At 38.0% G+C, this 72,089-nt stretch overlaps 2 protein-coding genes across 4 annotated transcripts; both read right to left on the minus strand.

Moving 5' to 3' along the window:
• Nucleotides 1–725: 725 nt before the first annotated feature.
• Nucleotides 726–27,822, minus strand: ZNF215 (zinc finger protein 215). 3 transcript variants are annotated; one of them, XM_033205159.1, is made up of 7 exons: nt 26,749–27,822; nt 25,674–25,819; nt 20,290–20,868; nt 11,298–11,380; nt 9,741–9,873; nt 9,314–9,409; nt 726–3,096 (listed from the first exon to the last, which is right to left on the minus strand). In XM_033205159.1, exons 3-7 carry the CDS (start codon nt 20,687–20,689, stop codon nt 2,255–2,257), a joined length of 1,554 nt encoding a protein of 517 aa, XP_033061050.1. In that variant the 5' UTR covers nt 20,690–20,868; nt 25,674–25,819; nt 26,749–27,822; the 3' UTR covers nt 726–2,254. The 3 variants fall into 3 exon arrangements, with proteins under 3 accessions (XP_033061050.1, XP_033061052.1, XP_033061053.1); XM_033205161.1 differs by lacking the exon at nt 9,741–9,873; XM_033205162.1 differs by lacking the exons at nt 9,314–9,409; nt 9,741–9,873.
• On the minus strand, nt 26,971–32,601 carry LOC117081298 (olfactory receptor 2D3). The gene is given in 4 exon segments (XM_033207123.1): nt 26,971–27,210; nt 31,479–31,873; nt 31,876–32,234; nt 32,236–32,601. Coding segments are annotated over 4 exon segments (1,251 nt in total). The 5' UTR covers nt 32,493–32,601.
• Between the last annotated feature and the right edge of the window lie 39,488 nt (nt 32,602–72,089).

The following is a 72,089-nucleotide window of genomic DNA, read 5'->3' on the forward strand; positions in this document are numbered from 1 at the left end:
CAGACTGAAGCTGCACTGTCGGCTTCTCTACTTTTGAGGTTTTGGGACTTGGATTCTATGTAAAATTGGGACTTGGCTTTCTTGCTCCTCAGCTTGCAGACAGCCTATCGTGGGACCTCACTTTGTGATTGTGTAAATCAATACTCCTTAATAAACTCCCCTTTATATATACATCTATCCTATTGGTTCTGTCCTTCTAGAGAACTCTAATACAATGTACTAAATAAATAGGCTTGTGGAACAAGGCTGTGAGAAGATGTTAATCGGCTATAAATGCTCTGCAGGAGCTTTAAATGTACTCCAAAAATTATTTGAAACTATGTGATGTTAAACTTAATGAATATAGTAAACACTTTTTAAAGAAAGCTTGGAGATTTAAGAGAAAAAAATAAGTATTTTATTTAGGCTCAAATAGCTAGTTGTTCAAAGAATATAAAGAATGAAAATAGTACTTCTATCTTTCAACCGTCCAAAAGAAAATCACAGCTTATTTTCAAAACTGAAATATTGGACTTGGAATACCTAAAGTTAAAAAGTCAGAATCCATTAATGTAAGTACTTTGATGAACGAACTATACCTCAATAATTTTTTACATTCAGAGTGCTTTTCTCTTGTTAGGCTTCTCTACAAGTTACCTCTTGTTTATACGAATTTCTATATCAATTACTTATGTAGGGCTTTGTCCTAATAAAACTTGTGTTATAATATAAAGGATGAACAAACATAGATTTTGACATTATTTAACTAATCATAGGAGTTCACTCCAGTATACCTTTTCTGCCTTTGAATAAAGTATGAACTTTCACAAAAAGCTACCATCATCATTAATTGGGAATGTCTCCAGTGTGAATTTTTTGGGGCAGATTAAGTCATACTTTCTTGGCTCAAGAACCAGATGGGATCCTGAGGTAGTTTACAGAAGGCAGTGTTCTGGTGTACAGAGTATTAGGAGACTTTCATAACCTCATAATGTCTGGTATAAATGATATACCTAAGGCTATGGATGTCTCTGCAGCCTAGGTTCCCAAAGGTACAGTAAGTCTGCACTGAACATCATCAATAGGTTCTTAGAAACTGCAACTTTAAGTGAAATGATGTACAACAAAACCGACTTTACTGTAGACTAATGGATAAAAACAAGAGTTAAGTTCCTATGGCAAATGTCTCATCACAACATCATCAAACTTCTAAAGACCCCAAACACTTCCAATATTAGACATTAAAATAAATCTGAGCTATATACACATTTAAGAAGGATTAATAAAAACAGGTAAGATAATTATTTACCGTTATTCCAGTACAGGGCCATGGGTGGACAGAGAGCATCCTAGCAGCTCAGGGCAATGGTGAGAACCAACCCTGATTAGTAGCCACTCCACTGCAGGGCACACTTCCTTACAAACTCAGACTGAGATAACTTAGATATGTCAATTAACTTAATGTATACATCTTTTGGGTTTGAAACTGGAGCACCTGGAGACATGGGGCGAGTGTGCGAACTCCACACAGTGTCCCTGGCTGGGAATCGATATTTTTCTCATCAACATCATAACAATTATAACATTATAACAAAACAAAAACATTTTTCAAGGACCTGCTGTACTTTAAACAAACGCAGATTTTAACAATACATATAGATTAACAGCAATACATACTTCTCCCATTGCAACTGATAACCCTATCCCAACTCTAGTCTCTATTCAGTAGCAAGACAGCAAAGGTATTGTCAGGAATGGAGTAAATGGCTGTTACTGTTGTCTTAGCCATTAATTCAGAGATTTCTGTCCTTAGAAGTGTTCTCTTATATTCTCATGAGCTCCTGATTTCTTGTGACCTTCTTATAAGGGCTGAGTTTTGTTAAATATCGACTCCAAGAGTATTGTTTGGTTTTGCCTAATGTTTACTACATCAATAAATCAGGTGGATATTAGTATGCTATAGACCTATTTATGAACTAGGGAGAGGTAAGGGTAATGGATATCAAAATAATGATACACAAACACTTGTATGGTGATACCATGTTTAACTCCAAAGCCTTATGGCTTCATCTGAAAACCAGGAAAATTCCTTCAAACAGATTTCTATCCAATAATATTTCTATCCAATTTTAATTCTGTGATATCATTTAAAGAATAATCTGACAAATGTTTTCTTACATTATATTCATGAGATTTTATCCAGCATAAATTCATGATGTTGAATGAGTTCTGCATTCTGACTGAAGGTAACTAATCTTTCATTTTTTTTCTTTTCTCAGGACTTATCTCGAGTATGCAGTTTTTGATGTTTAACAAGGTTTGAACTCCTGTTGAAGGCTTTATTACATTCCTTACATTTGAATGGTTTCTCTCCTGTATGAATCATTTGGTGTCGAATAAGAGAGGAGCTCCGGTTGAAGGATTTTCCACAGTTAACACATTCATAGAAATTATTTCCAAAATGGAGTGTTGGATTATTACTGTCTTCACTTTTACTGAAGGCCTTTCCACATTTATTGCTTGTGCAGGCCTTTGCTTCAGCATGAAGTTTTTGATGCTTAGTAAGGTTTGTACGTCGGTTGAAGAATCTCCCACATTCACTGCATTTATAGGGTTTCTCTCCTGTGTGAATGATCTGATGTCGAATAAGGGATGAACTTCGGCAGAAGGCTTTCCCACATTGATAACATTCATAGGAATTCACTGTAGTATGACTTTTTTGGTGCTGAATATCTGTGCTTAGACTCAAGTCATTCCCATATTCATATTCTGAATGTTGCTTACCTACTGAGTCTAAATTAAATTTAAAGTGAGTTTTAAACTTGTCACATTTTGGAGACCCCTTTCTTGAAGAAATTCCCTGTTGTATAGCACAAATTGAGCTAACAGAATTAATATCAAAGCTTTCCTTATTTTCACTACATTCAAAATCTTCCTCCTCAGTGTAGGTTGTCTCAGGAATGAAAGCCTCTTGTGGCAAATTTATGTCCCATTTTTTCTGGTTCCTATGTAACCAATTCTCACCTTTCCAGACATCTGAAGAAGGGTGTCCACTTCCGGTAAACCTTGTCATCATCACTCCATGGGATGATTCTTCTCCAGAAATACTCTGCATGTCTAAAGAGAAATAAAAAATGCCATGAACTAGAAAGGAAACTGCTTCATTAGGAAATGGAGGCTGAACTGTATAAGGTACATGCATATATCACGGGTCTTAAACACAGAATGGAAATGTGTGGCAAAGTTAGAAAAAAATATTTATTTTATAAATAAATAAATGGTACAAAAATGTTAAAAGGTGGTTAGTAAATAAAATGCAGCTATTCGGGAATATAAAAAAACTATATAAAACTATATAGGGCTCAAGTAAAATATGGTTATATGAACAAGGATGGGGGTGGCATATCATATCATAATTCAAGTTATCACTGGTTCGTAACTAGTGTGTGAAGGCTCTAATATTCCTTCTTCTAGCATCTTGTTTATCCCAGGCTGTTCACCAACAATAAATATTCCTTTCTATAAAATACCAATTTAATCCTAATTTTAAGAATATGTCTGTATTCCCAGGCACCGTACCTTAACCAGCTAAAAGCAAACTTGCAATCTTAGTGCCCCTCCTTTTCCATACAGCCACAATTACTCCCTACATATAACAAAGGCAAAAAGAACTATAATGTAAGATAGCAGGAAGTCCTTTTTCTGGGCTCAAAATAACTCCTGATTCCAACATTAGTGCTTTGGTAGTTTTCTACTGTACTTCCTAGAACTCAAAACTTTACCTGTTCTAATTAAGATTGGGTCTTTTCCTTTCACCTGTCCTCATTTCTGTTTTATGTTCCACTTCATTTCTCAAAATTCCTCTCACTTAGCTTCTATATACTATGTATACTTTATATTCTAGTAATTTTTTAAAAATTAAATTTCACTGACTTTTTTCTTGTAACTTCAAGTATGCCTAATAATTTTATTCTCCAACATTTATTGGTGACCAAATCATGTCAGCTTTGTACTCACATTACTGTTGCTTGTTTTCATCAGTCTCTAGGACATCTCCACTTGACTATCATAGTCCTCTAGCTTAACAAATGAGAGGCTGAAGTCATCTTCCATGTTGAAAAAAACTTCAATGTCTTCATTTTTGTTTGAGTCATTGCTTTTCTAATATTTATACTGGAGTCCATAAAAAAACTGAATAACCATTGTCCTTCATCTCCCATATCAAATCTGTGCTTTGGTTCTATTCTTTTAAAAAATTTCCTGTCTCTGCCTCACCAGTGTACATTGGGTGTGTGGGGGCAGATAACTTGTTCCTTTAATTCACAAGTCTTCAGAGAGAGAAATGTATTCCAAACCTGGACCTAATTTAGATGAGATCCTAGACTTCATCCTTGATGCCATAATAGGCAAGACTTTGGGGGTCTTAGGAGAGAGTAAATATATTTTTCAAGGGGGAAGAACACAGGTATTTTGTAACCAGAGGACAGATTAATGTAGATCAAAATGGCTGCACATTCTTTGCCACTCTCCCCATACTGAAGTAGAGTTTATTCTGCTTCTCCTTGAATCTGGGCGGATCCAATGATTGCTAAGCCAATAGAATGTGGCAGAAGTGATACTCTGCCACTTCTGGACCTAGCCTTTAAGGTGACAGCTTCTGATTTCTCTCAGAATGTTGCCTTTCAGAACCCAGCCTCCTTGCTGTGAGAAGCCCAAGCCTCAAAGAGAGGCCACATGTAGGTGCTCTGGCCCATAAGAACAGTTAAGTTCCGAGGAACAGCCAACATTAACTTTCACCCATATGATGTGCCATCTTGGACATTCCATCCCATTTGAGCCCTGGAACACTGCAATCCTAGCTAACATCGTATGAAACATAAGAACTCCTCAGTCAACTCACAAAATTTGAGAATAAAATGATTGCTCTTTTAAGTCACTATGTTTTGAGTAATCTGTTAAAAGCAACAGATAACCAAAAACAGTGTTCTAGTAGTATTTATGTAATAGCAGAATTTCCAATTGTATTTCGCTAATCAAATCTTTGTTACTCATGTTTGTACAACTCATTTCTCATATAACTTCCTCACTCTTTATTATTATTATTTTTTTAGTGACAAGGTCTTGCTCTGTTGCCCAGGATGGGGTGCAGTGATACAATCATAGCTCACTGCAACCTCCAACTCCTGAACTCAAGCAGTCCTCTAAGCAGCTATGATTACAGGTATGCACCACCATGCACAGCTTATTTTTTGTAGAGATGGTGTCTTGCCATGGTGCCCAGTCTGGTCTTGAATTCCTGGCTTCAAGGAATCCTCCTGCCTTGGCAAAGTCTACATCATGATGGAGACTATGACATAGATTTTGTAGTCATCTTTAATCCACCACAATCCATTAGCTATTTGAGAAAATAACTTACATTTATTGAAGTAAATTCCAGATTAATTTATTATGTTTGGATGGGGAGATAGATAAAGTAGAATATACTCAGAAAATGTTTCCTAGTTTTAGGATGGAAAAATATGTATAAAATGAACAGATATAAAACAATGGGGAAATACAGTTATATAAGTTTAAAAAACGTGTGGCAGACACCATGAATAAAAGTAAAAAACAAAACTGAGATATTCCATTTGCCACAACTGTGATCTACAGAATTTACATAAGATGTTAATACATTAATTAAAAACCCCTACGGTTTTAACCAATAAACCACATAAACAGCCCTTTACTAAATGACAATCCAAAAAATAATTTGTACCTTTCTTATCTAATATCTATCCATCCATCCTTTTTTCTCTGATTCCTATATGCACCACAGGCTGGAGACGTAAAGGTAGGGTAAAAGGAAACATTATGCCTACCCTCAAGGAACATACAGCCTAATGTGGGAGACAAATATTCACAGAGATACATGTAAAATATAATTGTGATAACTGCTAAAAGGAAGAGTAAGGTGCTGTACAAGTGTACAACAGAAAAAACCAAGTCAGAAAGACTTCCTTAAGGAAATGTGCACTTATTTGGGATCTGAGGAATAAGGGTCAATTAGGTAAAGGACAGGGGGAAGAGCGTTCTATGTCAAAAGCTGGGATGGGAGACAGCAAGCCACATTCCAGGGACAACCAGAATGCATTCCTTTAGAATCATCTTTTCTCTGCTGCACACCAACACCTGTGAGAGTGCTTAGGACACAGTATGTAGATGCTTAATATATATTTGATGTTGATTTGCTGAAAGTAGATAGGTGTGGCTTGAGTATAAAGAGGGAGGGGAGGATGTGGTGCAAGATGAGATTGGAGAAGTAGGCAGAGAATAAAATGTGAAATCAACAATACTGAAATCAATATAGTATTTAAAAAATGCAGATCACAAAATCTGATCTCCTTGGTTGCAGTATGGTTCCAAGATTGGAGTTGGGACAAGAATAATAGAGCTAAGAAGTATGCCAAGGTGGTGGTTCAGGTGAGAGATGATGGTACCTGGACTAGCATAGCAGCACTGCAGTTGGACAAAAGTGGAGACATTCAAGAGATAGTGGGGAAGTAAAAAGGAACAAATATTAGAGAAGTGAAGGAGAAGAAGCTGTGTCAAGAATAAACTGTATCTTGTATAACTAGGTAGAGGGCAGTGTCATTTACTCAGGGAATAATAGAAGAGTAGAAAGGGAAAAAAAATCAGACTTTGGTTGCATGGAATTTAAGGCATCTTTAAGATATCCCCAAGAAATGTCATAGCATATATAAATCTCCAGAGAAAAAGTCTGATCTAAGGATACACATCTGTAAGTCCCCTATATATATGTGAAATAATTTAAGTTTTAGTTGTGGATGTAATAAACTAGGGAAGAAAAGAGCAAGAAGAGAAGACAAAACAAGATAAAATGTTGGCAAACTCTGAAATTTATCAGATAGCTACAGAAAGCTAAGTCTGCAAAAGACAGAGACAGAATAGCCAACCAAAGAGGAACATCAGAAGTATTACAAGAACCTAAAAATGTTTTAAGAAAGAGACATAGTTAACAGTGGAACTTGCTGCTGAGAATTCAAGTGAGATAAGGAATGTCTCAAAAATATGTACTGGAGTTAGCTACATGAAGTCATTAAAAACTTTAGCAACAACTGTTTCAGGTGAATGTCTGGGGTAAGAGCTAAATTGAAATGGGGTATGGAATAGGAGGTGAGTTAATGAGAAAAACAATCATAAAGTACTTGAGGCCGGGCGCTGTGGCTCAAGCCTGTAATCCCAGCACTTTGGGAGGCCGAGACGGGCGGATCACAAGGTCAGGAGATCGAGACCATCCTGGCTAACACAGTGAAACTCCGTCTCTACTAAAAAATACAAAAAACTAGCCGGGCGAGGTGGCGGGCGCCTGTAGTCCCAGCTACTCGGGAGGCTGAGGCAGGAGAATGGCGTAAGCCCGGAGGCGGAGCATGCAGTGAGCTGAGATCCGGCAACTGCACTCCAGCCCGGGCGACAGAGCGAGACTCCGTCTCAAAAAAAAAAAAAAAAAAAAAAAAAGTACTTGAGAAGTTTGGCTACAAAGAACAGGTAAGAAAGAGAGTAATAGCTAGAGGAGGATGTAGGGTTGAAAGAAAACTTTTAAAAATCAGTAATGACCAGAAAAGGTTAAAAAGCTGATGGAAAAATGAGACAGAAATGGTGAAAATATAAATGAGAAAAGGTAGGGGCAAATGAGGTCCAAAGCACAATGGGAGCAGGGACAGAGGGTATTTACCTTAGAAAGGAAGAAAAGAATAATTTGCCTATCAAATTAATAAAGAATTCAGGTAAATAATACCCAGTGTTTGCTAGGATGATGATAAAGAGATAATAATACTCTATTGTTAGTGAGAACATGAATTGGTATAACCTTTCTGTAGACAATTTAGCATAATATAAGACAACTAAATAAATTTATACTCTAATGTCAAGTTCTTCTAATAGGGTATCCTATGGAAGTTATCAGACACGCCTGAAAAATTGGCAACAACCTAAATGTCCAACAGTGGCGGGGTGGGGGGAATGGTTAAATATATTATGATATAATTGAATATTTTATGGGAATTACAAACCACATTTTCAAAGATTAGTGAAATAGGTAATCACTCACTCATAATGGTATGTTAGGTGAAAAGAGGATATAAAATGACGTATTTATTCCTGATGAATTCTGGAAAAATTTTGAAAACTGTTCTACAATTTCAGAAAAGAAATATTCAGAAACCTGAGAGATACAACATCACAAACAAAGAAAATGGCTTTAAAAAAATGTTAATACTGCATAGCTCTGGATACTGAAGTAATGAGTGAGTTATATTCCTTGTTTTACTTTTCTATACTTACTAGAACTTATATTAATATCATAATTTTATTTTCTCTTACAAAGTATTAACAAGAATGAAGAATAAACAAAAATGATGACGATAGGGAGTTAAGGCAAAAGTTAAGAAGTTCTCCAGGTGGAAGCTGAGGCAGGAGGATCACTTGAGCTCAGGAGTTTGAGGCCAGTCTGGGCAACACAGTGAGAACTCCGTTTCCAGAAAATAAAATAAGTGATACAGTTTAAAAAAAAAAAAAAAAAAAAAAAAGGAAAAATGGAAGATTACTAGAGATCACTCTAGTATAAACTTGACTTATTTTCTTTAAAATAAATAATAACATTCAAAGTTAGGTGGGCTAATTTTCATTGATGTAGCACTACCATGACCATTCTCTGTCGCCCAGGCTGGAGTGCAGTGGCGCTATCTCGGCTCACTGCAAGCTCCGCCGCCCGAGTTCACGCCATTCTCCTGCCTCAGCCTCCCAAGTAGCTGGGACTACAGGCGCCTGCCACCACGCCTGGGTAATTTTTTGTATTTTTTAGTAGAGACAGGGTTTCACCATGTTGGCAAGGATGGTCTCGATCTTCTGACCTCGGCATCTGCCCACCTCGGCCTCCCAAAGTGCTGGGATTACAAGAGAGAGCCACCGTGCCCGGCCGCACCATGCACTGTTCTAAGTGTACTAGGCACACCAACTCATTTAGTCCTCACAGTAACCTGGAGGTAGATACTATTATTAACTCTATGTTACAGATGAGGAAACTGGCAGAAAGGCTCTCTCAGGTCACATAGCTTTAAGTGTCTGTGGTCCTATCCCTAACCTTATGTGACTATTTTACCACATTAAGAAAAAGAACCTGTGAACAAAAGCCAATAATGTGTTTTTCCCCCACTAAAGTTTAGGTTTTGCTATCTCCTTCCCAACTAACAATTCAAAGATTGGGTTGTGCATTGTCTGTATGTTTAAGAAACAGAAGCTTCTTACTATGGCCTCATATCTACCTGATTCTTACCAAAAACAGTCTTCCTTGGTATTTCTTTCTCCATTATCCATCTTTTTTTCTTACTCTCCAACTTAAGGCTCTCAACTGGTTTGGAAAATAGATATGCTGCTCATGGAGAAAATAAAAAGAACAACAACAACAAACATATATGACACTTCAGACATTTTTATAGAGAAGATAACTCTATCCTGACACAGTAATCTAAGCTGCTGAAGGGTAAGGCCAGAAGAGCACCATAGACTTGTGTATCTCTGGCTCAGTATCAGAAAGGACTTTCAACCAGATTGAGTCAGAAAATCAGCTACCGTGTCCAAAGGATATTAGCAAACCTGAACCCCGACCCAAAAGTGAACTTAGTCACTTCAGCAGTCCTATAGCTTTTAACAGTAGGAAGAGACTACTAAATGGACAGATTAGGTAAACATATAGAAACCACCTTTACGCAACGAATTCAGGTTCCTAAAGTTTTCCAGCATCACATTCCTGTACAGGTTCTTTACAGCAGAGTCCAGTTGCCCCCACTCTTCCTTGCTGAATTCAACAACCACATCTTTGAATGTCACTGGTTCCTAAAACATTAAGTTCCTTTTTAATCAAAGGTGTCACTCCCCAAAACACTACCAGAGGAGGAATGGATTTGAAAGAATAGGGTAGGAGTCAGAATACACCAGAAATTGATAGGATAATGTTTGAGGTTCTAAGTGATGAAAATCAAATTGTAGTAAGGGCCAAACAAATTGGTACTATATACACTCTGTTAAGGATACAAAAGAAAAGTGAAGTGCAGTCCTTATTCTAGAGTAGTGTACATTATGGTTGAGGGGGAAAAAAGACAACTGAAATAACTGTGGAACAAAAAATTACTATGCCATACAAATAATTTACTTAAAAGGAGTTCAAAACAGGAAGAGTTTGTGGTAGTTCTGATGGAAATTTGTAATTAAAATGTAGCCTCTGCTAGGAGGAGAGGTAGGGCATTTTCTTTAATTAAGAAATGCTGCCTGATAACTGTTTTCATTTGGGACTCACAGTTTAACATCACTCATCAAATGGGCAAGATTGACTGACTGCCCAAAGTAGCTTCCCTATTAATCAGTTACTACTGCATTGTTTATTTTTATGTAATAATTATTACTCTCTACAATTACCTTATTTGCTTGTATTTGCCTGTATACCTCTACCAGAATGTGATCTCCACAAGGCTGGGATTTTGTTTTATTTATCAATTGTATTTTCAGCCCTCAGAACAGTATCTGGCATATTATGCACTACATAAATATTGGCTAATGAATAAATTCCCTCGTTTATCACACCATCAATTATTCCACTTCTCTCTCCAGCATCCTCAACCTTGTCTTTAGTGGCACCTTCAATCTCGCTGAAATATATAAACGTCTTCCTTTCCTCTCCTTCAAGCCAGTCTTTATGAATAAGTTGTCTGCATTAATTTTGTCTGCTTCCTCACTTCCTCTTTCCTCAACACACCACATCTGGCTTAGATTCCTGTGCATTTTAGTATCTCCGTGAGTGAACAGACACTACTTGGGCTGTATTTGACGCTTTAAAGCATTTCTCCCTTAAATATTCTTACCCCTTGGCATTAGTGACATCATATTTCCCTGGTTTTCCCCTACATCTTTTGGTCCTGTCTTTTTAGTATGCTTTGAGGTTTCTTCTACTCTTGCCTAGTAAGTGACATTGCTCTGGATTCTACTCTTGAGCCTTAATTCTCAACATTTTTTGAGTAGGCTCTACATCTGTAGCGTCTACAGATAAAATAAAACTATATTCTTGAGGGAACAGATACACAGAGCGACTATATGGCTAAGAGTATATCACCAACTAAAATAGGTCCAGTGTCCTGTGGGAAAATAAAAGTCTTATGTTCTTGGATGGAACCATGTTTGGCAAAAGTTCAAAGATCAAAAAATTGAAAGCAGGTAATATTAAAAATGAGCATATATGTTCAGTAACGACTAGAATCCTAATTCACCTGTGTCTTGCCTGTTCGTGAGCCAGCTTTCATTTTCTCCTTAATGTTCCCCATCTGTGGGGCAGAGTCCTTGCAGGGCGTATCTGAGGAAGAGGAAGGAAAATATTAGGGAGACAAGTTTTGCCCTAGAGCAACTTCTAATAATTATACTTGTTTTAATATGATATTCACAGGAATTATCCATAGAATTTTGAAAAAAATAATGTCAGGCCCTACCAGCAAACACAATCTTCAAAGGTCAGGCCTAGATCTTGTATTTTAAAAATATTTTAAATGTGATTCTGATATGCTTCCATGAGTTGAGATCTATTGAATCAGAAAGAGGGACAAAATAATATTTTCAGACCTCATCTATGCTTATAGCAGATTCCAAAAAATAACTAATTCTGTCATAACTAAAGCCTAACTACAGCGTAGCCATCACAGGCTATAATTCTACTTGGAGCTTATAATATTTTATCCAACCAATCCCTTCTTCAAACACTCCAGAGAGAATTCTTTTCAAGGATTGTTTTCCTGTAAGTTGCTCTGTGCTTACTATACACAGACCTAAGCAACCTGTCCACCTTGAATTATTGCTTCTTTCAAAACATAAAATTCTGAGGGACAACCAATTCTCTTATTCAGCCATTCAGTGAGAAGTTTATCCAGGGGCCACTGTGGAAGATTCATGAGTTACATCAGTGATCCTCAAGTGTCACACTGGTCTGTGAAGTTTTCACTGATTCAGGGTGAAATGAAAAGAGTAGAAACAATGTAGTAAGTTTGTTATAACATTACATTTATTCAATATAAGGGACTTTCTTTTGATGTTAAAATGTCTTCTAGTATGTTATTGATTTAAAAAATGTTTTACTTAAAAAGATTTGGCAAACCTGTATCATCTCCATCCCCATTTTAAAACTTTTAATGACCTTTGAAACCCCCCAGAAATCTTAAAACCATGCAGTTACATAATAATCAGCATGAATTCTCCATTATAAATGTATAATTGGGTTCAACAATAATTTAAACTGCATGGGGACTTCTTAAAACACTATCAGGGCAGTCCTGGTGGCTCACACCTGTAATCCCAACACTTTGGGAGGCCATGGTGGGAGGAATGCTTGAGCCTAGCATCCAAGACCAGCCTAAGCAACATAGGGAGACCCTTTCTTTGCAAATAATAATAATAATAAATAAGCCAGGTATGGTGGTGTGTGTATGTGTTCTCATCTACTTGGGAGGCTGAGGGAGGAGGATCACCTGAGCCTAGGAGGTCGAGGCTGCAGTGAGTGGTGATCGCACCACCACACTCCAGGCCTGGTGACAAGTGAGACCCTGTCTGAATAAAAGCAAACAAAAATCCAAATTTCTCAGCAACGTACCATGTGAATGCTGTAAATATTACGGTCTAACTTTTTTTGTTGTTTGTTTTAAAAGAGGGTCTCGCTCAGTCTAGGCTGCAGTGCAGTATGGTGCAATCACACCTTACCACAATCTCAAACTCCTGGGCTCAACCAATCCTCCTGCCTCAGCCTCCTGAATAGTAAGGACTACAAGCATGTGCCACCATGCTCGGATAATGTTTGTTTTTTGTTTTATATTTTTTCTTTTTTTCTTTAGAGACAGGATCTTTCAATGCTGCCCAGGCTGGTCTTGAACTCTTGGCTTCAAGTGATCCTCCTGCCTCAGCCTCCCAAAGAGTTGGGATTACAAGTGTGAGCCTGGCCCTGAGATCTGTTAACTTTATTCAGGTCTATATAACACTTTGTAGAATGTCAGTCTGCTCAATTCCATAATCTTTAGGACAGTCAGTACAATGTTGTTCCTTGTTCTTGACATTCTTGGAAATTCTTGAGGTATCTTGGAAAGGTGCAAATCCCTCCAATCAGCTATCCTCTTATTTATTGCTCTCTCTGAATATCCTTTTCTTCCCTTAGTTCTTCTCTGCTGACCTCCCCTTCTTGAACTTTTACCATCGTGTCCTCCGAAACCCTCATTCCATTCAAAGAAACATCTATATACATTCTCAAGTTCTTTATAGACTCTTCCTTCTCCCTTGCTAAATGGATCTTGGCATCATCAAAGGCACCTTTTTCCATCCTGTAAGCACTATGATCTTGGAAATTTTTCTGATCTACTTGTACCTCCCTTCCACTTCCTAGTATTTTCTGTCATGCAAAAATATCTCTTACTGGTTTATGCCATTTAACTATACTGTTCTTGATGTTATAATATATTAAGCTATCACACATTCATTTTTTCAACACATATTTACTATCTCCTATGTGCGAGATACACAAATACCTGCCCTCAGAGAGCCTAGTGTATTGTAAATGACCAACACTAAAGTAATTGTACTAGGCCAATAAAAACTGTGTTTACTTGGTTCACATTGTTGCTTTTCACCCCAAATCCTGACAGTCTTTTAATAGGTTACTTCAACACTGGCACAGACACCCCTTCCAGCAACCCAGACTGATAGAACTTTGACTTTCTTATCTCTAATAACCATCAGCAACCAATCTACTTCCTTGCTTATACTCTGGTCTTTATTAGTTAGAACTATCCTACCATGCGTATAAAATTAGATAATCGATAACTGCATCCTCCTATCCTTTCAATTTTCACATCCTTGCTTTTTGCATATTCTCCAACTTTTATCAGAGTCCCACTACACTACATTGATTCTTTAATTTTCTCCCATTCTATCATGGCTCTAGTGAAGTCACTTCACTCTCTATTAAGCTTAGAACTAAGTTTAAGAAAAGGTAAAATTCACATAATGTAAAATTCACCATATTAGCTATTTTAAAGAATATAATCCAGTGGCTTTTAATACATTCATAATGTTGTGCAATGATCACCACTATGTAATTCCAGAACATTTTCATTACCAAGAAAGAGCCCCATATTCATTTAGGAGTCATTCCCATACACTCCCTTTCCTCATACTGTCTCTACAAATTTGCCTATTGTGGACATTCCACATAAATTGAATCATATAGTATGTGACCTTTTGTGTCTGACTTCTGTCACTTAGCATAATGTTTTGGAGTTCCAAACATTTTTTTTTAAACATGTATCAGTACTTCATTCTTTTTTATGGCAGAATAATACTCCATTGTAGGTATATAGCACAGTTGATGCATATCTGGGTTGTTTCCACTTTTTAATGTGAATATGTGTCTTGAATTCTCTGGGGTATATGGTAATTCTATGTTTAATGTTTTGAGGAACCACCAAACTGTTTTTCACAGTGGCTGAACCACTTTATATTCCCAACAACGACATACAATTCCAAACAATTTCTCCATATCTTAGCTAACCCTATTCTTTTTCCTTCATTATAGCCATCCTAGTGGGTGTCATTATGGTTTTGAGTTGCAATTCTCTAATGACTAGTGATCCTGAACATTTATTCCTATACTTTTTGGCCATTTGTATATCTTCTCTGGAAGAATATCCATTCAAGTCCTTTGTCCATTTAAAAAACTGTGTTGCTTATCTTGTTATTGAATTGTAAGAGTTCTTTATATTTTCCTGATATTAGACCCTTATCAGATATATTTTCAAAATGTTTTTCTCATTCTGTAGGTTTTTCACTGCCTTGATGGTGTCTTTTGATGCAAAAAAGTGTTTAATTTTGATGGTCTAATTTATCTATTTTTTCTTTTGTTTCTTGTATTTTTGGTGTCATAGCTAATCATTGATTACCAAACTTAAGGTGATGAAGAGTTATTTCTATATTTTCTTCTCAGAATTTTATGACTTTAGCTCTTATATTTAGACAATTGACCCATTTTGAGTTAACTTTTATGCATGATATGAGGTAAGGCCCCTACTCCAATCTTTTGCATATGGAAATCCAGTGGTCCCAGCAACATTTGTTGAAAAACTATTATTTTCTCATTTAATGCCTTGCCACCCTTGTCAAAAATTAATTGGACATAGATGTATGAGTTTATTTCTGGACTCTTAATTCTATTCCAATACCACATAGCTTTGATTATTGCAGTTTTTTAGTGAGTTTTGAAATTGAGAAGTATACATTGTAAAACTGTCTTCTTTATGAAGGCAATTTGACTATCTTGGGTCCTTTCCAATTCCATATGAATTTTAGGATCAAATTGTCCATTTCCACCAGAAAAAAAAAAAAAAAAAAAAAAAAAAAAAGCAGCTGGGATTTTGATAGGGATTGCATTTGAATTTGTAGATTGCTTTGGGGGAGTATTATCTTTATGATATTAAGTTTTCCAATATGTGAACGCAGGATTTACTTAGGTCTTTAATTTCAACAATGGTTCGTAGTCTTCAGCAGACAAGTCCTACACCTCTCTTTTATTTTTCTTTTTTTTTTTTTTTTTTTTTTGAGACGGAGTCTCGCTCTGTCGCCCAGGCTGGAGTGCAGTGGCCGGATCTCAGCTCACTGCAAGCTCCGCCTCCCGGGTTTACGCCATTCTCTCGCCTCAGCCTCCCGAGTAGCTGGGACTACAGGCGCCCGCCATCTCGCCCGGCTAATTTTTTGTATATTTTAGTAGAGACGGGGTTTCACCGTGTTAGCCAGGATGGTCTCGATCTCCTGACCTCGTGATCCGCCCGTCTCGGCCTCCCAAAGTGCTGGGATTACAGGCTTGAGCCACCGCGCCCGGCCTTATTTTTCACATATTATAAATGAAATTATTTTCTTGGTTTCTTTTTAGGGTCATTCACTGCTATAGGCACATAACCTATTTTTGTTGATCTTGCATCCTGCAACTTTGAATTTATTAGGTCTAATAGTTTTTTACTGGGTTATTTAGAATTTTGGCTATATAAGAGTATAACATCTGCCAGTAGGGATAGTTTTACTTCTTCCTTTTCAATCATGATACCTTTTCTTTTTTTCTTGCTTAATTGCACTAGCTAGAACGTTCAGTATGACATTGAATAGAAGTGGCAAGAGTGGACATTCTTGTCTTGTTCCTGATTCTAAGAACAAAGCTTTCATTTGTTCATCAAGTTCATCAAGTATAATGTTAACTGTGGGTTTTTTATAAATGCCCTTTGTCAGGTTGAGTGAGTTCACTTCTAGTCTGTTTTTTATTTTTTGTCATAAAAGGGCATTGGATTTTGTCAGATGCTTTTTCTGCATCAATTGAGATAATCATGCAATTTTTCCCTTTTCACTGTGTTAATATGATGTACAACACTGATATATTTTCATTTGTTGAACCATATTTGCATTCCTGGTATAAATCCCACTAAGTCATTTTGTATAGTCCTCTTAAAATGCTGTTGGATTTGGTTTGCCATTTTTCTTTTGCTATGATGTCTTTGTCAGGCTTTGGCATCAGATTAGTACTTGTCTCACAGGATAAGTTAAAAAGTATTCCTCCTATTTTTTGGAAGAGTTTGAGAATACTGGTATTAATTTTTCAAAAGTTTAGTAGAATTCACCAGTGAAGCCATATCATCTGAGTTTTCTTTGTTGAAAGTTTAAAAATAACTAATTCAGTCTTTTGTTATTGGTGAGTTGAGTTCAGATTTTCTATTTCTTCAGTCAGTTTTGGTCATTTGTGTTTTTGGAATTTGTGAATTTCATCTAAGTGCATCTAATTTGTTGGCATTTAATTGCTCGTAGTATTCTCTTATGAGCCCTTTCATTTTATGCAAAGTCAGTAGTAATATCCCCACTTTTCCTGATTTTAGTAATTTGAGTCCTCTTTTTCTTGGTCAGTGTAGCTATACCTTTGTCAATTTTGTTGATCTTTTCAAAGTACTAACTTTCAGTTTTGTTGGTTCTATTACTTTTGTGTTCTCCACATCATTTATCTTTGCTCTAATATTTATTTTCTTTCTTCATCTTGCTTTTAGGTTTTCTTTTTCTAGTTCCTTCAGGTAGAGGGTTGAGATCTCTTTTTTTAATGTAGGCATTTATAGCTATAATTTGAGCCATGCCTTCACTGTATGTCATAAGTTTTGGTATGTTGTATTTTTGTTTCCATTTCTCAAAATATTTTTTTCATTTCCTTTGTGCTTTCCTTTTTGACCCATTGATTATGTGACTGTTAATTTCCACTTATCTGTGAATTATCCAGATTTCCTTGTTATTGATTTCTAATTCTGCTACAGTTGGAAAAGATACTTCATGAGATATTAATCTACTTAAATGTACTGAAACTTGTTTTTTAGTCTAACATTTGGTCTATCCTGGAGACTATTCCATGTATACTTGAAAATGTATCTTCTGTTGTTTTTTGGGTAGTACACTCTGTATATTTGTTAGTTCAAGTCAGTTTATAGTGTTTCTCAAGTCTTCTATTTCCTTTTTAATCTTTTTTCTAGTATTTCTGTTAATAAAATTGGGGTGAAATCTCCAATAATTATTCTTGATCTATTTCTCTTTCACTTCTGTATTTGCTTCATATATTTTGAGGCTCTAACTGTTGTAGTTATTGCTCATTTAGTAACTTTTGGACTAATTTTGTAAAGTCTATATTCCATGTTGTGTTTACCTGCATGAATCTGTTCCCTCAGCTTAGTGGTCAGCTTGTGATATCACAGAGATTTTCTTAAATGCCTTGAAACATAAAAATAATATCAAAAACAAAAACCATCACTTGGTCTCTGCAGATGCATTGTGTGTATTAGGGCACACTCACTCAGTTAGACACTTTTAACTCTACATTATTCTTCATTTCTTGCTTGTGTAGCACCTGAAGGTCAGCTAGAGATAAGAGTTAGGGCTTTCTCAGGTCTTTCTAAACATGTCTTCAGTCTTCCAGATTTTCAGAAATACGTGGGAGCTTTCAAAATCCCTTATTCCCTCAAAGCATATCATTCTTCAGCATCTCAACTGTTATTTATTATCTCAGACAGCAGTAGCTAATACCTTTTCCATGAAATGTTTTTGACAAATACACCCCAGGTAGCCAACTCAGTTCTGAGTGACTTTTGAGCTAGGTAAAATAAGGGCAAGCCCTATGAGCAGGTTTTTCAGAGAGCCACCAGACAAACCAAAGAAACAACCAAAAGACTTTCTTCAGTTCTGTATTACCCTGCAACCTCTCATTTGTCTTTTCTACTAGATTTCTCAAGAATAGTCTATAATCATGATCATATTCCCACCTCAAACCTATGTTTTTTAACTCATATGATGGGCAGAATAGCAGCCCCCAAAGATATCCACGTCTTAGTCCTTGGATACATGGCAAGAAGGACTCTGCAGATGTGATTAAAGTGAAGGACCTTAAGATGAGGGAGAGCATCCTGAATTATCCAGGTGATCACAATCTAATTACATGAATCCTGAAAAGTGAGGAACCTTTCCCAGTGTGGTGAGATAGTGAGAAGCACCATGAGTGAGCAAGAGCTATGACAACAGAATAAAGTGTCAGAGATGTGGCAGTGTGAAAAGGACTTGGCCCATTGTTGCTAGCTTTGAAGACATAGGAAGGGGAACATAAGCCCCAGAAAGAAAACGGTACCACCTTTACCTTGATTTTAGCTGAGGGAGACCCGTGTTGGATCTCTGATCTACAGACTTGTAGAATAATACATTCATGTTGTTTTAAGCCACCAAGTTTGTGGTAATTTATTATAGTAGCAATAGAAAACTAATACAACTCACTACAAAGAAGCACCCCTCAAATCCTCTAAAACTGCTCCAACTAAACCTTAAAATTACTCCTAATCAACAATTTCAATGAATTATTTTTAATATTGATCTTAATAAGACCTTTTTGTTATACCATTGTTGAACATTCACTTCTTGAAAATTTCTCCTTTCTTAACTCAGATACCAATCTTTTCTGGTTCTCTGATTTCCTAGATTATTACTTTCTAGGCTGCTTATCAGGCTTCTCTTCTTTTGCTCATTAAAAAATATTTTTTAGACAAAGACTAAATATAACCACAATACCAACACAATCACTCTCCCCAATCAATAATTCCTCATTAAATATCCAGTTCATGGCCTCATGTCTTATAAGGTCCACACATTCACATGATTTAAAAAACTTAAAAGATGTGTAACTAATCTCCATATCACTTTGCCATACTCCTCCCTATTCCCTTAAAAACTAGACTGTCTTATAGTTTCCAAGTTTGGATTTTACAAATGGTATTATCATGGTATAGTTCAACATGTTCCACTATCCTCTATATTTCCTGTAACTGATAGTCACATCTAGACCAGCTCTTAAATATTGATGCTCCCTAAGGATTTGTATTTCTCCTACTTCTCTGTCCATACATATAAGCTTCCAAATCTTCTCTTTCTGAACACTGAAGGCATACTGTTAACTATATATTGGTTTATTCATTGTGGAACTCCCACAGGAACCTCAAATAAAACGTGCCACATAATTAAAGTATTACAACTTCTCTCCCCACTCCCAAATTCCACTCATGCAGGCCAGTACATGTGAATTTATGTCAAAAGGTATCCTATTTATAAGTTTATAATTCCTCTAGGTTCAAACTCCTGCTTTCCCAATGAGTATTCTCTAACACCTAATCTATCACAATAGGCTAACTGGTTTTTCTATTTTCAGAACCCTCAGATCTCTCTCCTTTAAGTGAGACATCAGTAAACTTTTTCTGTAAAGGGGCAGATAACAAATATTTTAGACTTTGTGGACAATACAGTCTCTGCTACAAGTACCCAACTCTCCTCATAGCACAAAAGCAATCATAGACAAAATGTAAATGGACATAGCTATGTTCCAATAACACTTTATTTTAAAAAATATGTGGCCCGTGTGCCATATTTTACCAACTCTTGCTCTAAATTGATGTCAACATAATATTTTTAACTGGCAAATCAAACTGTCTCACTCCCCTACCCAATCTGTGAGATCTAATTCTCTATTTCTATTACCTACAGAATAAAGTCAAGGCTGCCTAATAGAGTAGTATAAAGTCCTTCAAGATCTGGCACCTGATACCCTCTGACCTCAAAAAAAGATAGTTTCTCTTTACATGGGAAAGGTCAAGTATTTTACCTTCAATTTTTTTATATTCTTACCTTCACCTTCAAGCATTTCAATCACATCTTCTATGAGGGTCACCATATCTTTACTGTTGTTTGGATGTTGTAAATTCACCCACGTTCTGACTTCTTCAGGCAGGATTGCCAGGAATTGTTCCAGCACCAGCAGTTCTATAATCTGCTTCTTTGTATGAATCTCTGGTCTCAGCCATTGAAGACAGAGCTCCCAGAGTTGGCTCAGGGCTTCATGGGGCCCAGACACTTTCAAATACTGGAAATGCCTGAACTTTTGACGAGATGCCTCACAGTCATGTGTCTCCACGACGGGGATAGTTTCCTGCTGCCAAGAGATATCTGTTCTCAGAACCTCTCTTTGTTCATGTAGAGACAGGTTTTGAGGTTTTGAGATAGCCATCAACTTGCTCAGAGGCTGCATCTTCCTAAATAGAACTCCCACAGTAGTTCAAATCCACCTTACTAGATTGCAGTAAATCTCAGGCTTGAGCTAAGCACCTGTGTACTATATGCAGTGTGATTTAAGCCAAGTTATTTCACGGTAAGAAGGAAAGCTCCAGGAACTTTATACACAAAGCCAATATTCAGATACCTGAGCAACTGAAAAAAGATAGAAATTAACTCATAGGTAACAAACATATATTAGCATAGTTTTAAAACATAACTACTGCTATTAAAATTGCCTAAGAAAAATACATATCTGGATTCTCTTTCTATTTTCCTTTCTTAAAACTAGAAAATATGCTTTCCCTTTCTCCTAACCAGTTTCCCAAAGGACACACACAGATAAATAGATATACCAAAACAGATGATGAAGAGTCCTTTGATTTAAAAAGACTTCATAATTGAATTACAATTAGATTTATTCTATATCAGGTAGCAAACCATTTTTACCTTAAAATTAAGCAACACAAAACTTTAGGTAGGATATTAAGGTTTCAGAATAGATATGACTGAAAAACCTTACCCCAAGTTCTTACTAAAATGCTAATAAAATTCTATGAGTGAAACTGACAATAGCACTAGAAATTAAGGTAAGAGACAATTGTTTAAAATATACTAGAATAATATCCATAAACTATTATTAGGAATAAATCAAAAAGTGGATTCCCAGACTACAGTGAAAAGTTTGTATCTGTTAGAGCTTACTATGGACAATTATGCAATGCCCACCAGGGATGTCTTAGGCACAACTGAACATTTAGACTCACAAGACTACTCTTAGTCTTATTTGGCACCAATTTACTCAGAAGGCAAAAAACAACTTCCTAGCAGAATAATATGCATTTTTCTTCAGTGTGAGTCTTTGCAGAGTGTAGCTCAAGTGCAGGGAGATGAGACCCATAAACGTGGTACAGGAAACACTCTGACTCAAAAGAATTCCCCCAGGAGCCAATATCTCTCATAACAACTGAGCACAACTTTATGGGTTGTCTCAAAGAGTCTGCCAAATTATAGGTGTCACTACATTCAGGGCTATCCAGATACAACTTTCTATTTGATTTACAGTTCTCCAAGTCCAGATGCAATTTACTATTCAGGTGTCATTTTGATTATGATCATCAAAGGTTAGTAGTTCTCAATCAGGAGAGTTTGCCAACAGGGGAAATTTGGCAATGTCTAGAGACAGTTTTGATTGTTACAGCTAGAGATTGTACCTGGCCTCTAGGAAGTGAAAGCCAGGGATGTTGCTAAATATCCTACACAGGATAGCCTCCTATAGCAAAGAATTACCCAGTCCAAAGTGTCGATAATTGCAAGGTTTAGAAACCCTGCTATAGGCGATATATAAATGAAAGTACATACTTTGGAGTCATAGATACATGAGTTTATATCCCAGCTGTACTAGTTACTATATGTATAAAGCTGAGCATTTGCATTCTCAACTGTAAAATGGATATAAAAATATCTGATCAAATTATAGGTATTAAAAGAGCTCTCATCTCATTTCTTGATACACAGTAAGCACTCAGTAGATCATATGCACACATGTATTTTACAATGTTAGATCTTACATATTGGCCAAAAGTTTGTGTGACTTTGTCCATGGCAATGCCTGCCTGAATAGATCATTCAGCATTCAAATAAGTATTAGTGAACAGAGTAGGGGAAGGACACACAGAACTATTAAAAGATAGTTTAGTGGCAGATGAGTGGTAAGAGCCAGGTTTCTCAATGTTTGACTAGAAATTTACAGAAAACCAAGGGAAGGAGTCTAGAATGATCCTTGTGATAACGGATTAGAGCTGGAGACCTATGTGTGAACTTGTATTTGGCTGAATTAGATGAAGATGGTTACATAAATATTTACATATATGTATATATACATAGATTAGTATAAACACATATTTCCTTGCTCTGTTGGCTAAGTAGGTCTAGAAGCAAGAACAGCCCAGCAGCAAAAGAACAATTAGCTCCCAGATCTTGGTTTCTAATACCATTCTCCAATAGGAACCAGGATTTCTTGGAGAAATGGCTGATTCTAGGACTGAGGCTCATATAACATAAGCATGGAGCATCTTATAGTGCCAGAAAGTAAAGAAATGCTCAAAAAATTTTTTTTAAAAAAAGAGACTGAAACATTTATTGGGGCACATCAAAGGTACACAGGAGCCAAATGAAAGAGCTCCTTGTGGCCAAATCTGGAACAATATAAGCAACAGAATATTAGATTATTAAAACAAATTAATACTCATGAGCCACACTGATATAAATGGCAACTTATTAATAAATAGGGGAGAATAAATCTATGCAGAAAAATTCTGAATAATTTATGCAAATTCTCAGCCATCCACAAGGTAGAGCATAACTCCCCACCCCACCCCTTGCGTATGGACTCTGCATAAGAATTTCCTGCCAAAGAGGAAATGTTGGGGGAGGAGAAAGGTAAATTTACAGAGGAAAAACCTGACAAATACCTCAGCCACATGACCAAGATTAACATCAATAGCAATAAGTCATGTTGGCAGGATGTAGCCTTGAGACAATGTGATAAAAATGGCATTTTGCCTCTGTGATCTTCCTTCTCTAAACCCATAACCCCAGTCTAATAATGAGAAAAACATAAAATTCCAACAGATGGTTCTCCATACTTAACCAATACTCCCTCATAACTGTCAGCATGATCAGAAACAAGGAATGTCTGAGAAACTGTCACAGCCAAGAGAAGCCTAAGGAGGCATGACAATAGAATGTAATGTGGTATACTGGATGGATTCCATATAAGAAAGACATTAGGTAAAAATTAAACTTGAATAAAGCATGGACTTTAGTTAATGTAGTATTATTAATTGTAACAAAGGTACTATACTAATGTAAAATATTACTAATAGGAAAAATTAGTGGAGGGGTGTATGGACACACTGTTGTACTATCTTCTCTATTTTCCTGTAACTTTATTCAATTTATTTAGAATATTTTTTTCTCTGTGAATGCAAGCTAACCAAAGGATTTCCCACAGCAAGTGAAAAGCCACAGAGGCAGGTGTCTTCTGGCTTGAAAGATCCCTTTTATGTTGTCATGGCCCGGGGAGGAAAAGGGCAATGGTGCCTTTCTTGGGCTATTCCTGGGTCTCACTGGATAGAAAATTGCTTCCAGTTGCCCTGAAACAAGATTTCCTGCAATGAATCCCTCTGGGGTGCTCCTTGACATCTCCCCAAACTCGTAACACAAGTCCATCTTTCTCCTCATTCACATCTGCCAAGGCTCACCATAATACAATAGACTGAAAACCTGACACAACTATTGACATTCACGCTCCTCCTGATCTGGCCTCATTAGCTCCCCTTTTGATTTATGCAATTGCATTTGTTCAGGACACTAACAATTTCCAGGCAGATCTTTCTTTACTTGCTCTAAAAATATACCACTCAGCCTTAACCCGTGAGGACACAAAACAAGCAACAATGAGGGTACAACTGGCTCAGTGAAGTTTTCTGCAGATGAAAGGCCCACTTAGAGGACTCATGATCTCACCTGACATAGAAAACAAATGGAAACCACCTCTACACACAAGCTCAATTAAAGAAAACAAGCACAATGCTATGGGAAAAGAATCTCAGTAAACAAAATCTCTCCTTTTTTTTTTTTTTTAGACGGAGTTTTCGCTCTTGTTGCCCAGGCTGGAGTGCAATGGCACGATCTCAGCTCACTGCAGCCTCTGCCTCCCAAGTTTAAGTGATTCTCCTGCCTCAGCCTCCCAAGCAGCTAGGATTACAGGCACCTGCCACCATGCCCAGCTAATTTTTTGTATTTAGTAGAGATGGGGTTTTACCATGTTGGTCAGGCTCAAACTCCTGACTTCAGGTGATCCACCCACCTCAGCCTCCCAAAGTGCTGGGATTGCAGGTGTGAGCAACCAGCCGAGAGTGATCTCTTAAATATGACTGGTGGAATAGTCCTGAAGTAGTATCATTGAGTCCAACAAAAAAATGAACTATGGGCCCAGATACTTTGAAAGTAACAAAAATGGAGAAGGAAAAAATAAAAGCTCACAGGCCATATGTCAAAGACAAAATAGAAAAAGCTTTATGCTAAAAAGTAAAAGTAACAAAGATGTTAATTGCAACAATAAATGTACTGGGTAAAAATTTAAACTCAAACTATATAAAACTCAAAGGCATCCAAAACGAGAACTCCAAAACTGAAAGTAAAATAATTTTTAAAATATACTAGGCAAACAAAAAATATTCAAGAGTGTAGTGAATTAAAATTATAATGCATTAAAAGCACAAATACATTAGAGGAAACTAAATGATTATAACTCAATGAAATATAACTATCATTAAATGTACAACATACTTGAAACATTTTTAGCAAAATTCTCAGAAAACAAGAAATGAAGTCAAGAATGATACAATGGAAATGGGATATTAGGTAACCTTCTTAGACTTTGACAGATAAAGTCGAAAAAGTAATAGTATAGCGGATATAAATAATATGCTTAGCCTAATAAATAGAACTAGATAAAATGTAGTTTCTATTCAAGCACCTATGGGAATATTTATGAAAGTGATTTATTAGGCTACCAAATAGAAAATCCTTGATAAATGGTAAACAAGAGTAGTGGAAACCACATTTATTACTAGAATGCAAAACCAGAAATTAAAACCACATTGAAAAAACAATTTCACCTACTTTAAAATTCAAATGTTTGCTACTAAAAAGAAAGAAAAAGAAAAAAAGAAGAGAATCAAAAGTACAACTGCAAAGTATCTAAAAACAGTAAAAACATTGTACGTCAAAATCTAAAGAGCATAGCTGAAGCTCCTGATAGGCAATGGAAAAGCCTTACATATAATTAAACAAGAATGAGATGCATTAACTATCCAACTCAGGAAATAAAAAAAGCAACAAATATACTGGGAGGTTTGTAGGTGAAAAACACAAATTAATGAATTACTCACTGTAAACAGTTACAGAGCTAGGACAGGGAGAGACGTTCAGGATGGCATGCCGCATTTAATTAAGATTTCCGAGGTGGAACAGTTTGGATGATAGAGATCCAAGGTGTGACGTGACTTCAGGTAGCTTAAATGGTAAGTCATGAACACTGGAATATACAAAGCCAAGAAATATAGCCGTTAAACTCTAAAGTACTGAATAGATGCCTCTGATATAAAGGTGGGATTCAGGATTAAGACACAGAGCCAGTGCCACTGTGACGGAGGGACCCGAACATCATAGTGGAGGGTTAGACGAAGATAATCAGGTGGCACCAGTTCTACGGTTTTACGGCCGCAAGGAACTTGAACAGCTGTTAATTATGGAAAAAGGGTACTGTCTGTGAAGAGGGTTACTTCTAATCAAACAGGTTGTAGGTGGGACAGCTGCTTGAGGTAAGAACCACCTGGCGAGATTAGCTCAGATAAAGAGGAACAGAAAACAGTTTGCAAATAAGTGACTGGATATAAGTCACTTATAGTAAATGGAGAAATAACTATATTAAAATAAGTACGATACTTGGAGGTTCTAATGTTTTAGGGAGGTGGCCAGGAATGACTGGGAAAACAAGGCAATATGGAATTAAAAATCCATTGTCTTTCCCAGTTGATTGATTCAGTCACACTTGGTTTTTCCATAAGGCATCAATACCAGCCATTCCCAAGCCAGCTGATCATAACATACTAACCACTTTGAGCGTCTGGAGACTGCCCCTATTACAGAATGGAAGAGGCGACAGGAGTGTGGTTAAATCCTTGCTTTAGCGGAGCTGGATCCTGACCCTAGCCGTCCCGCCGCCCATCCCTAGCCCTCTGTCCCTGCTCTCACGCTTGTCTTACTTCCGCAGCCCACGTTTGCATCCCTCCAGTCAGCTCGCGCCCTCCGCCGGGTTCTCAGGCACAGACCTTGGAGGGCAGCGTGGAAATTGGGTAACTGCAAGCAAGCTGAGGGGAGCTGCACGTTCCGCATGGACGCCCTCAAGCGTGATTCCCAATCCGAAGCCCCCGCGTGCCCACTGCCCACCAACGAGGGTGATACCTGTGAGCCACCGCTCCTCTTCAGGGGCCCGTTCAGTCACTCCCAAGCGCCAGTTCTGAGAGGAGCCGCGGAATCTCTGTCTTGGACAGTGAAGGGAGCTGGTGTTGGTAATCACGCTGCAACTAGGAATCCCTGACCTCGCGAACCCTCAACTCACAGCCCGCTCTGAGTTTCATATATTGCGACCGTACAACTCGGCGCACTCTTGCGCACGCGCACCAGTTATGGAAGGAACCCCAGTAGCCCCGCCGCCTGGATGGGTAAGGTAGAGCGGGTCTTTTCAAACCCCGCCCCTTTCTGCAGGCCCCGCCCACGCCTCACTCTTGGAACTCTGGCCCTGTGAATAGACTGACGAGGCACTTCTGGTGGCTTAAAGAAATAAGAGTCATACTTCCGGCGCTTCCTCATCCCGTTTGGGAAAACGAGTCCAAATCGCCTTTCTTTTCCCCACACCTCATTTGTCTGCAATCAAAAACAATGACAATTTCATCAAGACATTGTCTGTGTCTTACATGGTCTTTATTGGTTTATTAGTTCACAGATTCATTCATTCAGTTTTGTATGGAAGTAAGAGGTCTTGCAGTTCGTTGTTCTGTTTTGGCTTGTTAAGAATGAGGTACTTTGTGGCATCCGAGAAGCACTGTCAGTTAGGTATTTGGATGTAAGCATCTGGGAGTTTAGAGATGTCTGGGGCTAGACCTGTAAAATTTGTGTCAATCTGCGTAGATGGTGATTGATGCTATTCATTGGAATAGGATTGCAGAGGGAGAGACAGAGAGGAAGAGAGAAAACAGAATAGAAGGAAATGGGCTGGGATTGGCCCGGGGAATACCAACAGGAAGGTGGACCTGCAAAAAAAAAAAAAAAAAAAAGAGAGGAGGATCAGCCTGAAAGGTAGGAGGAAATCTGGTGGGTGCGGAGACACAGAGGGAAGGATGTGTGTGTCACAAAGTACAGAATGCTTGGTGACATTAAGTACATGATAATATGATTAGTGCTTGCACAGAGGCATGTAAACAGTGATGTAGGAGCAGAGTGAAAGAACTTAAACCAGAGAGAGCTTTATATTTAGGCCAGGAGTTGACTAAGGTTAAACAAGATGGCAACTTTGAACAGCTAGTGACACACAAAAAAACAAGGACACACCATATAGTTTCTTTTATTTGTTTGTTTTTAAATAGACTTTATTTTTTAGAGCAGTTTTGGATTTACAGTTTTGGAAACATTGAGAAGGTAATATAGAGAGTTACCTTTTACTCCACAACTAGTTTTCCCTATTATTACCCTCTTACATTATTATAGTATATTTGTTACAACTAAGAAAATAAAAATAAAATATAAAAATAAAAAAATGAAATAACATTGATACGTTATTAAGTCCACAATACTTTGTTCTGATTTCTTCTCTCTTTTTTCTTTCCTTTTATTTTTTCTTTCCTTTTCTTTTTTCCTTCCTTCCTTCTTCCTTTCTCTTTCTTTCTATTTTTTTTCTTTTCTTTTCTTTCTTTCTCTTCCTTGCTTGCTTCTTTTCTTTCTTCTTTTTTTTGACTGGTTCTCACTCTGTCACCCAGGCTGCTAGGCTGGAGTGCAGTGGTGTGACAGCTCACTGTAGCCTGGAGCTCCCCGAGCTCATGTGATCCTCCCATCTCAGCCTCCCAAGTAGCTGGAACTACAGGTGCTTGTCACCATGCCTGGCTAATTTTTTTTTTTTTTTGTATTTTTTGTAGAGATGGATTTTTGCCATGTTGTCCAGGTTGGTAAAGACCAGATTTCTTTAGTTGGTTTATTTGTTTTGTTTTTATCTTTTTTCTTTTCTCTGATGCAGTATCCCAACTGGAATATCACATTACATTTAGTTGTCATGTCTCTTTAGGCTCTTCTTGACTGTGACGGTTTCTCATACTTTCTTTGTGTTTGATAACCTTGGCAGTGTTGAGGAGTACTGGTCAAGCATTTTGTATGATCTCCCTCTATTGGGAGTTTTCTGATGTTTTTCCTGTGGTTAGACTGGAGATGAGGGTCACAGAGATAGAGTACCATTTTTATTACATCACATCACAGGTACATACTATCAACATGACTTATCATTGTTGTTGTTCAGTTTGATCACCTGGCTCAGGTTGTTTTTGTCAGAAGACATATTTTTTTCTTTCCAACAGTGGCAATGGATGCAGCAATATTCAGTTTCCAGAATCAGCAGCTCTGGCAGCAGTGTCCTGTCCTGATGGTGTTGGCAGGTAAATCATGCCTCTAGTGCTAAATGGAAGTCTTGTCTTCATAGGACCAATTCTGTGGTACGATTTTGGCCTGTGGTTCTGGCTACATGGCTCAAATATTATTTCAATATTTTTACTTTTAACTTAAATCATGCTTAGTTTCTGTTACTTGAAACTAAAAACCCTGACTGATGTATCATCATTGTGATGATTTCTTGGTGATTTAATGAAAACATTAAATATGTTTTCATTAGAAATTTTTTGAGTCTTTATTTTCCCCTTCCCTCCCTGGCATGGGAAGTAGTGGTTTCATGCAGACAGCTTTGTGAAGAAGCCCCACTGGCATCTATTTTGGTGGAATGAGTGGGAACATAATTCTCAATGTGTCAGTAATCCATTGCTGCATACAGAACATTTCAAAATTTAGTGCTTTAAAACAGCAATCATTTTATTTTACTCAGGAGTGTGTTTGAAATGTGGTCAGAGGGGAATGGCAGTTATCATTAATGTCAATATTTAAGATATGACCATGGGAATGAGTAGCTGAAATCATTAAATAAGCGAGGAATAAGGAATCTCAGTATGCAAACTATTTGAATATTTCATTCTATGTGAAAATTAAAATAACCAAGAACTATAACATAGGAGCAGTATCTTTGGGAGAGTGGCAGTGAGTCAGGGGCTAGAATCTGCAAGGAATGGGTGGGGGAGTAGCCTAAGCATCTAAAATAAAATAAAATGAATAAAACCCCCACAATCCCACGTTCCTAACCACACCTCATTTCCTCCTTCTCCCTCATGGCAAAACATCTCCAAATGTCTGTTTACATTTTCTTATTTTTCCTCTATTCACTGAAATAGATCTCATCTAGATCATAACTAGCAGCCAAAGTTACCAAAGTCAACTAAAAATTTCCTATCCTTCTCTATATCACCTCAACTAACACATATCATTTGAATGAAGGTTTTCAGTGATTATCATACCCTAGATTAAAGTTTGCCTATTGTGGTACAGTTCCAGTAAATTTTTGAAAGATAGTAAAAAATATGTATTAAAATACATTATGTCTCAGTCATTACTCTGGGTATATAAAATACACTCAGAATTGGATAAGATAAAATGAAATAAAAGATCAATAGCTGGTTTTAAAATGGATGTATGTATGTATGAATTAAAGAAGAAAGAAATAAGTACAGCTGTTGGATAGCTCTTCACTGGATGGGACTTCTACACAGTCAATCTGAGGTCTGTGGTTTCTGGACCCCATGTGCATGATGGCTGTAGAATAGTTACCATAGAAAACCACCTCTAAACATGTGAATGTTAGAAGTTTAAGTGAAAGAGCGAAGTGGCTACCAGCCAGTGTATTTGTATTACGGGTTTATGAGGAACTGAAGTAGACTCTGGAATTGACTATTTTAGAGAAATTGGGCCACAGTGTGACATGGTGTGCAGGCATTGAAGCCTATGGAGGGGTCACCCTAGAATTGGTAAACTCTAATTTCTAAAATTCTAATTTCTCTTTTGTTTTTTAAAGAAATACTCATTAGGTAAATTGGGCTCATTCAAAAGAGGATGACCAAGATGAATGCAGGGTACCAAAGCATGTTAGATAAAGAAATTGTAAAGAAACTAATGGCAGTTGGCAGAGACAATTGAATTTGGGCAAATACAGAAATTGACCTAGTGTGTTCTGGTATAGAAGAATAACGACAATTACTCTAAGACTAAAACTAGAGAAACTAGGTTGAAGACACAGGAAAATTAATTTTGACTTATGAGGAAGATCTCTGTAATAGTAAAAACTACCTTTATATGAAAGAGAGTGGCCCAATGGAGTAAGGACCTGTATCATTCCTGGTTAGGCAAATGCTGAACAATTATTCGATAGAGATATTATGGAATAATTTAAGTCTCAGATATGTGGTTGGACTATATTACTATTGAATTCCCTTTTTACTCTGATAGTCTATGCTTACATGAAATTTGAGGTGATTATATAAAATTTTGGGGGATTTTCAGGAGAGAATATGAAGAACTAGGAAGTATTATTTTCTCTGGTACCTTTTCACAAGCTGAAATGCTCTAGGATCTAATGAACCCAGTATTAAAGATTCTTACAGATACTTTAATTGTTTTAATCAGAGCCTATTCTAAGGTTTGTATGCTGAAGACATACAAACTTGAGATGTCTTTGATGTTAGAATTATGCTTGGAATTTGTATTAGCTGTTATTTCAGAATAATCTGGTTGAAACCTCCTAGATTCAATTGTGACTGTACTTAAAACATGCCCATGGCCGCTGAATTAACTACAAACTCCTCACAGTAGCACCCAACACTTTTTACAATCAGTAAATGACCTAACTTTTCATGCTTTTATTTTTTTCCTATGTTCTTGTTTATATTGTAGTATTCACAGTTTTTAGAACATGTTCATTTTCATACTTCTTCCTGAAATAACCTAATTCATAATTGCCTACTAAAATCTTGCTCCTTTTGAAAGGATGTTACCATAGCTCTAAAAGTCAGACTCAGAGGTCTATGCCTATGAGAGAAGGACTTTCTCTCAGCTAGTTTCCTGAGAACCCCTTTAACATCTTTGTTCCTCAGTCTATAAATTATGGGGTTCAACATTGGAGTCACCACTGTATAGAACACAGATATCATTTTATCCCATTCTTTTGTAGTCTTGGAGTTTGGTCGCATGTAGGTGAATATTCCTGACTTATAGAAGAGGACAACAACAATAAGATGGGAGCCACAGGTGGAAAAAGCCTTCAGCCTTCCTTCCCCAGACTGCATCTGGATAACAGTGGAGATAATATTCCAATGAGAAACAAGAATCAGGGAGACAGGGGCCAGGAGAATTACTACGCTCATTGAAAAGATGGCCATTGCTGTGTTGTGTCTGCGGAAGCCAGCTTCAGGAGGACAGGAGGTTCGCAAAAGTAGTGATTGATTATATTCTGTCCCCAGTAGGGAAGATGGAAAGTAAAGCTGGTATCTACTAAAGACGCTAGTGCCCCACTGGCCCAGGACCCGAAGGACAGCTAGAGACACACCCCTTGGGTCATAATGGTGGAGTAGCGCAAGGGCTTGCAGACAGCCACATACCGGTCATAGGACATCACAGCCAGCAGCACACACTCTGTACACCCAACCAGAAGAAAGACAATTATCTGTGTCATACACCCATAAAAAGAAATGGTTTTCCTCTTTACCAGGAAGTGAACCAACACTTGAGGGACAATGCTAGTAGAGAAACAGATCTGCAAAGGAGAGATTTCTAAGAAAAAAATACACGGGAGTGTGAAGGCGAGAATCCAGGAAGATGAGAATGATGATGAGCAGATTTCCAAGCACAGTCAGCAGATGAATGATGAAGAAAAGGATAAATAGCAGGATCTGGGTCTACAAGTCCTGTGAAAGGTCCAGGAAGATAAACTTGGACACAAAGGTTTGGTGTTCTTCTCCCATTGATACTTTTGCCTGTTTACCTGTTTGACACAAGAAGAAAGAACACATTTTTGTTGGGTCTATGACATCAAATCTTGTAGAAGAGGGTCGTGTTAAAACTGACACCTAGTTGAGTATTTCTAGCTCTTTGCTATCCAGCTTGTTCTGATTAACAATAAATGCATATATTTATTATTATTAATTGGGTGCAATTTAAACCAAGTTAGTTATTTTCCAAATCCTCTCTCCACAGTACTGCTTTTTAATAAAGTATAATACTGTTAAAGCCCTCTTGGCTAGTTCTGATGTAAGGATGTTAGAGTTCATGTGGATTTTACTAACTGGCTATAAATATACTGTTAGGAAATGACTGTATATACTGTTAGGACTATCCTTATGCGGAAAACTCTACCACTAACTATTTAAAATACCACATATTTAATTATAACATGTACTTCAAAAGTGTGAAGTGGTTTTCAGGAATCAAACTTAATTTGACCTATTAAGAAGCAACAGACTTTTGCTGGGTTTAAAAGTAAAGCCTTAGCTATCCTACACTAAAGGCCAAACTATTTGGATTAAGAAATAAAATATTAAAATTAAAGCAACACAAAAAGAAAAAATAAATTAAAATTTTTGTGATATTTGGATAGGACCAGACTTGAAAAACACAAATACTTTCTAAGAAACCATGAAGAAAAATATGTGCAGAATTTGCCACACAAATTGAAAGACTTCTGTGAGATAATAGAATCATAAGATAAGCCACAAACCAAGAAAAATGTTGGAGGGAGATGTCAAAAAAATTTAAATAATTTTATTTTTCTTCAACTTTTATTTTAGAATTAAGGTACATGTGCAAGTTTGTTACAAAATTTGGAGTACAAATGCTAAGGTTTGGTGTACAAATGAATCTGCCACCCAAGTAGTGAGCATAGTATCCAAGAAGTAGTTTTTCAGCCGTTTCCCCCAACCTCGCTCTCCCCACTCTAGTCGTCCCCAGTGTCTGTTGTTCCCATCTTTATGTCAATGTGTACCCAATGTTTAGCTCCCACTTACAAGTAAGAACATGTGGTATTTGGTTTTCTGTTCCTTCCTTAGTTCGCTTAGGATAATGGCTTTGAGCTGCATCCATGTGGCTGTGAAGAACATGATTTCATTCTTTTTCATGGCTGCATAGTATTCCATTGTGTATATGTTACACGTTTTCTTTATCCAATCCACCATTGATGGGCACCTGGGTTGATTCCATATCTTTTTTTACTGTGAATAGTGCTGTGATGAACATATAATTGTGTGTGTCTTTTTGGTGGAATGATTTATTTTCCTTTGGGTGTATATACAGCAGTGGGATTGTTGGTATGAGTTTAATTCTTAGTTCCTTGAGAAGTCCCCAAACTGCTCTCCACAGTGGCTGGACTAATTTACGTTCCTACTAACAGCATATTAGTGTTTCCTTTTTTCTGCAGCCTCGCCATCATCTATTATTTCTTGACTTTTTGATGAAAGCCATTCTGACTCGTGAAAGATGGTATATCTGTAACAAGCCTATAGCCAACATCTGACTGAATGGGCGAAAGCTGGAACCATTCTGTTTGAGAACTGGAACAAGACAAGGATGCCTACTCTCATCAATCATATTCAACATAGTACCAGCAGAGAGAACAAAATAAAAGGCATCCAAATAGGAAAAGAAGTCAAATTAAATGACCTTATTACATTAACAGTTTGTATAAAGCTCTATGAAAATTGTGAAGTCCAAGAAATAATGGGCCAAGGATATGAACAGACTATTTACAAAGAAGAAATGCAAATAGCTACTAAATATAAGAAAAATATTCAATATTATTAAAATTCAATAAGTACAATTGAAACAATGAAAGATAAATTTTCACTTGGGTAATTATCTAAGATTTTAACACCAAAACCATAACAAAAAATTGCTAGTATATTCATTAAGCATTGAACCCATAACAGCATTAATTTTAGGGTTTTATAGGATTTTATCTTCCCAATAGCATTATGAGATATATTAAAATACTATTAATTTTGTCTTGTAGGTAAGGAAGCTGAGGCACAGAAAGGTTAAGTTACTGTCCCCAAATCATACAATTAGCAAGTATAGAATTAATTAGCTGTATAGTGAAGGTACACAAACAGGACACATTTGCAAAAGCAAGTGGTTAGGAAAATTTGTATTACTCTTTCTGGAAAGTAATTTTGTCAATTACAGTAAAAGACTTAAATATTCATGTGTTTTGACCCAGTTCTCAATAGAATATGGAAAGGAAAAGTTTGCCCCATACTCAAAATTTAGTCTCAAAAATTTACTTACAGCATGTTTTCAAATATATGTAACTGCAACAGTGAAAGGGGGCACAATATGGGCAAAATATCGACAATATAAGGGCACAGTATCTATCTAGGTATAATTGGAATTATCAAAATTAGTGAAACAGCCTATTCAAAGAACCACTTCTTCTCCTGCAATAATTTCTGAAATTCCACAGAGAATAACTTATATGTTCTTAGGAACATATCACTGTTAGCCCCAAAGTAATGTCTGTCATATCCTCTTTTCCTTTTCTTTCTTTTTTTTTTTTTTAGAGGCAGGGTCTTGCTCTGTCTGCTCTGTCACCCTGTCACCCAGGCTGGAGTGCAGCAGTACTATTGTAGCTCACAACAGCCTCGAACTCCTGTGGTCAAGCCAACCTCCAACCTTCTACCTCAGCCCCAGAATAGTTGGGGCCTGTCATTTTCTTTTTCCCCTTCTCTGGCTGTCTAGGTCTATATGATCACTACTATTTCCTTTGGATCCTACAGATGGTGATTCTTAGTATCATTATCAATAGTAATGAGAATCACCTCCCATTGGTACTTACCAAAAGTGGTTTTGCTGTTGTCTTAGAGACCAATGCTAATATATGTTTCCAAAATGCACAGAAAAGACTAGAAGAAAAAAGTTTCCAAAATGTTGAGAGTGGTTGACCCTGGGTACTGGAATAATGAGTAGGTTACTTTTATTCTTTTTTTTTAATTTTTTTTCATTTTATTATTATTATTATTATACTTTAAGTTCTAGGGTACATGTGCATAACATGCAGGTTTGTTACATATGTATACTTGTGCCATGTTGGTGTGCTGCACCCATCAACTTGTCAGCACCCATCAACTCGTCATTTACATCAGGTATAACTCCCAATGCCATCCCTCTCCCCTCCTTCCTCCCCATAATAGGCCCCTGTGTGTGATGTTCCCCTTCCAGAGTCCAAGTGATCTCATTGTTCAGTTCCCACGTATGAGTGAGAACATGCAGTGTTTGGTTTTCTGTTCTTGCGATAGTTTGCTGAGGATGATGATTTCCAGCTGTATCCATGTCCCTACAAAGGACACAAACTCATCCTTTTTAATGGCTGCATAGTATTCCATGGTGTATATGTGCCACATTTTCTTCATCCAGTCTGTCACTGATGGACATTTGGGTTGATTCCAAGTCTTTGCTATTGTGAATAGTGCTGCAATGAACATACGTGTGCATGTGTCTTTATAGCAGCATGATTTATAATCCTTTGGGTATATACTCAGTAATGGATGGCTGGGTCATATGGTATTTCTAGTTCTAGATCCTTGAGGAATTGCCATACTGTTTTCCATAATGGCTGAACTAGTTTACAATCCCACCAACAGTGTAAAAGTGTTCCTATTTCTCCACATCCTCTCCAGAACCTGTTGTTTTGTGACTTTTTAATGATTGCCATTCTAACTGGTGTGAGATGATATCTCATTGTGGTTTTGATTTGCATTTCTCTGATGGCCAGTGATGTTGAGCATTTTTTTCATGTGTCTGCTGGCTGTATGCATGTCTTCTTTTGAGAAATGTCTGTTCATATCCTTTTCCCACTTTTTGATGGGGTTGTTTGTTTTTTTCTTGTAAATTTGTTTGAGTGTTTTGTAGGTTCTGGATATTAGCCATTTGTCAGATGAGTAGATTGCAAAATTTTTTTCCCATTCTGTAGGTTGACTGTTCACTCTGATGGTAGTTTCTTTTGCTGTGCAGAAGCTCTTTAGTTTAATTAGATCCCATTTGTCAATTTTGGCTTTTGTTGCCATTGCTTTTGGTGTTTTAGACGTGAAGTCCTTGCCCATGCCTATGTCCTGAATGGTATTACCTAGGTTTTCTTCTAGGGTTTTTATGGTTTTAGGTTTAACATTTAAGTCTCTAATCCATCTTGAATTAATTCTCGTATAAGGAGTAAGGAAAGGATCCAGTTTCAGCTTTCTACTTATGGCTAGCCAATTTTCCCAGCACCATTTATTAAATAGGGAATCCTTTCCCCACTGTCTCTCAGACCACAGTGCAATCAAACAAGAACTCAGGACTAAGAAACGCAATCAAAACCGCTCAACTACATGGAAACTGAACAACCTGCTGCTGAATGACTACTGGGTACATAACAAAATGAAGGCAGAAATAAAGATGTTCTTTGAAACCAATGAGAACAAAGATACAACATACCAGAATCTCTGGGACACATTTAAAGCAGTGTGTAGAGGGAAATTTATAGCACTAAATGCCCACAAGAGAAAGCTGGAAAGATCTAAACTTGACACTCTAACATGACAATTAAAAGAACCAGAGAAGCAAGAGCAAACACTTTTACTCTTTTCTAAAAGCCCTATATTACCAATATAAGAAAAAAATAAAAATGGGAAAATGTAGTAGTACCTAATTGAGGATGCTCTAAAGTCATTTCTTTACTTATACTTCATAAGAAGTCTCAGTAAAGTAACTGTTATAGGACTCGCCCACTTGCAGAAAGCAAATATAAAAGAAAATATGTGAAACAGCTATTTTCAGACCTTAAACAACAAACAGCCAACTCAGAAAATAATGTGACATAGCAAGGAAACAAACAAGGTAAGCCCTATGATCACACTAGCTTTATGCCTGGAGGCACTTTCAGGACTGTAGTCCATGGAGTGGGAGCCTAAGGAGAGCATGAGACCCTTGCTGAACTGATGAGACGGAGATCCATAATTGATAGTTTGAATTATGCAAGTGAATAGCAGAATGGAATAAGCTGCAGAAAGGGACTTCAGGAATCTCTCTGAGTCTTGGCTGAATATTAAGCTGTACATACACAGCATAGGACTGCCAGGTCCCAAAATAGCAACTGCCAGGTGGCTCATGGAAGGCTATAAGATTTTGGAATTTCATTATGTCAGAGTGAAGAATCTTCATTGAAAACCCCTGACACTGAGGTGATACCTCAGAGAGGGTAGACAGTAAGAGAGGATCGTGATGAGTCAAGGATGCATAATGTAACCCCTAGAATAACCATTAAAATATAAAATAAGAGTTATAGTTAAAAATAAAACCAAAAATGGAATAATTTTAAAGTACTCAAGAAGAAAGCAAGAAAGATGGATAAAAGAACAAAGAATACATAGGAATATTAGAAAGCAAGTAAGATGGTAGACTTAAACTTTATCCATAATTATATGAAAAATAAATGGATGGCCGGGTACGGTGGCTCATGCCTGTAATCTCAGCACTTTGGGAGGCCAAGGCAGGTCAGGAGATCTAGATCATCCTGGCTAACACAGTGAAACCCTGTCACTACTATAAATGAATACATAAATAAATAACAAAGAGCCGTGCGTGGTGGTGGGAACCTGTAGTCTCAGCTACTCGGGAGGCTGAGGAAGGAGAATGGTGTGAACCTGGGAGGCGGAACTTGCAGTGAGCTGAGATCGTGCCACTGTACTCCAGCCTGAGTGACAGAGCAAGACTCTGTTCAAAAAAAAAAAAAAGAAAAAGAAGTGGACTAAACATCTAACTAAAGGCAGTGATTGTTGTCAGATTGGACAAAAAAAGAAGACATAACAATGTTTTGTATACAAGGGATTCATTTTTAAACATAAAAACAGTTGCGTGAAAATAAAAGGATGAAAAATAATATACCACAAAAACACTAGCCATAGAAAAACTAGAATATATGAATATGAAGTATTACCAGAAACAAAGGACATTTCATAATGATAAAGTGTTGTTCACCACAAAGACAAAACCATACTTAATATGAATGCACTTAATGAAACTTCAAAATGTACAAAGAAAAATTGATGTAACTGAAAGGATAATTAGGAAAAAAACAGAGAAATATTTGAAGATTTCAACAGTCTTCCTGACAGAACAAATAGAAAATCCATGAGGATACAGAAGACTTGAACAACATGAACAACCAACTTGGCCTAAAAGACATTTATAGATTACTCTATCCAATAGGTACAGCGTATATATTCTTTTCAAATGCAAAAGGAATGTTCACCAACGTTAGACTATATATGCTAGGCAGTAAATCAAGTCTTAGTAACACAGGATTGAAATAACATAGGGCATATTTCCCTGACCATGACAGGATTGCATGATAAACCAATAACAGAAGGATATCTAGGAAATCCTCAAGCATTTGGAAATTAATCAGCACAATTCTAAATAACACATGCGTCACAGAGGAAATCAAGTGAAATTGTAAAATATTTTAAACTGCATTATAATAAAAATATCAGCATTTTAACAAATTCAGAATTCTTTTGAACTTTTAAGGAATGGTAATTACTATTTCATTTACTTCATTCGTAGAGAAAAAAGGAAAAGTCAGTTTTTTAATAAAGTTGACATTAAATGAATACATATAAAATAGATGTAAAGTCAAAATAAAATGAAAGTGTATAGATACCAACAGTATTCCATTGGAATAAAGCACTGTGATCAAGTGAGCTTTTATCATAAGTGCTAATTTAGGCCAACATTAGTAAATTTATTAAAACAATTCTTCATATTAATAGATTAGAATGGGAAAAATATCTTAGTAAGAGCCTCAAAAGATACTTAATAAAGTTCATATTTCATTCTTGATAAGTACTTTGAGTCAAACAGGAACTTAAGTATACTTTTTAAAGAAGAAATCGGAGTATTTCTTCTTTTGTGTAATAATAGATATTTGAAACGAAATGCTAGCATCATGCTTAATGGTGAAATACTAGAAATATTCACATTAAATTCTGAGTTACAAAAAAGGTGTCTGTTTATTTGCCAAGATTTAGCTAATGAAATAAAAATTAGAAATATAAACTAGAAATGACAGGTATCATTATTGGAAAGGAGAGGGTAAATTGATCACTACTTGTAGGTTGATTTTCTGTTTGTAAATTTTAATATAATCTGAAAAATGATTAGAATAAAAAATCTGTAAGCAGGTAAGTTATATATGTAACTATGTGCATGGTTTTCTTATATATTAATCAGAACTAATTATAAAATTAATTTTAAAAATATACAATTAATGGCCGGGCACAGTGGCTCACCCCTGTAATCCCAGCACTTTGGGAGGCTAAGGCAGGTGGATCACGAGGTCAGGAGTTCGAGACCAGCCTGGCCAATGTGGTGAAACTCTGTCTCTACTAAAAATACAAAAATTAGCTGGGCGTGGTGGCACACGCCTGTAGTCCCAGTTACTCAGGAGGCTGAGGCAGAAGAATCACTTGAACCTGGGAGGCAGAGGTTACAGGGAGCTGACAGCACACCACCGCACTCCAGCCTGGGTGATAGAGTGAGACTCCATCTCAGAAAAATCTAGATATAGATATATATTTTTTGCCAAAATATGTAGGTATGAATTAAATGTGAATATGTTCAGAAAGAATACAGGAAAAGTCAACATGCATAAATGGAGAAATAAATCTAATTTCTAGATGTAAGATTTAAAATTTAAATACGATTTAAATATTATAAAGATATCTATTGTTAATTATTGATTCTCATATATTAACATCCCTAATAATTCTCTTTGTGAGAGGTTGTCAAAAGTAAAAATTTCTGGGCCGGGCGCGGTGGCTCAAGCCTGTAATCCCAGCACTTTGGGAGGCCGAGACGGGTGGATCACGAGGTCAGGAGATCAAGACCATCCTGGCTAACACGGAGAAACCCCGTCTCTACTAAAAAATACAAAAAACTAGCCGGGCGAGGTGGCGGGCGCCTGTAGTCCCAGCTACTCAGGAGGCTGAGGCAGGAGAATGGCGTGAACCTGGGGAGGCAGAGCTTGCAGTGAGCTGAGATCTGGCCACTGCGCTCCAGCCTGGGCAACAGAGCCAGACTCCGTCTCAAAAAACAAAAAAAAGTAAAAATTTCTGAACTCTAGAGATTCTTAGTAGGTTTGTGGTTGAACAATTAAATTTATCTTTTAACAAGTCTATTTGGTGATTTTGATATGAGTATTCCATGAATCATATTTTGAGAAATAGTCCCCAGTAATTACCTAAAAAATAACTGCAGTTATAATCAAAGCCAGTAAACAATCTCCAATGGGAAACAACAAAATAATTTTAAAGTTTACCCAGATGAATACATGTAAAAATATTCAGAGAAAAAAATCTGAAAAATATGAAAAAGAATTGTAGTCATGGGAGGGTGTGGAGATTTAACCTATCCGATATTATGATTTACTATTAAATTAAGATAATTTATATGCATTGTACTAGTGCAGATATCAATGCCTCAATGGAATAAAATAGAGAAATGACTCAAACTCAAGTATAAAGATATCATCGAAATCAATAGAAGGGTGTATTATTTAAAATAGTGTTAGAATATCTGGTTCTCGAGGTCAGGAGATCGAGACCATCCTGGCTAACATGGTGAAACCCCGTCTCTACTAAAAAATACAAAAAAATTAGCCGGGCGAGGTGGTGGGCGCCTGTAGTCCCAGCTACTCGGGAGGCTGAGGCAGGAGAATGGCGTGAACCCGGGAGGCGGAGCTTGCAGTGAGCTGAGATCCGGCCACAGCACTCCAGCCTGGGCGGCAGAGCGAGACTCCGTCTCAAAAAAAAAAAAAAAAAAAAAAAAAAAAAAGAATATCTGGTTCTCTGTTGAAAAAGAAAGTATTCCGACATCAGTTCTTCTCCAAAATCTAGATGGATTAAATATCTCAATGTAAAACAAAACAAAATAAAAATACGCCCTAATATTGCTAGGAGAAATAATAGGTGAATATTTGCTGTTATCTTTGAGTGTGAAAGGACCTTCTAAGGACATCATGAAAACCATTTGTAGGCCGGGCGCGGTGGCTCAAGCCTGTAATCCCAGCACTTTGGGAGGCCGAGACGGGCGGATCACGAGGTCAGGAGATCGAGACCATCCTGACTAATACGGTGAAACCCCGTCTCTACTAAAAAATACAAAAACTAGCCGGGCGAGGTGGCGGGCACCTGTAGTCCCAGCTACTCGGGAGGCTGAGGCAGGAGAATGGCATAAACCCGGGAGGCGGAGCTTGCAGTGAGCTGAGATCCGGCCACTGCACTCCAGCCCGGGCGATAGAGCGAGACTCCGTCTCAAAAAAAAAAAAAAAAAAAAAAAGAAAACCATTTGTAAAATGAACATAAAACCACAACTTCATAATATGGATGTAAAGATTAAATTATTTTCTGTATTCTTTGAATGGGAAAGGACCTTCTAAGGACATCATGAAAACCATAACCATTAACTTGAGATTGGTATATTTTATTATACAAGTATTTTTAAATGAATGGTTAAAGAACACATATATGTAAAATATAAGTAACAAATAAAAAACTACAACATCACAGAGCTTTTAAAACTCAACAATATGAAGAACTTCTCATGGAAAGGATGGAAAAAGAAATTTTAATAAGCAATTCATTAAAAAAATTCAAATATCCAAAAAGCTAACTATATAAAGAAGGTTCATCCTCACAATCAGAGAAATGTAAAATAAAACAAGTAATTACTGTTTCTTTCTCATCGTTTTAGCAAAGATGAAATAGATTGAAATCACCCATTATATATATATATATATATATATTTATTATACTTTAAGTTCTAGGGTACATGTGCACAACATGCAGGTTTGTTACATATGTATACATGGGCCATGTTGGTGTGCTGCACCGATCAACTCGTCAGCACCTATTAACTCGTCATTTACATCAGGTATAACTCCAATGCCATCCTTCCCCCCTCCCCTCTCCCCACAATAGGCCCCAGTGTGTAATGTTCCCCTTCCCATGTCCAAGTGATCTCATTATTCAATTCCCACCTATGAGTGAGAACATGCAGTGTTTGGTTTTCTGTTCTTGTGATAGTTTGCTGAGAATGATGGTTTCCAGCTGCATCCATGTCCCTACAAAGGACACAAACTCATCCTTTTTTATGGCTGCATAGTATTCCATGGTGTATATGTGCCACATTTACTTAATTCAGTCTGTCACTGATGGACATTTGGGTTGATTCCAAGTATTTGCTATTGTGAATAGTGCCGCAATGAACATACGTGTGCATGTGTCTTTATAGCAGCATGATTTATAATCCTTTGGGTATATACCCAGTAATAGGATGGCTGGGTCATATGGTATTTCTAGTTCTAGATCCTTGAGGAATCACCATACTGTTTTCCATAATGGTTGAACTAGTTTACAGTCCCACCAACAGTGTAAAAGTGTTCCTATTTCTCCAGCACCTGTTGTTTTGTGACTTTTTAATGATTGCCATTCTAACTGGTGTGAGATGGTATCTCATTGTGGTTTTGATTTGCATTTCTCTGATGGCCAGTGATGATGAGCATTTTTTCATGTGTCTGTTGGCTGTATGCATGTCTTCTTTTGAGAAATGTCTGTTCATATCCTTTGCCCACTTTTTGATGGGGTTGTTTTTTTCTTGTATATTTGTTTGAGTTCTTTGTAGATTCTGGATGTTAGCCCTTTGTCAGATGAGTAGATTGCAAAAATTTTCTCCCATTCTGTAGGTTGCCTGTTCACTCTGATGGTAGTTTCTTTTGCTGTGCAGAAGCTCTTTAGTTTAATTAGATCCCATTTGTCAATTCTGGCTTTTGTAGCTGTTGCTTTTGATGTTTTCGACATGAAGTCCTTGCCCATGCCTATGTCCTGAATGATATTACCTAGGTTTTCTTCTAGGGTTTTTATGGTTTTAGGTCTAACATTTAAGTCTCTAATCCATCTTGAATTAATTCTCGTATAAGGAGTAAGGAAATGATCCAGTTTCAGTTTTCTACTTATGGCTAGCCAATTTTCCCAGCACCATTTATTAAATAGGGAATCCTTTCCCCATTTCTTGTTTTTGTCAGGTAAGTCAAAGATCAGATGGCTGTAGATGTGTGGTATTATTTCTGAGAACTCTGTTCTGTTCCATTGGTCTGTATCTCTGTTGTGGTACCAGTACCGTGCTGTTTTGGTTACTGTAGCCTTGTAGTATAGTTTGAAGTCAGGTAGCGTGATGCCTCCAGCTTTGTTCTTTTGACTTAGGATTGTCTTGGCAATGCGGGGTCTTCTTGGTTCCATATGAACTTTAAAACAGTTTTTTCCAATTCTGTGAAGAAACTCATTGGTAGCTTGATGGGGATGGCATTGAATCTATAAATTACCTTGGGCAGTATGGCCATTTTCACAATATTGATTCTTCCTATCCATGAGCATAGTATGTTCTTCCATTTGTTTGTGTCCTCTTTTATTTCACTGAGCCGTGGTTTGTAGTTCTCCTTGAAGAGGTCGTTTACATCCCTTGTAAGTTGGATTCCTAGGTATTTTATTCTCATTGGAGTTATTGTGAATGGGAGTTCATTCGTGATTTGGCTCTCTGCTTGTCTGTTACTGGTGTATAAGAATGTTTGTGATTTTTGCACATTAATTTTATATCCTGAGACTTTGCTTAAGTTGCTTATCAGCTTAAGGAGATTTTGGGCTGAGATGATGGGGTTTTCTAAATATACAATCATGTCATCTGCAAACAGGGACAATTTGACTTCTTCTCTTCCTAACTGAATACCCTTTATTTATCTCTCTTGCCTTGTTGCTGTAGCCAGAACTCCCAACAGTATGTTGAATAGGAGTGGTGAGAGAGGGCATCCCTGTCTTATGCCAGTTTTTAAAGTGAATGCTTCCAGTTTTTGCCCCTTCAGTATGATATTGGCTGTGGGTTTTTCATAAATAGCTCTGATTATTTTGAGATGTGTTTCATCAATACCGAATTTATTGAGAGTTTTTAGCATGAAGGGCTGTTGAATTTTGTCAAAGGCCTTTTCTGCATCTATTGAGATAATCATGTGTTTTTTGTCTTTGGTTCTGTTTATATGCTGGATTACGTTTATTGATTTGCATATGTTGAACCAGCTTTGCATCCCAGGGATGAATCCCACTTGATCATGGTGGATAAGCTTTTTGATGTGCTGCTGGATTCAGTTTGCCACTATTTTATTGAGGATTTTTGCATTGAGGTTCATCAGAGGTATTGGTCTAAAATTCTCTTTTTTGTTGTGTCTCTGCCAGGCTTTGGTATCAGGATGATGTTGGCCTCGTAAAATCAGTTAGGGAGGATTCCCTCTTTTTCTGTTGATTGGAATAGTTTCAGAAGGAATGGTACCAGCTCCTCCTTGTACCTCTGGTAGAATTCAGCTGTGAATCCTTGTGGACCTGGACTTTTTTTGGTTGGTGGGCTATTAATTATTGCCTCAATTTCAGAGCCTGCTATTGGTCTATTCAGGGATTCAACTTCTTCCTGGTTTAGCCTTGGGAGAGTGTAAGTGTCCAGGAAATTATCCATTTCTTCTAGGTTTTCTAGTTTATTTGCATAGAGGTGTTTAAAGTATTCTCTGATGGTAGTTTGTATTTCTGTGGGGTCGGTGGTGATATCCCCTTTATCATTTTTTATTGTGTCTATTTGATTCTTCTCTCTTTTCTCCTTTATTAGTCTTGCTAGCAGTCTATCAATTTTGTTGATCTTTTCAAAAAACCAGCTCCTGGATTCATTGATTTTTTGGAGGGTTTTTTGTGTCTCTATCTCCATCAGTTCTGCTGTGATCTTAGTTATTTCTAGCCTTCTGGTAGCTTTTGAATGTGTTTGCTCTTGCTTCTCTAGTTCTTTTAATTGTGATGTTAATTCACATTAAAGGACAGTTTTGTAGAATGAGACTTCAGTTTGTTAAATGATTAAATCAAGAACTTGTTTTGGCCTCATCAAAATGGAATTATTCCTATTATTCTCTCTAGCTAATGAAAACATTCAAAACAAAGGCAAATTTTATATCTAAATAGTACATCCATATCCTCTAAAGCAGGGGGTCCCCAATCCATGGGCCATGGACTAGTTCCAATTCCTGGCCTGTTAGGAACTGGGCTGCACAGTAGGAGTTAAGCAAGCAAAGCTTCTTCTGTATTCACAGCTACTCCCCATCTCTCACATAACCACCTGAGCTCGGGCTCTTGTCAGATGAGTGGCGACATTAGATTCTCATAGAAGTGCGAACCCTATTGTGAACTGCACATGTGAGGGATCTAGGTTGCATGCTCCTTGTGATAATCTAATGCCTGATGCTCTGTCACTGTCTCCCATAACCCCCAGATGGGACTGTCTAGTTGCAGGAAAACAACCTCAGGGCTCCCACTGATTCTACATTATGGTGAGTTGTATAATTATTTAATTATATTTTACAATGTAATAATAATATAAAGTACACAACAAATAAAATGCACTTGAGTCATCTTGAAACCATCCCCACCAGGTCATTGTGGAAAAATTGCTTTTCACAAAACCAGTCCCTGGTGCCAAAAAGGTTGGGGACCACTGCTCTAAAGGGCAAAAGATGTAAGAGAAAAATGGTGGAAGACTTGAGTTAGATGGTAGTATAGCCATGTGCAGTTCAAAACAATGGTCTGAAGTTGATCTCTCAATCATATTTCAAATGGCAATTTAGTTTCAGCAAAACATCACTCATCACATTAAGTAGATGTTATTAATTTGAATCTTATTGTTTTATTGGTTTTGTAGCTTGGCTCCTACATTATTTGCAGCTTATTTTTGGTTTCATAGCATATATAAACCTAACTCATTAAAATAATTGAACTATATTCCATAATATTACCCAAGTGTCTATTAATCCATATTAACGGACACTTGTATTATGATGTGGTTTAGCTGTTTTGTTCCCTCCGTATCATATGTTGAAATGCTATCCCCAATATTGGAGATGGGGCCTAATGGGAGATGTTTGAGTCATGGAGGCTGATTCCTCATGAATAGCTTGGTGCCCTCCTACCCATAATGAGTGAGTTCTCACTCTGAGTTGACGTTGCCTCCCCACTGTCTCTTGCTCCTCATTTCACTTTATGACATGCTTTCTCCCTCTTCTGCCTGGAGTGGAAGCTTTCTGAGGCCCTTACCAGTAGCAGATAGATGCTGGTGCCCTGCTTCCTGTACAGCCTGCAGAATCATGAGCCAAAACAAATTTATTTTCTTTGTAAATTACCCACCCTCAGGTATTCCTTTATGGCAACATAAATGGACTAATAAAGGTTATTTTTAATCTTTAGACATTAAAACAGTGCCATAGTGAAAGTCTTTAAATATGCATGCTTGTGCCCTGGTCAGATACACACGAAGGAAAAGTTTCTTGAGGCTTAATTTCTGGGTCTAAAGATTTATTTCTTTTAAATATCAATAGATATTGACAACTTCCCTATTAAAAGGTTGCATTAATTTACACTCCCATCTAAGACAGTTTCTATTTAGTTATATCTTTACTAACATTTGATATCTTCAAACTCTTTAATTTCACTAATTTGTTATGTAAAAATGGCATCTCATTGTTAACTTATTATGTGATACTTTATACTTGAGGATGCATATAATATTCATTTTCATTTCTGTTTTCTGTGAAGTGACTTATTTCTTTTGTTTGTTTTTTTAAAAATTAGGCTGTTTAGCTTTCTTTTACTGCTTTGAAAAACCCTTGAATAACATGAAAAAAATAGCTCTTTGATTTTGCCTTGGAAGTAAGTTGTTTAGTATTTTTCCAGTTGACTTTCTGCATGTATTTTTGCATCACATGTGTATTTTATAATTTAAGCAAATCAAGAAGTCTTTACCCTTCTGATTTTTTTTTTGTTAATATTTGAAAGGCTTCTGTTTTTAAAAGTTAGACTGTTTAAAAACCGCCCATTTTTTTCTTCTGAGATTTTCCTAGCTTACTTACATATATGGCTTCATTTACCTCTTTATACATCTAAAATTTATTTTGATGTAATAAGTAAGATAGGAATCCACCTTAGATGTTTTCCTAAAATGCTCTCTTAGTACCATTTATGGAAAAATGTCCCAGTGATTTTAAATGTGCTTTATACAAGATACTAAACTTCTGCTGGATTCAGTCTATGTTTGTGTCCTGTAGTCTGTTCCTTTTCTGACTTTATATTTCCATACAAATACTATGCAATCTTAATTATCTTCTTTGTTGTTGTTATTTGTTTGATTATCAGATGCAGAGGAATGAGTGAATAATATTCCTCAGTATATGATACATTGCTGTGCATTCAAAGTCATTTCAAAGCCCCTCTCTTGTTATTTATTTATTTACTGTTTTTTTGCTTAATTTATACCCAAACTTGATTCCCGCTGACCCTGTAACCATTCTAAGGTATGCAATACTTTTATTTTGTTTTTGAAAAATGACATTTTTGTGCCTGTATTCTTAATTTACATAAATGATATTTTGCTATATGCCTCTTTGTTTCTCACTTTTCCACCTACCTCTGTCTTTAAAAAGATCATTCAAGTTCCATGTGTGTATGTAATCTCTTTCTAACTGCTGTGGGATCTTCTTTGGTATACATCTGTCACACTTTCATTCATCTTCTCTCCCAGTGAGTAAAGTAATATCCAAATTACACAACACCTCCGCAGCACAAACAACAGAACACCAAACATTTCAGGAGTGTACACTTATATCTGCAACCAATTTTTTGGGTTCTATGTTTAACAATAGTGACTATAACAGAATAAGCAAGTATAAGGTGACCAAGTAATTGCCAGATTCCTTCCCAGGGGGGCTGCACTTCTCTACATCTTTCCCAACTGTAAATGAGTGTTATATTCTACTTTTTTGTCAATACTTTACAGTATTTGACTTTTGAATATCTGCATGCCTATTAGATATGTCTTTGTTGCTCTAATTTGCATACCTTTGATTACTAATGAATATGAGTATTGCTTCATATTCTTGTAGCTCAATGAAGTTACTTTTTATTAAATACCCTTTTTATTACCTCTGCTCTTTTTTTCTTTTGGAGATTTCTTCCTCTTTTGTTGGTTTTTAGAAGTTTATTGTGAATTCCTGATATTAGATTTTATTTCTTTTTCGTTTTAAACAGTGCAAATATCTCATCAATTCTCTCATCTATCTTTTAGTTTTGTCTATGATGTCCTTCATTGAAGACAAATACCAGATTTTTATGAAACCAAATTTATCAAAATTTTTATTATGGTTTGTGCTTTAGAAGCTCCTCACTCTAGGTTAGAAAGATGTTCTATGTTTTATTCAATTGTGCCATTGTTCTCTTGTAACTTTTAGACATTTAATTCATTTAGAGTTTACCTTCTATCGTGTTAGGTAAGAGTCCAGCTTTATTTTTATCTATGTAGTAAACCCACTTTACTAACGTTACTTAATAAACTATTTTCCCTTCTCTGATGATTTTTGGACTTAACTTCATTGTACATTCGATTTCCACATGAGTCTATCTATGAGGACTTCATTCTCTTCTATTTGTTTATTAGTCTTTTATTTTTTGCAACAGTGCCACCTGGCTTTTATTTTTGTGGCTCAATGACTTATCTTCAGTATCTGGTAGAAAATCCTACACCACTCTTCTTAATATTGTTAGTAACTAATTGTGGATTGTTATTTCTCCACATAAAATTGAAAGTAAATATATTGAGCTACTAAAAAAAAATCCAACTGGAATTGTAATTGATATTGTACTAAGTTAATAGGTCAATTTGGGGAGAAATAATATATGTACAATATTACATCATCTGATCCAAGAGAGGAAATATCTCTTTATTACTCAAATTACCTTCTATGTTCTTTACTACAACTATTTTTTCCCAAGGAGGTTTTGTGTATTTTTGGGGGTATTTATCATATATATATATATATTTGTTCTGGGGTACATGTGCAGAATGTGCAGTTTTGTTACATATGTATACATGTGCCATGATGGTTTGCTGTACCCATCAGCCTGTCACCTACATTAGGTATTTCTTCTAATGCTATCCCTCCACTTGCCCCCCAACCACAACAGACCCTAGTGTGTGATGTTCCCCTCCCTGTGTCCATGTGTTCTCATTGATCGCAGGGACATGGATGAAGCTGGAATCCATTATTCTCAGCAAACTAACACAAGAACAGAAAACCAAACACTGCAGGTTTTGTGTATTCTTAAATGGTTTCTACATACTTTGTATTTTTTGTTGCTGTTGTGAATTGTACCCTATTTTAAACATGATATTTTCTTTCTTTCTTTTTTTTTTTTTTTTTTTTTTTGAGACGGAGTTTCGCTCTGCCACCCAGGCTGGAGTGCAGTGACCGGATCTCAGCTCACTGCAAGCTCCGCCTTCCGGGTTCACGCCATTCTCCTGCCTCAGCCTCCCGAGTAGCTGGGACTACAGGTGCCCGCCACGTCGCCCGGCTAGTTTTTTGTATTTTTAGTAGAGACAGGGTTTCACCATGTTAGCCAGGATGGTCTCGATCTCCTGACCTCGTGATCCGCCCGTCTCGGCCTCCCAAAGTGCTGGGATTACAGGCTTGAGCCACCGCGCCCGGCCTAAACATGATATTTTCTAACTGGTCATTGCTAGTAGAGAAATTTGCTATTTTTTTTTAATGGAGCTCCTATCTAGGAAACTTACAAATCTTTCTTATTACTTCTAACATTTTCTCACGTATGTTTTTTGTTTTCCTTTCTTCTAGTTCGATAATCATATGATTGTATGTAATACAGTTTGTTTATTCTCTTCTTCTTAAATCTTTTTCTTTTTTCATGATGTTTTTATTTTTTTATTTTATTTATTTATTTATTTATTTTTATTATACTTTAAGTTCTAGGGTACATGTGCATAACGTGCAGGTTTGTTACATATGCATACTCGTGCCATGTTGGTGTGCTGCACCCATCAACTCGTCAGCACCCATCAATTCATCATTTACATCAGGTATAACTCGCAATGCAATCCCTCCCTCCTTCCCCCTCCCCATGATAGGTCCCGGTGTGTGATGTCCCCCTTCCCGAGTCCAAGTGATCTCATTGTTCAGTTCCCATCTATGAGTGAGAACATGCAGTCTTTGGTTTTCTGTTCTTGTGATAGTTTGCTAACAATGATGGTTTCCAGCTGCATCCACGCCCCTACAAAGGACACAAACTCATCCTTTTTTATGGCTGCATAGTATTGCATGGTGTATATGTGCCACATTTTCTTAATCCAGTCTATCACAGATGGACATTTGGGTTGATTCCAAGTCTTTGCTATTGTGAATAGTGCCGCAATAAACATACATGTGCATGTGTCTTTATAGCAGCCTGATTTATAATCCTTTGGGTATATACCCAGTAGTGAGATGGCTGGGTCATATGGTACATCTAGTTCTAGATCCTTGAGGAATTGCCATACTGTTTTCCATAATGGTTGAACTAGTTTACAATCCCACCAACAGTGTAAAAGTGTTCTTATTTCTCCACATCCTCTCCAGCACCTGTTGTTTCCTGACTTTTTAATGATTGCCATTCTAACTGGTGTGAGATGGTATCTCATTGTGGTTTTGATTTTCATTTCTCTGATGGCCAGTGATGATGAGCATTTTTTCATGTGTCTGTTGGTTGTATGAATGTCTTCTTTTGAGAAATGTCTGTTCATATACTTTCCCCACTTTTTGATGGGGTTGTTTGTTTTTTTCTTGTATATTTGTTTGAGTTCTGTGTAGATTCTGGATATTAGCGCTTTGTCAGATGAGTAGATTGCAAAAATTTTCTCCCATTCTGCAGGTTGCCTGTTCACTCTGATGGTAGTTTCCTTTGCTGTGCAGAAGCTCTTTAATTTAATTAGATCCCATTTGTCAATTTTGGCTTTTGCTGCTGTTGCTTTTGGTGTTTTAGACACGAAGTCCTTGCCCATGCCTATGTCCTGAATGGTACTACCTAGATTTTCTTCTAGGGTTTTTATGGTATTCGGTCTAACATTTAAGTCTCTAATCCATCTTGAATTAATTTTCGTATAAGGAGTAAGGAAAGGATCCAGTTTCAGCTTTCTACTTATGGCTAGCCAATTTTCCCAGCACCATTTATTAAATAGGGAATCCTTTCCCCATTTCTTGTTTTTGTCAGGTAAGTCAAAGATCAGATGGCTGTAGATGTGTGGTACTATTTCCGAGGACTCTGTTCTGTTCCGTTGGTCTATATCTCTGTTTTGGTACCAGTACCATGCTGTTTTGGTTGCTGTAGTCTTGTAGTATAGTTTGAAGTCAGGTAGCATGACGCCTCCAGATTTGTTCTTTTGACTTAGGATTGTCTTGGCAATGCGGGCTCTTTTATGGTTCCATGTGAACTTTAAAGCCATTTTTTCCAATTCTGTGAAGAAAGTCATTGGTAGCTTGATGGGGATGGCATTGAATCTATAAATAACCTTGGGCAGTATGGCCATTGTCACCATATTGATTCTTCCTACCCATGAGCATGGTATGTTCTTCCATTTGTTTGTGTCCTCTTTGATTTCACTGAGCAGTGGTTTGTAGTTCTCCTTGAAGAGGTCCTTTACATCCCTTGTAAGTTGGATTCCTAGGTATTTTATTGTCTTTGAAGCAATTATGAATGGAAGTTCATTCATGATTTGGCTCTCTGTTTGTCTGTTACTGGTGTGTAAGAATGCTTGTGATTTTTGCACATTAATTTTGTATCTTGAGACTTTGCTGAAGTTTCTAATCAGCTTAAGGAGCTTTTTGGCTGAGACAATGGGGTTTTCTAAATATACAATCATGTCATCTGCAAACAGGGACAATTTGACTTCTTCTTTTCCTAACTGGATACCGTTGATTTCTTTCTCTTGCCTGATTGCCCTAGCCAGAACTTCCAACACTATGTTGAATAGGAGTGGTGAGAGAGGGCATCCCTGTCTTGTGCCAGTTTTCAAAGGGAATTTTTCCAGTTTTTGCCCATTCAGTATGATATTAGCTGTGGGTTTGTCATAAATAGCTCTTATTATTTTGAGGTACGTTCCATCAATACCGAATTTATTGAGAGTTTTTAGCATGAAGGGCTGTTGAATATTGTCAAAAGCCTTTTCTGCATCTATTGAGATAATCATGTGGTTCTTGTCTTTGGTTCTGTTTATACGCTGGATTACGTTTATTGATTTGTGAATGTAGAACCAGCCTTGCATCCCAGGGATGAAGCCCACTTGATCATGGTGGATAAGCTTTTTGATGTGCTGCTGAATCCGGTTTGCCAGTATTTTATTGAGGATTTTTGCATCGATGTTCATCAGGGATATTGGTCTAAAATTTTCTTTTTTTGTTGTGTCTCTGCCAGGCTTTGGTATCAGGATGATGTTGGCCTCGTAAAATCAGTTAGGGAGGATTCCCTCTTTTTCAGTTGATTGGAATAGTTTCAGAAGGAATGATACCAGCTCCTCCTTGTACCTCTGGTAGAATTCAGCTGTGAATCTGTCTGGTCCTGGACTTTTTTTGGTTGGTAGGCTATTAATTATTGCCTCAATTTCAGAGCCTGCTATTGGTCTATTCAGGGATTCAACTTCTTCCTGGTTAGTCTTGGAAGAGTGTAAGTGTCCAGGAAATTATCCATTTCTTCTAGATTTTCTAGTTGATTTGCGTAGAGGTGTTTATAGTATTCTCTGATGGTAGTTTGTATTTCTGTGGGGTCCGTGGTGATATCCCCTTTATCATTTTTTATTGCGTCTATTTGATTCTTCTCTCTTTTCTTCTTTATTAGTCTTGCTAGTGGTCTGTCAATTTTGTTGATTTTTTCAAAAAACCAACTCCTGGATTCATTGATTTTTTGGAGAGTTTTTTGTGTCTCTATCTCCTTCAGTTCTGCTCTGATCTTAGTTATTTCTAGCCTTCTGGTAGCTTTTGAATGTGTTTGCTCTTGCCTCTCTAGTTCTTTTAATTGTGATGTTAGAGTGTCAATTTTAGATCTTTCCAGCTTTCTCTTGTGGGCATTTAGTGCTATAAATTTCCCACTACACACTGCTTTAAATGTGTCCCAGAGATTCTGGTATGTTGTATCTTTGTTCTCATTGGTTTCAAAGAACATCTTTATTTCTGCCTTCATTTCATTAGGTACCCAGTAGTCATTCAGGAGCAGGTTGTTCAGTTTCCATGTAGTTGAGCGGTTTTGATTGGGTTTCTTAGTCCTGAGTCCTAGTTTGATTGCACTGTGGTCTGAGAGACAGTTTGTTATAATTTCTGTTCTTTTACATTTGCTAAGAAGTGCTTTACTTCCAATTATGTGGTCAATTTTGGAATAAGTGCGATGTGGTGCTGAGAAGAATGTATATTCTGTTGATTTGGGGTGGAGAGTTCTATAGATGTCTACTAGGTCCGCTTGGTGCAGAGATGAGTTCAATTCCTGGATATCCTTGTTAACTTTCTGTCTCCTTGATCTGTCTAATGTTGACAGTGGAGTGTTGGAGTCTCCCATTATTATTGTATGGGAGTCTAAGTCTCTAAGGACTTACTTTATGAATTTGGGTGCTCCTGTATTGAGTGCATACATATTTAGGATAGTTAGCTCTTCCTGTTGAATTGATCCCTTTACCATTATGTAATGGCCTTCTTTGTCTCTTTTGATCTTTGATGGTTTAAAGTCTGTTTTATCAGAGACTAGGATTGCAACCCCTGCTTTTTTTTGTTCTCCATTTTCTTGGTAGATCTTCCCCCATCCTTTTATTTTGAGCCTATGTATGTCTCTGCATGTGAGATGGGTCTCCTGAATACAGCAGACTGATGGGTCTTAACTCTTTATCCAGTTTGCCAGTCTGTGTCTTTTAATTGAACCATTTAGTCCATTAACATTTCAGGTTAATATTGTTATGTGTGAACTTGATCCTGCCATTATGATATTAACTGGTTATTTTGCTCGTTAGTTGATGCAGTTTCTTCCTAGCCTCGCCGGTGTTTACATTTTGGCATGTTTTTGCAATGGCTGGTACCGGTTGTTCCTTTCCGTGTTTAGTGCTTCCTTCACGGTCTCTTGTAAGGCAGCCCTGGTGTTGACAAAATCTCTAAGCATTTGCTTATTTGCAAAGGATTTTATTTCTCCTTCACTGATGAAATTTAGTTTGGCTGGATATGAAATTCTGGGTTGAAAATTCTTTTCTTTAAGAATGTTGAATATTGGCCCTCACTCTCTTCTGGCTTGGAGAGTTTCTGCTGAGAGATCTGCTGTTAGTCTGATAGGCTTCCCTTTGTGGGTAACCCGACCTTTCTCTCTGGCTGCCCTTAAGATTTTTTCCTTCATTTCAACTTTGGTGAATCTGGCAATTATGTGTCTTGGAGTTGCTCTTCTGGAGGAGTATCTTTGTGGCGTTCTCTGTATTTCCTGAATTTGAATGTTGGCCTGCCCTACTAGGTTGGGGAAGTTCTCCTGGATGATATCCTGAAGAGTGTTCTCCAACTTGGTTCCATTTTTCCCCGTCACTTTCAGGTACCCCAATCAGACGTAGATTTGGTCTTTTTACATAATCCCATACTTCTTGCAGGCTTTGTTCATTTCTTTTTCTTCTTTTTTCTTTTGGTTTCTCTTGCTTCATTTCATTCATTTGATTCTCAATCGCTGATACTCTTTCTTCCAGTTGATTGAGTCGGTTACTGAAGCTTGTGCATTTGTCACGTATTTCTCGTGTCATGCTTTTCATCTCTGTCATTTCGTTTATGATCTTCTCTGCATTAATTATTCTAGCTATCAGTTCTTCCACTCTTTTTTCAAGATTTTTAGTTTCTTTGAGCTGGGTACATAATTCCTCCTTTAGCTCTGAGAAGTTTGATGGACTGAAGCCTTCTTCTCTCATCTCGTCAAAGTCATTCTCTGACCAGCTTTGATCCATTGCTGGTGATGAGCCGCGCTCCTTTGCAGGGGGAGATGCGCTCTTATTTTTTGAATTTCCAGCTTTTCTGCCCTGCTTCTTCCCCATCTTTGTGGTTTTATCTGCCACTGATCTTTGATGATGGTGACGTACTGATGGGGTTTTGGTATAGGTGTTCTTCCTGTTTGATAGTTTTCCTTCTAATAGTCAGGACCCTCAGCTGTAGGTCTGTTGGAGATTGCTTGAGGTCCACTCCAGACCCTGTTTTCCTGGGTATCAGCAGCAGAGATTGCAGAAGATAGAATATTGCTGAACAGCGAGTGTACCTGTCTGATTCTTACTTTGGAAGCTTCCTCTCAGGGGTGTACTCCACCCTGTGAGGTGTGGGGTGTCAGACTGCCCTAGTGGGGGATGTCTCCCAGTTAGGCTACTCAGAGGTCAGGGACCCACTGGAGCAGGCAGTCTGTCCGTTCTCAGATCTCAGCCTCGGTGTTGGGAGATCCACTGCTCTCTTCAAAGCTGTCAGACAGAGTCGTTCACGTCTGCACAGGCCTCTGCTGCTTCCCCTTTTGTTGTTTAGCTGTGCCCTGTCCCCAGAGGTGGAGTCTACAGAGACAGGCAGGTTTCCTTGAGCTGTTGTGAGCTCCACCCAGTTCGAGCTTCCCAGCGGCCTTGTTTACCTACTTAAGCCTCAGCAATGGCGGGCGCCCCTCCCCCAGCCTCGCTGCTGCCTTGCGGTTAGATCGCAGACTGCTGTGCTAGCAATGAGGGAGGCTCCGTGGGCGTGGGACCCTCCCGGCCAGGTGTGGGTATAATCTCCTGGTGTGCCCGTTTGCTTAAAGTACAGTATTGGGGTTGGAATTACCCGATTTTCCAGGTGTTGTGTGTCTCAGTTCCCCTGGCTAGGAAAAGGGATTCCCTTCCCCCTCGCGCTTCCCAGGTGAGGTGATGCCTCGCCCTGCTTCAACTCTTGCTGGTTGGGCTGCAGTAGCTGACCAGCACCGATTGTCCGGCACTCCCTAGTGAGATGAACCCAGTACCTCAGTTGAGAATGCAGAAATCACCGGTCTTCTGTGTTGCTCACGCTGGGAGTTGGAGACTGGAGCTGTTCCTATTCGGCCATCTTGCTCCACGCCCCCATATAGTATTATTTATAAAATATTATTATACGTATACCAGATAACTATATTATAGCCCACTTACAAATTAAAAAATGTAAAGACAGAAATTCAGAGTAATATATATCAACTTTTTAAAAAATTATACTTTAAGTTCTCGGGTACATGTGCACAATTTGCAGATTTTTTACATATGTATACATGTGCCATGTTGGTGTGCTGCATCCATTAACTGGTCATTTACATTAGGTATATCTCCTAATGCTATCCCTCCCCCTTACCCCCTCCCCACAATAGGACCCGGTGTGTGATGCTCCCCTTCCTGTGTCCAAGTGATCTCATTGTTCAATTCCCACCTATGAGTGAGAAAATGCGATGTTTGGTTTTCTGTTCTTGTGGTAGTTTGCTGAGACGGATGGTTTCCAGCTGCATCCATGTCCCTACAAAGGACACAAACTCATCCTTTTTTATGGCTGCATAGTATTCCATGGTGTATATTACCACATTTTCTTCATCCAGTCTGTCACTGTTGGACATTTGGGTTGATTCCAAGTCTTTGCTATTGTGAATAGTGCCGCAATAAACATATTTGTGCCTGTGTCTTTATAGCAGCATGACTTATAATCCTTTGGGTATATACCCAGTAATGGGATGTCTGGGACAAATGGTATTTCTAGTTCTAGATCCTTGAGGAATCGCCACACTGTTTTCCACAATGGTTGAACTAGTTTACAGTCCCACCAACAGTGGAAAAGTGTTTCTATTTCTCCACATCCTCTCCAGCACCTGTTGCTTCCTGACTTTTTAATGATTGCCATTCTAACTCGTGTGAGATGGTATCTCATTGTAGTTTTGATTTGCATTTCTCTGATGGCCAGTGATGATGAGCATTTTTTCATGTGTCTGTTGGCTGTATGAATGTCTTCTTTTTTTTTTTTTTTTTTTTTTGAGACGGAGTCTCGCTCTGTAGCCCAGGCTGGAGTGCAGTGGCCGGATCTCAGCTCACTGCAAGCTCCGCCTCCCGGGTTTACGCCATTCTCCTGCCTCAGCCTCCCAAGTAGCTGGGACTACAGGCGCCCGCCAACTCGCCCGGCTAGTTTTTTGTATTTTTTAGTAGAGACGGGGTTTCGCCGTGTTAGCTAGGTTGGTCTCGATCTCCTGACCTCGCGATCCACCCGTCTCGGCCTCCCAAAGTGCTGGGATTACAGGCTTGAGCCACCGCGCCCGGCCTGAATGTCTTCTTTTGAGAAGTGTCTGTTCATATGTTTTGTCCACTTTTTGATGGGGTTGTTTGTTTTTTTCTTGTAAATTTGTCTGAGTTCTTTGTAGGTTCTGGATATTAGCCCTTTGTGAGATGAGTAGATTGCAAAAATTTTCTCCCATTCTGTAGGCTGCCTGTTCACTCTGATGGTAGTTTCTTTTGTTGTACAGAAGCTTTTTAGTTTAATTAGATCCCATTTGTCAATTATGGCTTTTGTTGCCATTGCTTTTGGTGTTTTAGACATGAAGTTCTTGCCCGTGCCTATGTCCTGAATGGTATTACCTAGGTTTTTTTCTAGGGTTTTTATGGTTTTAGGTCTAACATTTAAGTCTCTAATCCATCTTGAATTAATTTTCGTATAAGGAGTAAGGAAAGGATCCAGTTTCAGCTTTCTACTTATGGCTAGCCAATTTTCCCAGCACCATTTATTAAATAGGGAATCCTTTCCCCATTTCTTGTTTCTCTCAGGTTTGTCAAAGATCAGATGGCTGTAGATGTGTGGTATTATTTCTGAGGACTCTGTTCTATTCCATTGGTCTATATCTCTGTTTTGGTACCAGTACCATGCTGTTTTGGTTACTGTAGCCTTGTAGTATAGTTTGAAGTCAGGTAGCGTGATGCCTCCAGCTTTGTTCTTTTGGCTTAGGATTGTCTTGGTAATGCAGGCTCTTTTTTGGTTCCATATGAACTTTAAAGCAGTTTTTTCCAATTCTTTGAAGAAAGTCATTGGTAGCTTAATGGGGATGGCATTGAATCTATAAATTACCTTGGGCAGTATGGCCATTTTCACAATATCGATTCTTCCTATCCATGAGCATGGTATGTTCTTCCATTTGTTTGTGTCCTCTTTTATTTCACTGAGCAGTGGTTTGTAGTTCTCCTTGAAGAGGTCCTTGACATCCCTTGTAAGTTGGATTCCTAGATATTTTATTGTCTTTGAAGCAATTGTGAATGGGAGTTCATTCATGATTTGGCTCTCTGTTTGTCTGTTACTGGTGTATACGAATGCTTGTGATTTTTGCACATTGATTTTGTATCCTGAGACTTTGCTGAAGTTGCTTATCAGCTTAAGGAGATTTTGGGCTGAGACAATGGGGTTTTCTAAATATACAATCATGTCATCTGCAAACAGAGACAATTTGACTTCTTCTTTTCCTAACTGAATGCCCTTTATTTCTTTCTCTTGCCTGATTGCCCTAGCCAGAACTTCCTGCTTGTAGGTAGTAGATATAAGATTCTAACCTAGACCTTTCAGACTCTAAATTGTTGAGGGGAATAGAACAGAATATGGTTTTGTTTGTTTTACTTTTTTTTGTTTGTTTTGTTTTTTAAGACAGGGTCTTTCTATCACCCAGGCTGAAATGTAGTGACACAATCATAGCTCACTGCAGCTTTGACAGCTTTGAACTCTAGTTTGAACTCCTAAACTCAAGGAATCCTCTTGCCTCAGCCTCCCAAGTGGCTAGGACTATTGCATACACCACCATTCCTGGTGAATTTAAAAAAAAAAAAAATTTCTTTTTTTTTTTTTGGTACAGTTTGAGTGTCACTATGTTGCCCAGGCTGGTCTCAAACCTCAAGCAATCCTTCCACCAATGCCTCCTGCAGTGCTGAGATTACAGCTGTGAGCCACTGCACCTAGCCTAAAAAGACTGTTTAAAGAAACTAAAAATGCATTGTATAAGGGGAAAGAAAAAAGTTCAGTATGACTATAATTGAATGAATAAGTGAATGGTAAGAATTGAAGTTGGAAAGATAAGCCAGAACTTGACTATAAGCGTTCTTGTATAACATACTAAAAGCATTAGTTTTATTCTGATCATGAGAGTGAATCAAGAGTTTTTAAGCATGATAATGATGATCATCATATGTGTGTTTAGACAAAACTCTGGGAAAGATAAAGAGTATGAATTGGAATGAGTTGTATGTATAAGTCTGCAGCAGGCTGGGTGTCAGGAAGACCAATTAGTGTAACCGTGAAAACGAGCAATCTGGTTCAACTTTTATATAACAAAGGATTGAGTCATTTTTCAGTTGCCATAGACCCTAGGTTGCAAGTTAGGTAATTTTGAGCATGCCCAGATGAAAGAAGTACACAACCGTGAGTGGAACCCAATGGCTTAGTCAAGGAACAGGGACCAAATTAAGAAGCAGACAACACATGGCATAATGCATGATCCAATCAGATTGAACCCTGGCATCACCCTGTGGCATAATCCAGTCAGATCATGCCTCCCAGCATTACCTCATTCATACCTCATTACTCTGTCCATGAAACCTGCCCTAGTCCCCAGCTCAGGGAGACAGATTTGAGCATTTCCTTCTGTTTCCTTACCAGTTGACTTGCGAAAAAAGCTGTTTTTCTCAAAAGCTAGTGACATGGTATTGGCTTCTATGTTCTTTGGGCAGAGAGCCCTTGCTCAGTAACATTAGGAGGCTGCAACACTAATCCTGGTGGGAGACATAAGAAATGAGTCAATGCCGAAGTTTCATCTCCACAGGAGTGATGTGTTGGAACCCCGTGAATGGACAGGATATCTAGGGGACAGTACACAGGGAGGAGAGAAGAGAGCCAATGGATTAACTCCAAGGACAAATACAATTTTAAAAGACTTGGAAAATAACACAAAGAATCTGTACTTGGACACACGGGGGATACCATTATAATCTATGGTTATAGAAGGCAAGATTATAAAAAGTTTCAAGAGCTAAATTCCATTTACAAAAGCATCTGAGAGAACTTGAAGAGCATTTGATTTCTTCAAGAATATCTTTAGACCAATAGCTAGCTGTTCTTAGCCTTGGATCACTTGACCCTGTTGTCACTTCCTCCCACCAAAGACCTGGTCCCTCTGGATGGTGTTTTCCAGAATCACAGTCTCAGAGCTGGAAGGGACCCTGGAGACATCAGAGTATAAGCCTAAGAGTCTCTGCTAAGTTCTTTCTCCCTCTAACACAGCTATGCCTTGGCTGAGCTCTGTTATCACTGACTTCTGTCTTCAGTCTCCTTTACCCCTAGGGATGCCGACTAACCATTCTATTAATGAGTAGGCACAGGCTGTGACCTCATTAAAAAGTAGCTAATGAGGCACTTTGTTGTTCAGGAAGCACAGTCTACTGAGGTTCCCAGTGGCCTATCTTGGGCGTGGAGGGAAAGCTTACGTGAATAGAAGGAATCGGATCTGGGGGAGAGGGCTAATGATTGAGGCTGCAGAGCTATAGCTTCAAATAAACTCATCTTGGCAAGCAGCTACCTTTGAAGGTCAAGTCCCTGCAGGCCTGCAGGTAGACAGGAGTAGATGTGGTTCAGAGCAGCGGCGATTTCCCTCTGAGCTGTCAGCTCTGCTTAATGCCTGCTCTCCTGACCCATTTTGATGGAGAGTTTTAACATTTGAAATCAAGAGGTGGTTTTGTGTTGCTCTGAGTTTGTGAATTATGAACAATTATATAAGCCTTTCGATTGGTCTCTGTCTCACAGGCTGTGTCTTCTTACAATTCTTTCTATATATAGAAGGGCGTTGTATGCTGAGGAGTGTGTGTGTGTGTGTGTGTGTGTGTGTATTTCAGACAGGGTCTTACTCTGTGTCCCAGGCTGGAGTACATCATCTTGCACTCCAGATGCATCAGTGGCATCATCTTGCCTCACTGCAGCCTGGACCACTGGGGCTCAAGTGATCCTCCCACCTCAGCCTCCTGAGTAACTAGGACTATAGGCACATGACATCACACCTGGTTAATTTTTGTCCTGTTTTGTAGAGACAGGGTTTCATCATGTTGCCCAAGCTAGACTCTAATTCTTGAGTTCAAGGGATCCTCCTGCCTCCTGCTCAATCCCAAAGTGCTAGGACTATAGGCATGAGCCACTGCACCCAATCCCTTCAATAATTTTTTTCCTTTCTACCCTTCCACCCTCATCTCCCACGTTATCAATTTCATCATTATTATTACTCTTATCACCATGACCATCATGGGTATCATCATAATTAATATTTGTATAGTGTTCAAATGTTCCTCAGTGTATTTAAACCTCACAATAATGCCATGAAATAGGTGCTGTGGCTAATCCTCATTTATTAGAATAACATTGAGGCAGATACGTCATGTAGCTTGACCTATGTCTTACAGCTACTCAGAGAAACAGGATTACATCCCAGGCATTTGGTTCCACAGTGTATGCTCTTACATATGATGTTGTACCTCATGAAGATTTAGGCTTCTATACTTTTTGCACTCACTAGTGGCTTGTCATGGAATGCTGATCTCACAGGCAGCCTCAAATCATGGCTCCCATTCCTTCTTACATTTCTTAATTTGCTACTTCTGATCATTTGACAGTAGGACCTGGGATGCTAATGTTGACATGTCCATCTCCTCACTGAACTGAGACTTCTTGCACATCAAGTATTTAGTTGGGTTCAGTAACTTATAGTGGTATTACTGAATATTTTAATATATATTATACTTGTTTAAATATACTATATCCTCTTTGGGAAACTGGAAACTGCTCTTGCCCTTTCTGTTGCTGTCATGTCCCTGCTCATCCTCCACTTTTTCCTATCTCAATAAACTTCTACCAAACTGGTTGCTTATGCCAGAAATATGGGTATAGTCTTTGACACCAGTCTAACACTAAACTACCAGAAGCTCTCACCTAGACTACTGCCGTAGTGTCCTACACTAATCTCTTTATACTCTTGCCACCTGCAATAAATTATCTACCCAGAAGACATATTTATCTTTAAAAATACCACTCTTTGCTCAAAATGCTTCGTTAAGAGTCCATTCCATTAGACTAAAATCTAAAATCTATATGATGGTCCAAAAAATTCTCATTTATCTGACCTCTTTTACCCATATAACTAATTTTACCTGTACAACTAATTTTACCTGTTTTATTCTTATTTACAAAATTTCAAATAGATTTTTTGTCTGTTTTGGAATCAGGGTAATATAAGCCTCACAGAGTGAATTTGGTAGTGTTCTCTCTATGATTTTTTGAAACAGTTTATGAAAAATTGGTGTTAATTCATCTTAAAAGTATGATAGAATTCACTAGTGAAGCCATCTAACCCTGGGCTTTTGTTTGTGAGAGGATTTTTTATTATTAATTCTACCACTTTAGTTGTTATAGGTCTATGGGGATTTTATCTCTTTTTAGTCAGTTTGGTTTTGTGTCTTTTAGGAATTTTTGCATTTTATCTAGGTTCCCTAGTTTGTTGACATGCGGTTGTTTACAGCATCCCTGATAATCCTTTTTGTTTTGGTAAAGTTGGTTGTAATGTCCCCCGCCCCTTTCATTTCTGATTTTAGTAATTTGAATCTTTTTTTCTTTTTGGCTTGATCAGTCTAGCTAACAGGTGGTCAATTTTGTGAGTGTTTTCCAAGAATCAACATTTCTCTATTATTTTCTATTCTATATTTAATTAATTTTTGCTGTGATTTTAAAAATCATTATATAAACATTTATTATTTTATTCCTTCTGCTCACTCTGTGTTCAGTTTGCTGTTCTATTTCTAATTTCTTTAGATGGAATGTTAGGATATTTATTTGAAATATTTCCTTTTAATTTTTAAAATGTTGTTGTAAATTGACCTTTCATAGTTGTGTGTATTTCTAGGGTACAAAATGATGTTATAATTTATTACAATATAGAATAATTAAATCAAACTAATTAGCATATCCATCACCTCAAATACTTGTCATTTTTTGTGATTAGAACATTTGAAATGTGCTCTCTTAGTAACTGTGAAATGTACAATACACCATTTTAACCGTATTCACCACACTGCAATAGATCTCAAAAATACCTCTTATTTCTCCTGAGACCTTGTATGCTTTGATCATCATCTCCTCATTCTCCCCTCCCCAGCCTCTGTATCCACCATTCTACTCACTGCTTCTAGGAATTTGACTGTTTTAGATTCCACATATAAGTGAGAACGTGTAGTATTTGCCTTTCTGTACATGGATTATTTCATTTAACATAATGTTCTCTAATTCCATCTATATTGTCACAAATGACAGAATTTCTTTCTTTTTAAAGGCTGAGTAGTATTTCATTTTGTATATACAATCATGCATTGTCTAACAATGGGAAACATTCTAAGAAATGCGTTGTTAGGCAATTTTGTTGTTGTGTGAACATCATAGAGTATACTTACATAAGCCTAGATGGTATAGCCTACTTCACACCCAGGCTATGGTATAACCTATTACTCCTAGGTTACAAACCTGTACCAGCATGCTATTGTACTGAATAGTGTAGGCAATTGTAACACAATGGTAAGTATTTATTTATCTAACCTTATCTAAATACAGAAAAGGTGCAGTAAAAATTCAACATTATAATCTCATAGGACCACTGCAATATATGTGCTCCACATTGACTGAAATATTGTTACACAGCACATGGGTGTATACAAAATTTTCTTTATCCATACATCTGTTGATAGACACTTCAGTTGATTTCATAACTTGGCTACTGTGAAAAGGGCTGCCATAAACATGGGAGTACGGTCATCTCTTAACAAACTGATTTCAAATCTATTGGCTAAATACCCAGAAGTAGATCATATGGTAAGTCTATTCTTAGTTTTTTGAGAAACCTCCATAAAATTTTTCATAATGGCTGTACTAATTTACATTCCCAGTGATAGTATACAATAATTCCCTTTTCTCCCACATTTTCACCAACACTTGTTATCTTTTTTTTATAGTAATGATTTTTATGGGTGTGAGAGGATATATCTTTATGGTTTTAATGTATATCTCTCTCACTATTAGCAATGTTGTACATTTTTCATATGTATACTGGCCATTTGTATGTCTGCTTATGAGAACTGTCTATTCAGGCACTTCACCCATTTTAAAATTTGAGTTCCTTCTTATTTTCGATATTAGCCCCAATCAGATGTGTAACTTGCAAACATTTTCTCCTAATCATATGATGTCTTTTCACACTGTTAATTGTTTTCTTTGCTGTGTAGGAGCTTTTTAGTTTAATGTTATCCCACTTATCTAGTTTTACTTTGGTTGCCTGTGTTATTTTTTAGGTCAAATCTAAAATACCATTGTCCAGACCAATGTTGTGTAGCTTTCCCCCTATGTTTTCTTCTCCAATTTCTGGCATTACATTTACGTCTTTAATTCATTTTGAGTTGATTTTTGTAGATAGTGTGAGATAAATATCCAATTTCACTCTTCTGCATGCAGATTATTTATCCCAACATTATTTACTGAGGAGATTGTCCTTTTCCCATTGTGTATTCTTGCCACCTTTGTCAAGAATCAACTGACTCTACCTGCATGAGTTTATTTCTGGGCTCTCAATCTGTTCTATTAATCAATGTGTCTATTTTTATGCCAGTGCCATGCTGTTTTAAATACTTAGCTTTGTAGTATAGTTTGAAATCAGTGGAATGCCTCTAGCTTTATTTTGCTCATGATTGCTTTGACTATTTGAGATTTCATGTGATTCTATATAAATTTTAGGATTTTTTTTTTATTTCTCTGAAAAGTGACATTGGAATTTTGACTGGGATTGCTGCTTTTACTCATGGTGGAAGCAAAGGGGAGCCTGCATGTGCAGAAATAAGATGACATAAGAGGAAACAAGAGAGAGAAGTGGGAGGTGTCAGGCTCTTCTTAACAATCAGCTAATACAGTGAGAACTCACTCACCTCTGAGGCAGAACATTAATTAATCATGAGGAATCCACCACTATGAGCCAAACATCTTTTATTAGGCCTCACCTACAACATTGGGATTAAATTTCACCATAAGGTTTGGGGGACAAACTACCAAACCATAGTAACCTCCTTGGTAAAATTTGTTCCTAAGTAGTTTATATTTTCATGTAGCTATTGGTTCTTGATTTGTTTTTTGGATACTTCATTGTTAGCGTATAGAAATGCTATTAATTTTTTTCATGCTAATTTTGTATCCTGTTACTTTACTGTATTTATTAGTTCTAACGGTTTTTTTGGTGAGTAATTTAGGGTTTTCTATATATAAGATCATGTCATTAGCAAACAGTATCAATTTCACTTGCTCTTTTCTTATTTGGATGCCCTTTTTTTTAATTGACTGACTGCTCTAGCAAGGGCTTCTAATGCTATGTTGAATAGTAAGGGTAAGAGAGGGCATCCTTATCTTGTTCCACATTTTAGAGGAAAGGCTTACAATTTTTCACCATTTAGCACAATGTTATTTGTGGGTTTGTTGTACATGTATTGTCACAGGATCCATGGGATATTGCTTTGTCAGCCAGAAACCTCTGTGACTGGTAGCGCCTTCTGCGTGAGTATTGCTTATGTCTGCTGGACTCATTCTGCCCGCTCACCTGGCTGGCTGTGCTCAGCTCATACTACCAGCCTGGATCCCACACCTGTCCAGGGCAAGCCAGGTGTGGAGTGGCGAGGGGTGTGTGGGCGAGTGAGCATGGGGTCCAGCCACTGTGCACAGCCAGGTACGCTGGTTGTTGTGGCAGGGCAGGCAGCTCCAGGCACTAGCACAGGTGCTGGCTCCATGTGAGGCTGTGGCTGGACCAGATGTACTGCATACAGCTTCTTCTGCAGGCACTTGCATCTGGACAAGGGGAACACAGTGGAGCCCAGAAGCTTGGAGATGCCAGGAACTGCAGAGTCCCAAAGAGAGTCACAGCCCTGGCTCTGGAGCCGCTAAATCCTGGCTCCCTGAAGGCCTGCAACTCTTTTCTCCTCATTGCCTGCAATGTCGTGAGTTTGGGTGGGGCATGTTTCAGCAGCACTGTTTGTGTTACAGCTCTTATAGTCCTGCCATTTGGTGGGTTCCAAGTTCTTGTCCTGAGTCCAGGAAGAATGAAGTATGTGGACAACTGGAGGGTGAGCAAGGTGGAGAGGAGCTTTATTGAGCAACAGAATACCTCTCAGGAGACCCAGAGTGGGTAGCTCCTATCTACAGGCAGGTCATACCGATGTCTATGCAGCCCTTAGCAGAGAGGAGACCCAGAGTGAGCAGGTCCTATTCACAGGCAGGTCATCCCAATGAGTCTGGGGATTTTAGGGCCTCAGAGGGAGGAAGTGCATGCTGATTGATCTGTGCCCATGGGTAGGCCCAGAAAAAGTACCACAAGTTCTCACTGTGGTCTGTGGCCTCCACCTGAAACTGACAGCCCAGCCCCCATGCTGCAGGCTGTCACTGGCTTGAAGGTGGGACTTCACCAGGGATATGCCCCTTTCCACCCAGAAGTCTGTCTGCCTCCTGCTGCCATCAATAATGTCCACAACACCCAGGCTATTTGTGCTGAAGGGGCCTGCAGGCCTGCGCCAAGCTGCCCTCAGGCCTGCCTTGGTCCCCCTCCCATGCTCATTGGTGCCCAAAGTTCAGAGGAGGCTGAGGTGACAGGAGGCTGGCATGTCAGCACTGCCCCAATTGCGTGAACAACTGGCCAGGTTGCAACAGCACCCAGGCTCAGCCACAGCTTTGCTCTGCCTGTGAGCAGAGAGAGGCCAGGCAGCTGGAGCAGACACTTCCAAGCCTGCAGAACAGGGGGCTTCCTGGGCCCCCAAGAGTGAACGAATGCCCAGGTCTGCAGCCGCAGTTAGGTGGCTGCAACTGTGACTGGGAGGGTAGGCAGCTCCAGGCACTAGCACAGGTGCTGTGCTGGTCAACTTGGAAATGGGTGGGGCTCCTGGCTATTTCTGGCTCCTGCTGGCTCCTTGGAGTCCGCAGCCTTCTGCAATGCCTCCGCTGCTGCATCTGGCATCTTTGCAGCAGCTGCTTCAGACAGGCCACTGCTACCATCAGTATGGCCTTTATTGCGTTTAGCTATGTTCCTTCTATACCTAATTTGATGAGAATTTTTATTATGAAAGGGTGTTGAGTATTGTCAAATGCTTTTTCTGCACCTGATCATATTTTGTTCTTCATTCTGTTAATGTAGTATATCACATTTATTGATCTATGTATGTTAAATTATTCTTACATCTCAAAGATAAATCTCACTTGATCATGGTGGATGATCCTGTTAAGGCACTGTTTAATTGAGTTTGCTAGTATTTTGCTGAGGAAGTTTGCATGCATGTTTATCAAGGATAGTGGCCTGAAATTTTCTCTTATTGTAGTGTCCTTTTATAGCTTTGCTGTTAAGAGTAATGCTGGCCTTATAAAAAGAGTTTGGGAAATCCTTCCTCCTATTTTATTCTTTTTTAAGAGTTGGGGAAGGATTGGTGTTAAGTTGTTTTTTAAAACATTTGGTAGAAATCAGCAGTAATGCCATCAGGTCCTAAAATTTTTTTGATGAAAGATTTTTTTTATTACTGATTCGATTTCCACTTAAACTCATCTTGGCAAGCAGCCACCTTTGCAGCTCAAGTCCCTGCTGGCCTACAGGTATATAGGAGTAGATGTGGTCCAGAGCAGCAGTGATTTATCTCTGAGATGTCATCTCTGCTTAAGTCTTGCTCTGCTGACTCATTTTGATGGAGGGCTTTAAAATTTGAAATCAAGAGGTTGCTGGTTTTACCATGCTGCAGTGTTGTTGGTTTTCAAGGCTACTGTAGAACTGGAGAGGGAGGGAGGGGAATAGACCAGTTTAAAATGGTGCAAAGCTTACTGTTTTTTTCAGTTTATTTTATTGAATAAATGATCCTTGCATAGTTCAAATAAACCTGTAGTTCATTTGCATAGTTCTGAAAATGTTGTTTTGACAATTTTTTGCACTATTTTTATTGCTTTTAGAGAGAAGATTTTTGAAAGTTTTTTTTTTTTTTTTTTTTTTTTTTTGCTTATATCACTAAGAAATCACTTTTGCAGCAGTGTGTATATTGAGTTATACACAGGCAAGGTCAAAGATGGAGGCTAAACTACATGAGTAATATTGCAATTGTGAAGAGAAGTGAAGATATGAGAGGTGCATTACATCAGAAGACTAGGCTGTAGAACCTGAAGCTACATGGATTAAGTTCCAGCTCTGCTGTCTTCTAGATGAGTGCCTTGAGGCAAGTTATTTGTCCTCATTTAAATGAGTCAATTCATTTAAAGCAGTTGGAATACAGCACATACTTATGACTCAATATTATCTATTATTTTGCAAAGGAGATGTAATAAACAGGTGATTGTTTATCATTGGAGATGAGGAAAAGAAATTAATTTGCAATCATACATAAATTTTAACTTAGGCAATAAATGGTTCAGGAGAGCAAACATATGACAGTGAAGTTTTTCAAGATGTCAGATTCTTACATTTCTGCATGCATTCTTTTTTTGTTTGCTTGTTTGAGATGGAGTCTCACTCTGTCTCCCAGGTTGGAGTACAGTGGTGCTATCTCGGCTCACTGCAAGCTCTGCCTCCTGGGTTCACGTCATTCTCCTGCCTTAGCCTCCTGAGTAGCTGGGACTACAGGCACCTGCCACCACGCCTGGCTAATTTTTTGTATTTTTTAGTAGAGATGGGGTTTCACTGTGTTAGCCAGGATGGTCTTGATCTCCTGACCTTGTGATTTGCCTACCTCGGCCTCTGAAAGTGCTGGGATCACACGTGTGAGCCACGGCACCCAGACTGGATTCTTGTATTACATCCTAAATACAAAAGTAGACTCATACAGGTATTTGTGAGTCAGCAAACCATTACTGAGTCAGCAAACCATTCTACATTAGGTAGAAAAGTATAATAAGTGAAGGAAGCAATTGATACTATAGAAAATTGAGCTAAGCATGCTTTCTTTTTTTAATTGCTTTTTTTTGAAATATTTGCATGCAATAAAATTTACTAATTTAAAATATGCAGTATCTAATGACCTTCCTACTTATAATATAAAACCTTAATGTTTCAGTTAAGCAGTAAAAATAAGTTCTGGAGATATATTGTGTATACCATGGTGACTATGGCTAATATTAATTGTGTTAGTCCATCCTTTGCAGTGTTGCTATAGAGAAATACCTGAGGCTGGATGGTTTATAAAGAGAGAAAAGAGGTTTATTTTGGCTCCTAATTCTGTAGGCTGTACAGGAAGCATAGCGCCAGCATCTATTTCTGCCGAGGTCCTCAGCAAGCTTACAGTCATGGCAGAAGGGAAAGGGGTAGCTTATGTACCACATAGTGAGAGTAGGAGCAAGAGATGTGGCGGGAGGGAGGGGTCGCACTATTTTAAGGAACCAGATCTCACATGAATTCAGAGTGAGAACTTACTCATTACCACAAGGACACCATGCCATCTATGAGCGGTGACCTAAACCCCTCCACTAGGCCCCACCTCCAACACTGAAGATCACGTTTCAAATTGGGATAAAATTTATGGGGGACAAGTTTCCAAACCATATCATTAACGTATTGTATACTTAAATATTGCCGAAAGTAAATTTTAAATGTTCTCATCACAAGAAAATAATAAGCATGTAAAGCGATGGATATGTTAATTAGTCTGGTTTAATCATTTCATAATGTATACATACGTCAAGACATCATGTTGTATACCATAAATATATACAATTTTTATTTTAATTTTAAAAATAATTTAAAATCACCAGGGCTCGGTGGCTCACGCCTATAATCCCAGCACTTTGGGAGATGAGGCAGGTAGATCACGAGGTCAGGAGTTTGAGATCAGCCTGACCAATATGGTGAAACCCCATCTCTACTAAAAATACAAAAAAATATTAGCCAGGTATGGTGGTGCACGCCTGTAAACCCAGCTACTCTGGAGGCTGACGCAGGAGAATCACTTGAACCTGGGAGGCGGAGGTCGCAGTAAGCCGAGACTGCGCCATTGCACTCCAGCCTGGGTGACAGAGCGAGATTCCATCTCAAATAATAATAATAATAATTTAAAATGGAAACTTTTTTTTTTTTTGAGACAGAGTCTTGCTCTGTCACCCAGGCAGTGCAGTGGCTCGGTTCACTGCAACCTCCGCCTCCCGGATTCAGGCAATTCTCCCCACTCATCCTCCTGAGTAGCTGGGATTACAGGCACACACCACTGTGCCAGGCTAATTTTTGAATTTTTTTAGTAGAGATGGGGTTCACCATGTTGGCCAGGCTGGTTCCGAACTCCTGACCTTGTGATCCACACTCCTCAGCCTCCCGAGGTGCTGGGATTACAGGCGTGAGCCACCGTGCCTGACCAAAATCAAAACGTTTTTATCACCCCCAAAATTTATCTCATCCCTTTTGCAATGAGTCTTCTAGTTGTGCCCCTGGACAATGGCAAACAATAACTTGAATTCTGTCACTATAATTTTACCTTTCTTTGAATTTCCATGTAAATGAAATCACACATTAGGTAATCTATAGTGTCCGGCTTCTTTCACTTAGCATAATGTTTTTAGGTTTCACCCATGTTGTTTCATGCCTCAGAAGTTTGTTATTTTGGTCAAAAGTGTGAACCTACACAAATTCATCAGCAGTTGCCAGTGTTTTGGCTGGATGATAAGCGACTTGGAAAGAACAGGATTTGAATGTTGGCGATAAAGAAGTCTGGGAAAGAGGTATGTAAGTGAACTTTTTGAATGGGCACAGACTATGAATTATTTGTGTTCCAACAAAAAGCATCCACAGTGAAGGAGACTTTGACCAATCAGATGGATAAAATAGTCCACTGTATGGAAGGCAGCCAGTCTCTTTCCTCAGCTACCCTCGCCTCAGTCATTGCTTAAAGTTGGCCATAGTGGTAGGATGAGGGCTTTGCATGGGATCAGCATGAATTTACCTGGATTATACTATGGTAAGTGACTAATCTACTAACAGGAGAAAAGTCTGATGCTTTAATTTTAGAAAAGCATAAGCATTAGGGGATTCAGTGCATAAAAAAATATGTGACATCAGGGTCAGACTATTCTCCTAGAACTACATAAAAGTACCACATTATAGAAGGAGGGTGAGAAGGTGGAGAAGTAAAGATAACTTAAACACTGTGGTCCTGAGAAATATTCTGAAGCCTGGTCTTTGTTTTCCTACAGATTGAGTCTTTTTAGGAGTGAGGAGATAAAAGGACTTTTGGTTATACATGGGGATCACAGACCAATGAGATAGAGCCAGGAAGATTTGCAAGTCTTGAGTCTTCCCATATGTAGCATACATGGTAACAAAAAAAAATTGTGGTGTGTATAGACAGATATATTTGAGACAGCTTCATAGAGTTCTCCAAAAATAGTGTATTACGAGTAGACTGAGCCTCCGTGCTTGAGAGAGGCTTAAAAATAGCACTTCCTACAACTCTAAAGTAGCAGTTAGGTCTAGCTGAGTGTTCCCTATGACTTGATAAACTAAAACTTTTTTTCTTTTTTACACAGGGTCCCATTCTGTCACCTAGACTGGAGTACAGGGGTACTATCATGACTCACTGCAGCC

The sequence above is a fragment of the Trachypithecus francoisi genome, unplaced genomic scaffold (genome assembly GCF_009764315.1).
Source record: "Trachypithecus francoisi isolate TF-2019V2 unplaced genomic scaffold, Tfra_2.0 Lachesis_group8, whole genome shotgun sequence".
Lineage (NCBI taxonomy): Eukaryota > Metazoa > Chordata > Mammalia > Primates > Cercopithecidae > Trachypithecus > Trachypithecus francoisi.

Excerpts from the sequence above, each read along its gene's own strand:
- ZNF215 (XM_033205159.1), bottom strand. The coding sequence starts at position 20,689 with ATGCAGCCTCTGAGCAAGTTGATGGCTATCTCAAAACCTCAAAACCTG. Across the intron at positions 9,874-11,297 it reads CACGAACAGGCAAGACACAG|GAACCAGTGACATTCAAAGA; the intron begins GTGAATTAGGAT and ends TTAATGTTTTAG. Across the intron at positions 3,097-9,313 it reads ACCAAGGAAGACTGTTTTTG|ACATGCAGAGTATTTCTGGA; the intron begins GTAAGAATCAGG and ends ATTTCTCTTTAG.